This window comes from Sorghum bicolor, chromosome 6 (genome assembly GCF_000003195.3).
Source record: "Sorghum bicolor cultivar BTx623 chromosome 6, Sorghum_bicolor_NCBIv3, whole genome shotgun sequence".
NCBI lineage: Eukaryota > Viridiplantae > Streptophyta > Magnoliopsida > Poales > Poaceae > Sorghum > Sorghum bicolor.
The window spans coordinates 50000483-50068766 of NC_012875.2; the positions used below are offsets into that span (position 1 = coordinate 50000483).

Below are 68284 nucleotides of genomic sequence, written 5' to 3' on the forward strand. Positions count from 1 at the left end.
CCAAATTTTCCACCGGCGCAATAGAAAATATGCACTTAATTCTCTCAAAAGCGCCGAATCCCGTCTCGCAAGCTCGACGGGAGGGAGAGAGAAACCCACACCTCTCTCAACCCTAGGAACACCACCTCCTTTGTAAAGTGTGCCAACACCAACAAGTGTACACCACCATGTGCATGTGTGTTAGCATTTTCACAAATATTTTCCCAAAGGAGTTAGCCTCTCAACTTGCCACGCCACTCGATCCTAACACGTATGCAAAGTTAGATCGCTCAAGTGGCACTAGATGACCGATATGCAAACAAGTTTGCCCCTCTTGATAGTACGGCCATCTATCCTAAATCCGGTCATAAACTTCTCTACACACCTATGACCGGTGAAATAGAAAAGCCCTAGGTTATACCTTTGCCTTGCGCTTTCCATTCCATCTCCTCCAATGTTGATGCAACACATGCACCAACCAATCACCAAATGATATGATCCACTTCATATCATCACGTGACCGTATTGGTTCATCGATCTTGACCTCACTTGCTCTTCACCGTTGCCTCGGTCCATCGGCGCCAAGTCTTGCTCAAGCTTCACCGTCACACGCGGTCCCTCACTTCAAAGCCTCCGACTTGCCCTTCACTTTTGCAACCGGTCCATCAAGCCAAGCCTCATCTTGATCTTCTCCACCTTGGTCACATGACTCCATGTCATGTCTCATATGCAATGAGCTCCTTCATCATCACATCATCACCTGTGGACTAATCTCCTGTGTATCTCACATAAACACTATTAGTCCACCTAAGTTGTCACTCAATTACCAAAACCAAACAAGGACCTTTCACTATATATAGAGTAGGGTTGTGGAATGATGAGTGGGCTTCTAGGTTCAGTCGGAACTTTGGGCCAGTTGATCCGGCCTAGATAACCTTTTAATCTTTGGCCCAAGCCTCACCCACTTACTCTATACCTTTTAATATCCAACTCCTAAATGTTTTAGCTTGCATCTTTCATGATAGTCCAATTTGAACCTAGACACTTCCTATTTTGACTCCTCTTTCATGGTATGCTCATGTATACTCCCAAACATATTTTATTTGAATACCCCATGTAAAGAAGATGGGGTTTTGTCAGTGGCGGAGGATGAAAAAAATTAAGGTATGGTGAACAGATAACATAGATAGCAGAGATTTTTCTGATTTATACACATAAGTGTCAAATTATTTTAGATCAAATTCTGCATTTGTATATGTTTAATAGCACAAGTGACAAATTATTTTATCTGCTATCTGCTAATTATAAGATTTGTAACATTTATCTCTTCCTTTCAAGAAAGAAAACATGCACTTCTGCTTATAACGAGCAGATTGATTAGTTGAACAGACAAGCAATGAGCGAATAACAATAGGCAATAAGAAAAAAAGAGTTTCAAGTTTCATAATAGATAAGTAGATTAGTCGTGTCTTATCATATGTGGATGTGGGCTGTAGTTGTGATGCATCCTGCATCCAGTCATCAAGAACAGGCAAGCAAGAATGGTCGAGAAGACTTGAAAACGAGATGGCATCATGGAGCCATGGTCACTATCATAGTCTCACTGCCCTAGTGGCTATCATTCTCGATCGAGAAGACAAAATGGACCAATAATGAAGCCTCGATGGCCCGGTCGTGCGTGGCTCGTTGATTCGTTGAAAGGGTCGTACAATAGTGTTGCAACCAGGTAGCTCATATGCCAGTCCAAAGTGGCGAATCCACAACCCATAAGGAAAAAGGCCAAGGTAACAGTTTGCTACTCAACTGCTCATCTTTCTCTCAAGACCTGAATGCTACGTGCCTGAAGTCCTGAACAAAGCGTCCATGGCTACAGCTTGTAGCAAGAAGCTCTTTGGGGGTGGGGATCCACAGCGGATTCAAGGTATGGTGAGCGCCCTACCTTGCCCTACCGGGTCCTCTGCCACTAGGGTTTGTTATACTCTGCAACCTAAAAAAATAAAGCTTTAAAATAGCATACACTCACTATTAATACGAATCTTACTCCCTCAGTCCTAAAATGTAATCTAGTTTTATTGTAAATAAAACTTCTCTACTTTGGACTGACATCGTAACATATAAAATTGTAGGTGCAATTAATCCCTAATGTGGATTTTGGTGATATTACCATATAGTTAGATAACTAATGAGATTTATTAAGTTGACAAGCAGGTGAGAAAACAATGAGGATGCTAAATAAAATGGTGGCGTCCATAATTACAATTGATAGCAGTATTGGACTCATTAAAGGTTTAGATTCATTTTATATTTTTGAAATTGAGTATAGGAATCGTCATACTATCAAGGAGGGTGCAATACAAAATCTTTAGGTGGTGTTTGGCACAACTCTTTATGAGGGGCTCCTCTAGAGGAGCCGGAACCATTTTAGAGAAGCCATAAATTATGGCTTCACTAATATGGCTCCAGCTCCTCTACTCTTTACTCAAAATGGCTTCTCTAGAAAAACGTTCGACAGAGCTCTTCTAGAGGAGCCAGAGCCAAAGCTAGAGAGAAGCCCTGCCAATAGGCCCTTAATGTGTAACCAACTACTCAACCCCACCATAAACAGATCCTCACACAAAGCAAGGCCAGCCAAAATCCTAACTCCTACCTTCTATTATTGGTTTGTACAAAAATGTCGCATATTATGCAGCATTGCCACATAGTATTGATGCTATCGTGACTTAATGATCAACTGGGAGGACGAGAATATTTATACCTCTTCTTTCTCCTTCCAACAGCTAGCTCGACCATTCACTCACCACAACCAGCAGACAAGCTTTTCTTTAGTCTTAAAGGCTCCCAACCTTTCCCCATTGATTTATAGTGATTCCTTGAGAGTTTGGCCTCCACAATTCACAATAGAGCTTTCCAAAACAAGCTCCAACTCCTAGAGCATTTGGTTCACGTTCAAGGTGACATGTTGCATTTGTTACTCTTGGAGCAAGTGCTCCTAGTTGGCCAGGTCTCGCCTGTCAAATCACTACAAGCTCCTATATGTGCTTTAGAAAGTTTGTAAACTCTCCCAACATCTAGTAAGAACCCTCAACCAAGAGAGTTGCTCTCTTGATTTAACTCTAGAGGTACTCTTTGCGATCTCCCATAGGGTGAGCACAATACTCCTCATAATCAAAGCCACTAAACAATCACCACAAGGTGCTCAATAATCCATTGCTACTCCAAGTGTTTAGGTGGAGGTAACCACTAAGAGTAACAAGAAATCTGTAGCCCAACGATGCACCATCACCACTAGATACAAACTCTAAGCAATGCACTAGATCTTTTCTAATCTCACTTTTGACCGGTCTCTAAGCAATGGAGTGAGTGGAAAGGGTGCATAATCACTTCTAAGAGTGTGTGTATCAATTATAATGGCCAAAGAGAGCCCCAAGCAAGGGATTGTGTGTTTGGGCTTGCACGCAACTCTTGTAGGGCCTTTTCTCTAATGCTATAGAGAACCAACCATTGGACATTTCTGGTGAGTGCTCTGCAACTCAGTCAATAGTCAATATACGCTTTTTTTTCTCTGGTGCTTTCCCTCAAAGGGCACCAGACTTATCCGTAGTCGAGGGCAAAAACTTTGCCCTAAGTACATCTCTCAAATAATTTTCAAATACACTAACTCCAAATGCGTTCCAAAATTGAACACCACCACTTAAGCATCTCGTTAGCCTTTAAAAAACATTTTCAAAAGTATTTTAACTTTCTTCCTTGCTAGGTCACTAGGATGCAAAGTTAGTTTAAGCCTACTGGCACTAGATAATCGTCTCAGCTTTGGAGTTTTCCTCTTAATAGTATGTCCATCTATTCTAAATTGATCATGCACTGTATTGCATCTTGGCTAGTGAAATGAAAACACCTAATATATATGTTTGCCTTCCAGCTTGTGTTTCATCTCCTTCTCTCCAAGTGTGAGCCTTCTTTCATATGGAACCACTTATTCATAATTATAACCTTGCTCATCATCATCATGTGGAACCTAGCTTATTCATAATCATAACTCATTGAAAGCATTAGTCCACTGGTTGTCAGCTAATTATAGAAACTAAATTTAGGGTTTCACCAAGCCAAAAGAGGAAGGAGGGGGCAACAACGATGAGAACAACTTTGTGATTGATCTCTACAAGTTTCAAATAAAATTTGTATCCAACGAAGCTCATATGTAAAATTTATATTTCTTTGCTAAGTGGCACAAAAATATAAATTCTACCAATTTTGATGGCAGCTTGGCAAAAATCTACTACATTTTTAAAATTTAAAGATTGTTTATTGCAAAAAATGTGTTTTTATTGAGTGAGAAAAATATGAATTTTAAGTATATAGAATTAATGTATCCGTTTGAGCATGTAGGATTTTTACATGTGTATAAGAATGTTAGAGGAACCCGTTCATTTTTTTTCATAAGGAAAAACAGAAAATAAGAAAACAAAAATCCTGCGTTCCAAAGGGGCAAAGGGCCTAAAGAGTCGAATTTCAGGCTGGCGCAAGCGCGGCCCAGCAACTGCTGCAGCCGTTCCCCGCAGGCGGCAACGCCTCCCCGGCGCCCCGTGACCTCTTCCCCCACAGCTGCTGCTTCCTTCTTCCACACTCACACGCTCCACCCGCTGCCCTGAGATGGATCCCGCGCCGGCGACCCCGCGCTGGAATCTGGAGCGACCGTACCTCACTGGACGCTTCCACCAGGTATGCCCCTTATCGCATACTGCCAGCATTACCACCTCAACGCCCCTCTCAAGAACCTCGCACGCTCTGGCAGGAGGCGAAGGCTGCTGCGGCGGCGCAGGGACCCGGATCCAAGTCCTTCTCCCTCGAATCCTTCAGGTAGGTACTACGGTGGAATTTCGTGCGGTTTAGGCGCAATAATCCGATAATTCTGCTGTTCGCGGTGGTTTCTGATGCCTGGAACTGGTTTGAATCTGCAGCCGCGGCGCTGGCGCCGGCACCGGAAGTGTCATCGGATCGTACGCAGTATCGGTGCAGGTAAGCGGGCTGGAGGTCAACTAGTGGAGTTGAGCTTTCAAGTGGATTTTTTTAGCCAACTGTGCAACTGTAGCTAGGGTTTAGGTTCTGTTTATGGGGTTTGAATTTGAGGAATTAGCTAGGTAGGATTTGACGTGTCTGTATTTATTATCGACCTGTGAATTTAAGTTGCTGGATGTCAGGTAGGGAGGATTTGAATCTGCTGCTGCTGTGCTGGGGATTCCTGAGTATTAGTTTTGACATTGCCGGCCTCCTGGAGCTTAGTAAATCATGTTTCATGTCTCCCTTTTAGTAGTGTAATCATGCTGAGTTAGACTCTGCTTCATTTTTCTGGGCGAAGTACTCATTGTGTGACTCTGGAAATAGTTTGAGAAATGTTACAAGTGAATTTTGGTTGAGTGTCAATTCTTTTAATTTGAATTGCATCTGGAGCCCAATGGTCAGTCAGTTGGTGCAGGTTTACAAAATGTTGGTTTAAATATGACATCGTGAAACATCATCACTATATAGGTTCTGCTTTTCCGTGGGGCTTACTATTGGCCTAATTTTTCACTGTTGTTAGAAACATATGTACTATGTAGCTTTCACAGAACAACTGCAAAATGTAAGTTTGTGCAAGGTTGCTGATATAATTGTAATGCAGGAGCTTTTGGTTATCGATGATTTGCTATCAGCTCTGGTGGGTATTGAGGGACGATATATTTCTATTAAGAGAGTTCGTGGAAAGGAGGGCTATGTTGTCTTTCAGATTGATTCTTCGATGGACCTTGCCCTCCAGGTAGACCCTTAGTGTAGAGTCCGTTATATCACACACACAATAAAGGTTATGGCTGTTACTTTACTGATCTTTCTCTTACAGGAATTGACTCGCCGGATTTTCCCTTTGTGTGAGGATTATGTGTTGGTAAGCCAGTTTGTGGAGTCCAGGTCACATTTCAAGAATGGTTTGGTCAACCATGCTTTGGCTGCAGCTCTAAGGGCATTCCTACTGGTACAGCAACTATCTGTGCAAAGAAAAAAAATGAGGCGTCTATGTTCTTGTTAGAGCTAAATTGTGCAGATGTTGAAGGCATATTTCTTCTACTCTTGGTAGGAGAATGTAGAGTAGTTTAACATTTGTGATTTTCACTTTTCGAGAGCATTGAAGCACCCTTTTTATGGGCTATGGGCCGAGGACTAGAGGCAGCTTATCTGCCATGCGGCAAGAGTGCAGTGGCGTGCCGCTTAGGAGATAAGCTATTTGTTTTGTTAGCCTACAGATAATTCTTGTTTTGTTAGCCTAGATATATTTCTGTTGGTTTGTTACATCAGTTTGCTAATTTGTTTGATTGAAGCCAGCTCTATGTAATAGGCATCAGCAGATGTAAATTGGCAAGCAAGAAAAACCTTAAAAGCAGTCAGAGCCTCCAGAGAGTGGGCGACTCGCCAGTTGCCCAGTTCTTTCTGCCATCATAACCAAAAGCAGTTTTCGATATGTGATTGCAAACTCTTCTTTTTGAAAAAGGCAACAAAACCAGAAAGAATATGAAAAGGCTGTATCATGTGCTAGAGTTCAGTTCTGTTCTGTCATGTTTTTTTTAACGAATTGTATCGTTGCTGAGGTTATCCCATTGATAATACATTGACTTTCTAAAATCACTATATATTGACGTCCAGGGAAGGTCTATGTTGGTACTTCTGTATGTTGCTTATCTGAAAATTTTGCACTTTGCACATAGTCACCCAGTTTTTTTTTAATAAAATGTATGATCAGGACTATCAGGCAATGGTTGCTCAACTGGAGCACCAGTTCCGTCTTGGAAGGCTTTCTGTTCAGGGATTATGGTTCTTTTGTCAGGTGAGTTTTCTTCTATTACGTTTGCCTTTCTTTGATTAGTGGCTTTAGCATTAAAAGTTATGTTTTCTCTTTGGCAGAGGATGATGAGTTCACTGAATGCACTGGCAGTTCTAGTGGAGAAGGCTACCTCCAACAATACTAATGGTTCTGCAACACTTAATCTACTTCAAAGCCAGGTACTCTTTCACAATGAGTTTATGCCTCTGAGATTACACACTGTTCCTTCTGTGCCTCCTCTCTTCTCCTGTATGCCTACTGTAAATCTAAGCTAAATGGAGCTGTCCAGTTTTTAATTTTCTTATAGATAAAACAATTTTCTTCAATAGGACTGGTTTCATACTTCACATTTTTCTCAGAGCTTAGTTCTCCTGAATTCACATTGTTACTTATTTAAACATGTAATGCATCTATAATATCCTTCAACTCAGGCAAAGGCGATGGGTGGTGATAGTGCTGTTCGGTCTTTACTGGAGAAGATGACAGAATATGCAAGTGGAGCATACCTCAGGATGCTAGAAAGGTTCATGATTGTTCATAGCTTCTTTCCTTGTTTGTCTTAGGAGTGATGCACCTTTTCAACGTTTGCTAGCTTTCACATTTTAGCTGAAGTCAACACACATCTTCTAGTTACTGTCTTGTCTTGTTTAGAGTCCTACTGTTTAGAGGAAAAAACTTGCTATTATGTGAATTTGTTTTTGGCCATATTAGGTGGGTGTATGAGGGACTAATAGACGATCCTTATGGTGAATTCTTCATTGCTGAAAACAAATCTCTGCAGAAGGTACCTTTTGTCTTCTAAATCTTTGGACCTTCGTATCTTACTGTTGTTTGCATCATATTAAGCCTAACATGTCAAATCTAGTTTTATCTTATTTTAACCAGATGCTTGGTTTATTTCCTTTCCTTTTGGATTCACCAGGAGAGCCTCACTCAAGATTATGATGCCAAATATTGGCAGCAACGATACAGCCTAAAAGAAGGAATTCCTAGTTTCCTTACGAATGTTGCTGCAATGATTCTAACAACAGGAAAGTATCTTAATGTTATGAGAGAATGTGGGCACAATGTTCAGGTATACATGATTCATTTTTTTCTGGAATCAAACCAATAAATATTTAAATGCCATGTTAGTAGTATGCCTCTATTACTTAAATCACACAGTTACTTTGGATATTTTACTTAGGTTTCCTTGTCAGACAATACTAAGCTTATGAGCTTTGGCTCAAACCACCAATATCTTGAATGTATAAAATCTGCATATGATTTTGCAAGTGGTGAATTGTTGACTCTGATGAAAGATAAGGTAATCACTGTTTTATAGTCAACTTGGGGTTACATTTTGTTCATTTATAAGCTAGGTTTCTAATTTATCACATTAAATGTGCAGTATGATCTCATCGGGAAACTGCGATCCCTGAAGCGCTATCTACTCCTTGACCAAGTATGCTGAACATATGGAGAATATTTACTCTTTATATTTTCTGTTATTACTTCATATGTGTCTCATGCTTTAGCATAACATGTAGAGACAGTAATAAAATTCAGAAAGTAATCTCTATATTATGTTACACGACCTATGTTCCAAAGTGTAAAGTCTTTTTAGGTTTATTGTCCTAAGTCAAAAGTCTTCAAGTTTGACCAAATTTATAAAAAAATATAGCAACATTTCCAACATTAAACAAAATAAAGACATTCAATAGTGGATTTAATGAAACTGATCTAATGTTGTTTATGTTGCTATGTTTTTGTATAAACTTGGTCAAACTTGAGAAGTTTGACTTAGGACAAAACCAGAACACCTTCCATTTTGGACGGAGCGATATGAGTATCTTAGCTGTTTTCAATGTCCTTGATAATGAATGCCATGTTTCCTGATTTGATTTTGACCATCCATACTGATTTTTCTTGAGCTACTTATCTTATCTGTTTTATCTAGTTTACAGGGTGACTTTTTGGTTCATTTTATGGATATTGCTCGAGAGGAGCTTACAAAGAAACCAGAAGAAATATCTGCTGAAAAACTTCAGGTTGTCTTGTACTTTGTGTTTTCTGTGTGTTTGTGCTATGACAAAAGCAGATTTTTTGTCAACTCTGATTATGAAAAAGCTGTTTCTCCCTTTGTTTTGCTAAACCTTTCTTTGTTTATTTTACACGGCAGTCTCTGCTTGACATTGCTTTGCGGAGTACTGCAGCTGCTTCAGATCCAAGCCATGAGGAATTAATCTGCTGCGTGGTAAAATATTATTCGGATCTGGTCATACTATATGATGTTTTATATTATCATCTTTGTTTACATTTGTGTTCAACAGGAAAGAAGTTCCCTCCTTAAGAAACTGGGCACTCTGAAAGACTTGGATTGTGCTTACCCTGCAGATAAGCTTGCTGCAGCAGATGTTGATCAGTCAATGCAATTAAGCATTACGGGTTTGGAAACATTCTGCCTTAGCAATAAGGTTTTCTATTTTAATAGTTTGTTTAAAACTTTTCTCATGTTTGTCTTGTGGTAATGAAATGATATACTTGTTGTACCCTGCAGGTCCAGTGGCCTTTATCTCTTGTAATTTCAAGGAAGGCTTTGACAAAATACCAATTGATCTTTCGCCTATTGTTCCACTGCAAGCATGTTAGTCGCCAGCTGTGTGCAGCATGGCAAATACAACAAGTATGAATGAACCCTTTTTCTCATGCAAAACCAGTTTAATATTTTTGCGTATGTCAACTTTGACTGGATTTTAACTCTTGGACAGGTATTCCGGTCTGTCAAGATTCTAGGGACACCAATTTTACGGTCATCAATTCTCTGTCGTAGCATGCTCAAGTTTGTAAATAGCCTTTTGCATTATCTAACATTTGAGGTAAACCATACATGTCAGCATGCTAATATATTCTTTTGATTATGCTAAACCACAGATGACACCACGCATCATGTAACGTTTGAGGCACCATACATGTTGGGCAAGTTCTAAACTATTCATTTGGTCCCCAGGTTCTTGAACCAAATTGGCATTTGATGCATGACCGCCTTCAAACAGCAAGGAGCATAGATGAGGTTTTGCACTTTTTTTACAATTTCATATTTTAGGGGGATACTTTTGCAATTAAAATTAATCTACAATGCTAACGTCCAGAACACATTACCTTTGATGTTAATACTGCTTGCAGGTTATCCAGATCCATGATTTCTTCCTCCAGAAGTGTCTAAAAGAATGCTTGCTGTTGTCGCCTGAACTCCTTGTGGTGTGTCCTTTTACCTTTTTTTTTCCTTAAAACTAAAAGAAAAGATAAAACAGTAACATTTGGTTGATAGCTTTATTTAGTACTCCCTCTGTTTCAGATTGTAGGTCATTTTGGCTTTTGGAGTCTCAAAGTTTTTACTGTGTATCTAGATATTGTATACTATGTCTAGGTGCATAGCAAAAGCTATGAACCCATATAAAAGTCAAAACGACTTAAAATTTGGAATGGAGGAAGTATCATTCATTTTCTGAAAGAATCAGTTCTTATTCTTGTATTTATTTGCATGCACAGAAAATTGAGAAGCTGAAAGGTTTATGCCTTCAGTATGCCACTTCCATCCAGCTCTTGATGCCATCCATCGATGTCACTAACTCCGAGAACACATCAAAGTCTGGGAAGTCGAGATCAAGGATCAATAAATCACAGGACAGAGACCAGCAGCTGAAACTAGCATCAGAGAATGTTGTCATGTCAGAGTCGATCCTGTACGTATCCAGCGTCTCTATCTATCCTTGAAGCGGCGAGAATAAGATTCCAGCCCAGTATCATGTAACGTCACATTGGTCTTTGCTGCAGGAAATTTGAAGCAGCGTTCAATTCAGAGCTCCAGAGTCTTGCTCCTACATTGAGTAACAGTTCACATGCGGAGCCGTATCTGACTCATCTCGCACAGTGCATTCTTGGTGTGCGAATCGACCAATGAGTTATTTGATGGGCTTGGTACAATGCCATACTCTGCATGTGCGGCTGCAGCGTTGCATTGCCCATCCCAATCAAGGTATGTGTATGCTTGTGTGAATGACAATGTGATCTACGATGCGCTTCGTCGCTGTGATAGATTAGGATTAGTGAGTCTAGGGTGGTGTCTTATTGGTGTTGGCATATCAGCCGTTCTTATTATCTTGAGCTCGAGCCTTGATGTGTGTTTATCAGCTGCGACTCAGCATTTCCGTGCTGTTGATATCTGACAATAGCATTGTGTGATGTGCTGTGTTGTGAGATCCAGATGTGTAGACCGGCGTGTAAACTTTGCTAAGTTTATTTATTCCATGTGTGGCAAAAGTGTTTGGTTTGAATGGGCATTGACGCCGTCATGGCGATGGTTTTGCGTTTCGCTTTGGTGATTGGTGAAGCACCGAACTCGTGAGTCGTGGTGGGCTTCATTGAAATAATGAAAAAGCCATGCTAAAAATACCACATTGATAAATGGCAGACAGATTCAGCTTGGCTGAAAAGTCAGTAGAAAATACCGTTCGTTGAATTTTTGTAAGATAAAAACACCGATGAATGATAGATTCGGTTTAGGTCGTGTTTAGTTTTCAAACAAAAAAATTTTACGATACTGTAGCATTTTGTTTGTTTGTGGTAGTTATTGTCCAACCATGGACTAACTAGGCAGGCTCAAAAGATTCGTCTTGTAAATTTTGATAAAACTGTGTAATTAGTTTTTTATTTTTGTCTATATTTAATACTCTATGCATGCGTCTAAAGATTCGATGTGATAGAGAGTTTTGAAAAATATTGGGTTTTTGGGTGGAAGTAAAAATTATTTGCACAATTTAATCGGAATTTAGGAGACGAATTTTTTGAGCCTATTTAGTCCATGATTAGACAATAATTATCACAAACAAACGAAAATATACTACAATGCCGCGAAATTTTTCCCGAACTAAACACGGCCTCAACACGAGTAGGATCTCAACACGAGTAGGTCTGTAGGTGTGATGTAACGGTGTAGTAGCACTCATGATTTTTAACTTTTTATAAGGGCTCGGAACTCGAACGCGACACACGAGAGTTGGCTAGCGCTCCAGCTAATTTTTGCTAAGGCCTTGTTTAGTTCACTCTGAAATTTAAAAACTTTTTAAGATTATTCGTCACATCAAATCTTGTGGCACATACCGAAGCACTAAATATAGACAAAAATAAAAACTAATTGCACAGTTTACCTGTAAATCACGAGATGGATCTTTTAAGCCTAGTTACTTCATGATTGGACAATATTTGTCAAATAAAAACGAAAAAATAAAAACGAAAGTGCTACAGTCCCGAAAACCAAAAAGTTTTCGGAACTAAACAAGGCCTAGGTCGATTATGTGCGTCAAAGCTAATTTTTAGCTGATAAATAAAACACTAGCTGTCCTATTTGTTGAAATCCAAATAGAATCTAAAGTAAGTTTTAGTGATCTGTTTTTTTTAAAAACTGCAGTATCACAAAACTGTGATTTTATAAGCTAAAAGATACAAAATCATGGTCTAGAAAAAGGAGGTCATAAATGAAGTTTTAAAACTCCAAAAGACTATAGTTTTAATAAAATTATGATTTTAGAGACTACAAGATTTATTGCATTCAAATACCTAGTAACTTAAAAAAAACAAAATATTTTATAAATAGTATGCCTTGTTTAGTTGGTGATTTTTTTGAGTTTGGGTAGTGTAGCATTTGTTATTGTACTTGACAGTTATTGTCTAACCATGGACTATCTAGACTTAAAAAATTTATCTCTTAAATTATAAGTAAACTGTGTAATTAATTATTTTCAATCTATATTTAATATTTTATGTATGTATTTAAAGATTTAATACGATGGAATTTTGAAAATTTTTAAGATAAGTCCTGGGCTTACCTAACGCCACCCGGTCCACGCGCGGGTATGTTAAGTTGGATCCACCTCCACACGGAGTCACGGACCAGCCGACCAGAACGATAGTGGCAGGCTGCCAAGCTCACTTCGCGGCCCTGTCGTTTGCCGGAAATCCGCTCGGGAACCCGGCGCGCACCAGCCATTTTCCCCCGGACACCTCCGCACCGACCCCTCGCCCATCCGCGGTTAGTTCGCTTCCCACACTCCTCCGGTACCCACCCCACTCCCCTGTTCCAGTGTTCCCCTCACTACCCCAGCCCCACCAGTCCACCACCACCAAGCCGCGCCGCGCCCCAGCCAGCCACAACAAGGCAAAATCAGGGGCGTTCACGCTCACTGACTCGCACACGCCGAGCGACTACGCGAAGAACGCAGTCGGCCGCGCGGTGATCTCCCAACCAACCCACATTGCGCGCGCGCCCACGGCCGAGGATCGATGGTGGGCGGCGGGGGGCGCCGCGCGGCGACAGCGGCGGCGCTGGGGCGCTGGTGCCTGGTGATCCTGGCCGTGGCCTCCGCGCTCGGGGTCTCCGGCCCCGCCTTCTACTGGCGCTACAAGAAGGGCTTCTCCTCCTCCTCCTCCTCCCCCGCGTCCACCGCGGCGGTGGCGGCCTCCTCCCCCTCGTGCCCTCCCTGCAGCTGCGACTGCCCGGCGCCCCTTTCCCTTAAGTCCATCGCCCCAGGTGAGCTGTCCTGTTCAGTCCCTCTTACCAGATCTTGCTACTGTCGTCGCTTGGTCTGTGTCGGCGCGCATGCTACCCATAATTTGCTAGATAATAAAAAAAAAATCAGTATTTTGGTCTCCACTAGGGTCATCAGATTTAGCATATGTGACTCTGTATCACTGTATGAATTATGGTACAACTGACGCATGCATAGGGGAAACAAATAAGCTAGTTTTAGTTGCTATGTCTAATTGTGTATGATGAAAACCCCAAGTTGCAGCTATGTCCGCATTACTGACAGGAATTTGTGTTCATTGCAGGGCTTGCCAACTTCTCAATAACAGGTTTGGGTCCTTCCTTCACACTTCTGTCAACTGAGGCATGGGCTTCCAGTACTCTTATCACATGTTGTTTTCTTGCTGAATCTGCTGCCTTCACTATGATGATGTGCGGGATGATTTATAGACCTTATGGAACATTTTACTTGGGTTAATCTTCACCCTACAAAAATGCTCAAACAAATTAGTGCTTATAAATTAAAGTAAAATTGTGTGTCAAATTTGTCTTTCTGAAAATTTACATTCTTTTGATCATTTAGCCTCAAATTGTCTTATTGAAAAGAAAAGCTGGATACTACAGGGGTGAACACTAGAAAGCTAGCTTATCAAGTATGTTATGAAACAGCGCTGCAATATCTTAAAGAGTTGGATTTTATAATTGGGCGCGGAGCTACAGATATTTGTCTAATGATGCACTCTACTGTAGGCTTCTTAAAAGCATCTTATTGTTGAGAAAAAGGATCTTTTCCTTCATCTTGGTTCGTATTCCATAACTCTCTGGCATTAGACTATTACCCTAACAATATAGCATAGATGAAAGTTAGTTGTGATCATTAGACTATTCTTTCGTCTTAATTGAGCAGCAGAGCTTCTGCCAGACACTCCAGCGACATGCATTTTGCAACTTAGGATGTATTGCTTGCTGCTGTTCCTGGACATGCTAAGATCATAGCTTTATTTTATAATGCAGCCTACTAAGTACTGGCAATGCAAACTTGAAACTAACACTGTCATTGTCAAGTCTGCATTTGCACATAATTCTGTCATCAACATACTTCTCATTTGGACGGTATATTTGCTTCATCAATCAAGATTGCACAAATCTTTCTCACCTTGCTGCACAATTAGTTGTTGTGCTTCCTTTATCTCATAGCTACCCAGTTTTCTAGAACTGGAACTGTCAAAATATTTGAATCACCTTCTTTGCATTGTTTTGTATATCTACCTTTTCTTTTAATGCACAATTTCCTGACCTTTTGCTATTGCTGTTATGAAGATATTATGTTAACTAGACTAAAACTTTAATGTTCGTATTGAAATATATGCAGATTGTGGGAAAAACAACCCTGAGCTTGCCAAAGAGATGGAGAAGCAATTCGTCGATCTTCTTAATGAGGAACTCAAGCTGCAGCAGGTTGTAGCTGAGGAGCATAGTCACCACATGAACGCCACTCTTGTTGAAGCAAAAAGACAGGCTACTCAATACCAGCGAGAGGCAGAAAAATGTAATGCAGCTACAGAGACCTGTGAGGAAGCTCGGGAGCAGTCTGAGGCAGCAATTTCAAAGGAGAAGAAACTCACAGCAATGTGGGAACAGCGAGCTCGGCAACTGGGTTGGCAGGATTCTCGAGCCACAAGCATGTGACAGTTGTAGTTCTGAATCTCTTTCTCTTTTTCAGGTGAAATTATTTCTGGTAGCTGCATGGGTTACGCCTTGCAGCCAAACCGACCGGCGTTAGTTGTACGGATCCACTTGTAATGTTTGTCTATGTAATACCAGTTTCCACGGCAACATAGTTATTTTTGAGTCCCAACATTATAGTTCCAGCTTCCATACAATGTAACTAGCTTGCTGCTGCCTAGATATCTGAAATTTCTAATAGTACTGTTGAAACCATTTAATTGTGTTATGGTTGTGGATTAGAGGCTAAACTGTTGGAGAAACTCAATGCAAATCTGGATACCAGGATGTACAAAGAGTGTTGATCTATAGCATCAACCTGCTGGTACAGTTTACTTGTTGGGTGATGGAAGTACCTTCAGGATATAATTGTTGTTTGTTGTTGACATATTTGTAATTCATGTGGCCATGTGGGTTTATGTCCAGAAAGAAGGGTCTAGTCAGTCCCGAAATTAGCTTTAACTGTGTAACATTCTGAGCATTTTGTTTTCATCATAGATGGTGCCATGGTGGGAGCTGCAACCTGAAGGCCGAAAGAATCACAACTTGTGCTCGATAATGATGGTTGCAGTGTATAGGCATCATCACGTAAGCTTCAGAATATGCAATTTTGTTCTGCTTTCGCTTTAATAGCTTTCCCAAATTGTTTTTTTTTGAACGCAAAACTTTCCCAAATTGTTTTTATTCAGCTGTTTTTACTTCTTAGCTGATTTGTACCATGCGAACTACCTCTAAAAACTACTCAGAAATTGCTTGTCCAAACTATTCTTATATTTAGTTGGGAAAAAAAATTACTCAGAGAGTAAAAAACAAATTTATAAAAAAACGAAACAATAATTTGGCTAGGGAAGTTGGTTGGCCAAAATTTTCTTGTATAGTTGAAAACAAAGAAGTGCTCAGAGAGGGAAAAAAAGGTTATAGAAAAACTCAGAGAGGGCAAAAATATTAAAAGAAAACCATTTAGTTGGAAAAAAAACTACTCAGAGAGTAAAAAGCAAATTTATAAAAAAACGAAACAATAATTTGGCCAGGGAAGTTGGTTGGCCAAAATTTTCTTGTATAGTTGAAAACAAAGAAGTGCTCAGAGAGGTGTATAGTTGAAAACAAAGAAGTGCTCAGAGAGGGAAAAAAGGTTATAAAAAAACTCAGAGAGGGCAAAAATATTAAAAGAAAACCAAAAAACATTTGGCCCATGCAGGTCTCGAACCTGCGACCTTCGCGTTATTAGCACGACGCTCTAACCAACTGAGCTAATAGGCCAATTATGTGTCTTTTGATTCGTCTTTATATTAAACAATTTACATAAGGCATATATATCGATTGACACCTACATTACCATACACGCTTGTGCGTTCTCGTCATCAAAGTAATGGAAGTTCCATCTTTCCGACCTATAGCTCTGAAACTCATCGGGAACATCTGCATCGTCAGGGTAGAACAATGGTTCACCGTAAGCGTAAGGAACGTAAGTTTCTTCTCCCTTGCCTTCCTCCTCCTCGTCTTCCTCGGGGGGCAAGATCTCCGCCTTCTTCCCAGTCTTCTTCTTGATCTTCCTCACCACCTTCTCAGGCTCGAAATCTCCTGTCACCGTGACCTTGTTCTCTTCCCTGTCCACCTCCACCGTCTCGACGCCTAGAGAGATGATGAAACGTCGTCACGAGCACGGACAAAAGGATGCAAATTAAGCTGAAGTATTTTCTTATACTTCCTCACCTTCGACTTTGCTGATGGTACGGCGCACTTTTCTTTCGCAAGCATCACAATGCATGTATACTTTCATTTCTATTGTGATGCTCTGCACAAAAGGAAGAAGAAGCATACAGCGTGACTATGCATATACAATTGAATATGAAGTTACGATTCTCCAGGCAACTTCGTGGGAACGCTTACCTTCGTAGAGCTATCGTTTTCTTCATCCATGGTGTGTACTGATACTGAAACCTGATGATATTATATAATAATAGGTGATGCGAGAAATGGCCTGAAATGTAACATGGAACATTCAGATTCAGACCGATCGAGAGAGAATGCCTGAATGGACATTCAGACTGACAGAGGCCACAGAACACAACACCTGTTCTTGATTAAGGTTTCAGACCAGGAATCATGAGGGGAGTATATGCCAACCAATGTTATTTCTGAACCAAGAAATGAAGGAGCTAAGGCTGCGATAGATGCAGATGAACTTGAGAGAGGTATATAGTCACAATTAAGGCTGCTTCGTTCTAATCACGCAATTAGCTAGGTGTTGTATGTATATATAGGTAGATGTGGTTGTTACTCCAAGTCGCCTGGGAATGCAATGTCCATGTAATTCACCGAAAACGAAAATGACCTTGCCATGCAACGGTTCCTCACCCGGCCGGTTGGTCCGTTCATGCCGATTGCGCGTTACCTCCTCTTCTTGGCCCCTTCCAAGGCGGCATCGTCGGACCCAGGTCAATTCGTCGATGCAATGCGACCTCAAGGAACAGCACCTGAATAAGTTACCTTGACGAGAACATTCAGTGAAGGTAATCGAGAGATTACCAAGAAATGGCTTAAAGAGTGGAGATTCCAATGATGCTCATGGAGATTCCAATGATGCGCATGGAGCTATAGCTGTTCGGAATCGCATTGACCGCCTGGTCGAGCCGGCTCTGTCGGGAAGGTTCACAATAATAGTGGAAGGAGAGGAGACGAGAAAGACGCGGGAAAACACGTGCAGCATGCCCGCAGTCTCCCCCGACCTACCCTGAGTGCCTGAGGCCTTGTTTAGTTATCACTTTCGTTTTTACTCACTTCATCCTAAATTATAAAATATTTAAATTTTTTATCTCAAATTTGACTACTTATCTTATTTAAAAAAAGTTATATAAATATATTCAACTTAAGTCATTTTTTGATCTTTTATTAATAAAACAATCCACGACAAAAGAGGTGATAGTTTGCAAAAAAAAATGAATGGTCAAAGTTGGTGTCAAAAAAGTCAAACGTCTTATAATTTGAGATGGATTGAGTATTTTGACAATTATTGTTCAACATAAACTAACTAGGCTTAAAAAAATTTGTCTCAGAAACTACAAGCAAACTGTATAACTAGTTATTTTTAAATTTATATTAATGCTTTATGCATATGGCATAAGATTCGATGTGACAAGAAATATTGAAAAGTTTTTAGATTTCGGTTGTATTTGTGTATGTGTCGTAAAATTCGATGTGACGAGAAATCTTGATTTCTTTTTAAATTTCGGTTGTAACTAAACAAGGCCTGAGCTAGGCTACTCATTCCTGATGACGGAAATAAGAGCATCTCCAACCGTTTTGCATAATTGATTTGGTAAATGAGGGAGTTTGCCAAGTGTCAAAAAAATATGGCAAATGTGAAAAGAGGCAATCTCCAATGGTTTGGCATTAATCACTTCACGTCAATTTTCCAATGCCAAGTATAAACCGGTTTGGCATATATGTCAATCCTTTCTCTCTTTTTTGCCAAGTTAACAAAATTGTAAAGTCTAAATGTCAAACCGTTGGATAAGTGTTTTTAAGACTTTTTTTGCAAATACATGAATGCAAAGCTTATTTGCAAAACGGTTGGGGATGCTCTAATAGCCGGAACCGTATAATCCAATTCTCTTGCATGATTTCACCCATCCTACTGCTGTGCTCTGAATCATGTGCGTTTTCAAACTGTTTCATGTGAAAATGCTCATGTGTTTCAAATGGTCCTTGGCTCTTTGCTGAACCTGGAGATCCACTTCATTTCGACACGGCAACAACCTAGCTAGCTATTCATCGGCAACCTTCCATGAAATGAGGCCTTGTTTAGTTCATTTTCGAAAAATTTTTACGACACTGTAGCACTTTCATTTGTTTATGGTAATTATTGTTCAATCATGGACTAACTAGGCTCAAAAGATTCGTCTCGTAAATTTCAACCAAACTGTGTAATTAGTTTTTATTTTTGTTTATATTTAATATTTCATGTATGTGTGTAAAAATTTGATATAACGGAGAATCTTGAAAAGTTTTTGGATTTTGGGTGGAATTAAACAAGGCCTGAGTCTGATGACTTGACTACAGTCTACACAGGACATATACCTGCATTGTCACATGGCTATTCTTAGAATCTTTTGTGTATACTACACACACAATTTCTCTTCTCGTCGGAACTAGAAAAGGGACGCGGCGTTGCCGCGTAGGCCAGTATGAGACTGTTTAGTGTAATAGGTTTAACTAATTGATTGATAATTTATTTGAATACAATTTAGGTATAAGTATTGGTTCGCTTGCTGTATTTCTCAAAGAGGCCCATGTTAGGGGAAGTGGTCATTCCAATAGATTTCAAATAATTATATATCATATGCAACAGTTTATAGTATTGAACTCTGAATGACCAAATTATTCTTGAATAGGATCATGTAACAAAGGTTCAACAGAGCAAGTATTAGTTCAATTATTTAAATTTACAAACTGAGCTATGCGCACCTGGTTTCGTTTATTAATTATGTCTTTTTTGCACTATATTGTTACTTGGGGTAATATTATGTGTAGTTGAATACATATTTTTTTAGGATCATAAAGCTGGTGAAATCACTCAATCGTTTTATATTATGCATGGTATGGGTAAGGTACCATAAAAATTTCATAACAATTCTAATAAAGACAGTAACACTATTAAGTATTTATATAAAACTCTAGAGAAATCTAGATACACATTTATAGAAATAAAATTGCACTAAAACATGTTATGTTATGTGTTTACAGTGCAGTATTAGTTATATAGACCTCGTGGAGTGAACCAGTTGTTCAGTCCACAGTATAACATGTGGTGAGCTGCCAGTCTATATTACTTATTCGTAGTGTTTAGTTTGTCTGTATACTATTTAGATGTAGTGATTTTTAACTATTTTTTCTTTTTGTATATTATTATTTGTTTTCCTATTTTTATTTGAAATTTAAGGATATAATATATTATCCTAGGTGTTCAAATAGAACTATTATATTTTTTACTAAGAGAGAGGAGCATTAGTGTAACATGCGGTGAGCCTGCTAGTCTATATTTAGATGCAGTGATTTTTAATTATCTTCTCTTTTTGTTTATTATCAGTGATTTTTAACTATCTTTTCTTTTTGTTTATTTTTTTTGGTTTTTTATTTTTATTTGAAATTTTAGGATATAATATATTATCCTAAGTGTTGGAAGAGAACTATTACATTTTTTTTATTAAGAGAGAAAAGCATTTTTTAAGTAATTTTGATATAATAATATGGATATCGGATTATACAAATTAAATTCCATGAAAATATGTGATACTATGTATTTAGAGTGTAGTGCTAGTTGTGTAGAGCACAACAAACTTGGTTTGGTATTTTTTTGATTTTTATTTGATTTGTTATGATTTTTATAATGTTTCAGCCGGTTTAGATAAATAATAAATCCGCTGGAAAATGGAAAAGGCCATTGGGCCCAATTCGGCCCAAGGCCGAGCGGCGATGCGGGCAGAGGCCCATAACGTTGCCTGAGCAGCGGCTGGACCGTGGGTTCATTTCTGAAGAATTGGAGGGTTTGTTTGCAAAAATATATGAGAGAGGGAAGTGGACTGCGGGTTGATTCGTATAAAGTTGGAGGGCTTTTATGCAAAACGACCAAGGAGAGCACGATCTCGCCCGTTCATGAGCCCGATCCGACAGCCGAGAAAGGTAGGCGACGTGGCCACGCTCGCCGGCCTTCTTTTGGTGCGTGAATCGTTTTTTAGAGATTTTAAGTGATTCGTGGGCTTGATTTGCAGACATGCACCATTTAAACTCGGCCCAAGTTATGGCCCAGGCACAAGTGACTGAGTGAGATCGATCGAAGGATCAAACCGGATTCGAGGCCCCCCTCATCACTGCGCAAAGCGTCTCTTCCCGACCTGCCGGGCATCTCCTGTTCCTCCATCAGCGAGCCACTCAGATCTGCCGTTCCCGACCCGGAGCCAGCGAGGTGAGCCGAGGCGGGGGGACGCGACGCGCCACCAGCCATGGAGCCCGGGCTGAGCATCGAGTCCGGTTCCGCCATCCGCGTCGCGGTGCTCCCCGTGGGCGGCCCGATCCCGCCGCCGCGCCTGCGCGAGTACGCGGCGCTGGTGGCGCGCCACGCGCGCGTCGACCTCGCCTCGCTCCGCACCTACTACGCGGAGCACCAGAAGAGCCCCTTCCAACACCAGCCCTGGGAGACCGGGTGCCTCCGCCTCAAGTTCGTGCTCGGCGGCTGCGTGCCTTCGCCCTGGGAGGACTTCCAGTCCTCGCGCAAGGTGCTCGCCGTGATCGGCATCTGCCACCTACCGTCCTCGCCCGACCTCGACCGCGTCGCGGCGGACTTCATAGACTCTGCGCGGTCGTACCCGTCAGCGCTCGCCAACCGGTGCTTCGCCTTCTGCCCCACGGATGCACAGGTACTTTCCTGCTGATGAGATCTGTGTGATCCCATTTGACCCTTGATCCGACAATCTAAAGTGCACTACTAAAGCAATTCTAGCTTGAGGGCTGGATTTTACTATAGCTGACTGGCCGTTAGGCTATACTTTGTGCTCACTTCGCTTGCATTGCATTGCATTCTACCAGTATTTATAAGGCCTATCTTGTGTTCACTACTGTGCTTCGTCATTCCCTCTTTGTGTGATGCGATTGAACCTATCTCAAACAGTAACAAATATTGTATCCATTTTGTAACACATCTAGTTTTGTCTTGTTTGATCACCTGATGCTCTAATGCAATGCCTTTTTGTCTGGGTATTTTTTTCTATAGTTGTCGGGGAAGAAGAGGGACGATATTATTATGCTCCCTCCTTCTGATCAGCAATCACTGGAACTTCATATGCTTACAATGATCCAAGATCTTGCTGCTTCTTTGTTGATGGAGTTTGAGAAGTGGGTCTTGCGTGCAGAATCCACAGGAACTATTTTGAAGACCCCATTGGATTCACAATCCAGTCTTGGCTCAGAGGAGGTTCATACTTTAGGTGTTCCAAGTATTTTTGACCAGTGTATGTTGATGATGCAAATGGCCCAAGATTGTATTACTTATACACGACAACATACTTCTGTATTTCTATTAGGTAATTAAGGCTAAAAAAAGAAGACTCGGCCGTGCGCAAAAGATAATAGGAGATTATTGCCTCTTGGCTGGATCGCCTGTGGACGCTAATGCACATTACACCACCGCTATAGAGCTTGCAAGACTGACTGGTGATGTTTTCTGGCATGCTGGAGCCCTTGAGGGTAGTGTCTGTGCATTAGTGGTAAGCTTTTGCATAAAGTCGTTCTGGTTGTTCAACTATTCGTCTTGATAAGCCGCATATCAATACTTCATTTGAAAATGTCTCCATTTATTTCTAAATCTCACTTGGCATGAGATTCATGGTAATCTTCCCATGACCATTTTAGGTAATTATATTCTGCTTATGAACAGGTAGATAGGATGGGCCAAAGTGATCCTGTTTTGGAGGATGAAGTCAAATATCGCTATTACACCATTATCCAGCTATACAGAAGAGCCACTTTACAAGATAATGCTCAAAGGTATTGTTTCAGGGGTGCTTTTTTCTTTCTTAATCCTTTATGTGAATCGCATGTCATTCTGTCCCATATGGCAGTTTCCTCCTTTAGTTCTGTTATTACATTCTGCATAAGCTCACTTTGTTTCTTCTGAGTTATTTCGTCTGTTTTCTTGAGCTGCTGGTATATTGAAGAGATAATACTGTCTTCTATAGTAGTTCTTTTTTTCGTTGTTTCATTCCTGTATTAAATTTTCTTGGCCATTATTCTCTTGGGTTTTGAAGAGAATTCATGAGGGCTTGAAGGACGTTACATCCTATCTTGCCCTTGAGTATACTTTGTGTCTTCTTTCCCTGTCCATTCCCTTCCCTCCCTCCCTCCCTGTTGTGATAGTTCTTTATTAACAGTGGGAACTAGAATCCTGTGTGGCATGTTATAACAAGATATTTACTTTAAAAAATTACTTAACACACTAACATCGTAGCTGTTCTCTTTGGTGTAGAGTTTCACCTGTGAGCTTTGAGCTTGAAGCTGCCTTGAAGTTGGCAAGATACTTGTGCAGGTGAGTCTCCCACGTGCTTTATTAACAGTTCATCATACAATGATACGAGGTTGAGGTTGTGTCAAAGTATATTCTATTTATGGTGAAGTCATCCGGTGTCTTCATTTGTCAGGCAAGAACTTGCCAAGGAGGTCTCAGATTTGTTAATGGGAGCCGCAGATGGTGCCAAGGCTCTGATTGATGCCAGTGACCGGCTCATCCTATATATTGAAATCGCAAGACTTTTTGGTACACTTGGTTATAAGCGCAAGGCGGCCTTTTTTTCAAGACAAGTTGCACAGTTGTACCTTCAGCAAGACAATGCATATGCTGCTATGAGTGCTATGCAGGTTCTAACTATGACTACAAATGCATACCATGTCCAAAGCCGAAAGACTATGAAAATGAATCATGATTTGTCCAAGGTGAGATCACAAAGTAGCTGTGCACTTGCAGCATATTGAGAATCAATCATCAATTCATCGTGCATAAAAATGCTAAATATTGTTGGATTCATGTTTCATTTGCAATGCTTATGTTCTTAAGGAACCTCGTGCTGGCAATACTGATTCTGGAAAGGTGCACCCTCAGTCTATAGTCTCATTGTTTGAGTCACAATGGAGTACCCTTCAAATGGTGGTTCTAAGAGAAATATTGATGTCATCAATCCGGGCCGCTGATCCACTCTCATCATGGAGCGCTGCAGCTCGTCTTCTTCGATCCTTTTACCCACTCATCACACCAGCTGGTCAGAGTGGCCTAGCAAGCTCACTTGCAAACTCTGCTGACAAGCTTCCAACAGGCACACGGTGTGCCGATCCATGTCTTCCTTTTATCAGGTATGCTTAAGCTCATCGTTATTATCTTGTTGTCATGTTTGAGAGAAAAAGAGAAAAAATACTGTTGGAACTACTTTTAAGACTGAAAGATGCTCATGGTAAAGTTAATCTTTACTATCTTCTGGGATTTTTTATCTTATGTTATTTTTCCAGGTTGCATTCTTTCCCACTTCACCCTTCTCAAAGGGATATAGTAAAGCGGAATCCGCATAAAAAGGAGTGGTGGACCGGTGCAGGTCCTTCAGGACCTTTCATTTATACTCCTTTCAGCAAAGCAGGAGCTTCTGGGACTTCCAAGCAAGAGGTTAGTTGGATTGTGGGGGAGCCGGTTCAAGTCATGGTTGAGTTAGCAAACCCTTGCAGCTTCGACCTAGTTGTGGAGAGCATCTATCTCTCTGTCCATTCTGGGAATTTTGATGCCTTTCCAGTTAGCGTTAGTCTTCCACCTAACACTTCAAAATTAGTTTTATTATCTGGTATTCCAACAAAAGTCGGACAAATATCAATTCCTGGGTGCATTGTTCATTGCTTTGGTGTTATTACAGAACACCTATTCAAAGAGGTTGATTGTTTGCTCCTTGGAGCTGCACAAGGGCTTGTCCTTTCTGATCCTTTCAGATGCTGTGGCTCTAGCAAGTTTAAGAGTGTCAACTTTCCTAGCATTTCTGTTGTTCCTCCTCTGCCATTGTTAGTTGCCAATGTTGTGGGTGGAGATGGTTCTATTCTTCTTTATGAAGGAGAAATTCGTGATGTTCTGATAACACTGACAAATGCCGGAACCGTACCTGCTGAAGAAGCAAATGTTGCCTTGTCAGGGAAGAATCAGGATTCTGTTATTTCGATTGCCCATAGCACATGGAAATCTGCGCTACCTATTAAACCAGGTGGAGAAGTGACATTTGCAGTAACTCTAAGAGCCTGGCATCTCAGCTCAGCAGATTTGGAAACAGATGGCAGTAGATCTCCTGCAAATTCAAGGAGAATAGCAAGAGAAGGAATCAATCCATTCTTGGATATTCACTATGCTGGTAGGTCATCAGTTTCACATTCTTTTATACTCTGTCATCCTTTAATATTCATCTCCTCTCATAACCTATATTTACATTCAATGCTGAAATCTGTAGTTCTATTAATGTACCTATTACAATTAGTCATTTGCGAATATTTGTTAATTCCTCCTGTTGTGAACTAGTGCCTCTATATTTTCATATTTTTATTAGTATATCTGAAGCATAGATAGCAACAGTTTTTTCAGTTTAACAGTTGCCTTCTTTCTGTTTGGATGCTATTCACATGGTGCTAGTAAGCAGCAATTCTTAATCATCTCTGCTTCATGGGTGTTCCTATCGTTCTCTTGGTCTTGCACCTGGCCCCTTTTGTTCTTTCATCCTGGACAAATTAGCTTTCTATTTTTCTATCCCATAGACATTTTTTGCTGTAGGTGTTCTTTGTTGTGATTAGTGCTTTGAAACAGCCAGCCTGATTACACCTTAGTCTGTCTTTGGTTACTGCTAGGCAATATTCTTCTGAGCTTTGGATATTATAAATTTGTATATGATGTACATGCACGGATGCACCCCTTGTTACATAGGCAAAAGTATTGTCATTAGACTAAATTTGTATATTGCACTTCAGGTCCTGCTGCGAATCTTGAAAACGGAGACGTTTCACTTCCACCTGGAAGACGCCTGGTTGTTCCCTTGAATATCTGTGTTGTGCAGGGCATGCGTCTTGTAAGAGCACGCCTGTTGTCCATGGAAATACCTGCTCGATTTACTGAAACACACTTAAAACCTGTCAGTGGCGAAGACATTAACTTATTGAAGATTGATCCCTATAAAGGAAGCTGGGGGCTCCGCCTTCTGGAACTTGAGCTTTTTAATCCTACTGATGTCGTTTTTGATGTTGATGTTGCTGTACATTTGGATGACGCGGATGTGGATCAAGAAGTAATTTCAGAGGGCGATGCTGCTTGTCATAAAACTAGAATTGATCGCGACTACTCTGCCAGAGTTCTCATACCTCTTGAGAACTTCAAATTGCCTGTTCTTGATGCTTCCTTCTTTGTAAAGGAAAGTAGTAGTGATGAACCTCTTGGATCCAGGGCTGCCGCCATAGCAGAAAGGAATGCCAAGGCAGAGCTAAATGCGTCTATCAACAACTTGATTTCAAAAATAAAAGTGAAATGGCACTCTGGAAGAAATAGCTCAGGTGAGCTGAATATTAAAGATGCTATCCAGGCGGCATTACAAGCATCTATAATGGACATACTGTTGCCAGATCCCCTTACGTTTAGCTTTAAGCTTGCTAAGAATGGAACTGTGATCAATGATGATTCTTCAAAGGATTTTGGCAGTGTTCTGAGGTGCAAAGATCCTATATCTGCTCATGAAATGACCCATATGGAAGTTCAAATTCGCAACAACACAAAGGAAATTATTCAGATGAACCTTAGCATTTCATGCAAAGATGTTGCAGGAGAGAATTGCTTCGATGAAAATAGTGCAACTGTCCTCTGGGCTGGTGAGTTATCTTTATTTTTACGGTACATCACTATCTGGATTTATTTTTGGTTTTCTGAAGGCAGCAAATGATCAATGCTACAGAAGGCAACTTCTCGAGCATGATCAAAGATTTTTTACTTTAGGGGGCAATTGGGTAGGCATTGGATTTATACTTTCAAAGCTCCGTCATTTACCTGAGTTATACTGATCGTTTTGGATGTTTATTATTCCATGGTCTTTTCAAACTTTTGACAGGGAAAGTTATTAATTGAAGCAGTATTCAGCATCCATGTCTGGTACACTACTCTGACGAGTTCTTTTTTTTTTTTTGTAGGTGTTCTTAGCGATATACACCTGGAAGTTCCACCGTTGCAAGAGGTGATACATCCTTTTTCCATGTACTTCCTCGTACCAGGTGACTACTCGCTCCAAGCTGCTTCTGTTATAATCGACGCCACAGATGTTCTCCGTGCTCGCGCAAAGGCAGAGTCACCAGATGAACCTATACTGTGTCGCGGATCCCCGTTCCATATCCGGGTAGTCGGTACAGCATAGGCAGCTTCTTCTGAGTTAGTTTAGAGGCCTCATTTTGTACCGTGACAATTGTAGGTGTGAAAAATCTTGTACAAGAGTGTTCCCTGGCGACCTGCCCCCCGTGCGATTTGTTTTTTTAGCCTTTTTGTAGGCTTCCTTGTAACAGTCATGTCATGTACAGTGTACAAGCATAGTGAGTATTGTTTCAAGCACCGGAATTGTATGTCGATGATTCCAACATCTTGATCTCTCGATGCCGGCTCATATGATTTTACTTAAAATTTACCCTCCAACGTAACGCAAGCGTCAGGCACTCATCTGAGCCCCAACGCTAAAAATGCATGTGATTGGTTTCGTGCCCAGGCAGCCGGCTTGCGTCCGGCAACCCCACTTTCAAGTTGCTGTTATCAGAGTTCATGCACTGCTACAACCTCCAGGTCCGTACGACCACGTACCAAGGAGAACGGATTTTATCCATGAGGATTTTATTACGGCATGATGCGGCAAGCCCACCACAACTAACCTACTGAATTCGGCAAAGCTAATAAGCCATGACGTGTAATTTAAGGTATCAAACGCAGCACTACTGATCCAGAAAACATTGAGGGCCATACGCTGTTCATGAAATTAAAAGGTGCCAGGCAATCCGAGACATTTTTTTTCACGATTCCATGCTCTGGATGTAATTCAATTAGAATTCCAAGTACACATACAGTAGACACGAAACAAAAAGGCTAGGCAGCATCAAAACGTTATAACAAAGCTTTTTCAGGCACTGACGATGCACTCATCGATCTTAGGCGGCAGTGAAAGCCTTCTTGACTGCTCCACTCTTTGAACCTGCGGGAATGACTTTGAGCACATTGAATCTTACAGTCTTTGACAGTGGCCTGAAATTAAAACAGTACAACATAAGTACATTTATGGAATAGAGCAGAGTCCCAAAAGGGCCAAGATAGATATTACATGTCAAACAGTAGGACAAATTATATTGACCTTTGCCAATTGCATTTCAGAAACCATGCCATCCAGGTACAACATTACAAAAAGCAGGTCCAGGAAATATAAAAGCAAGTTTTACCTGCACTGGCCAATGATCACATGATCACCTTCCTTGACACGGAAGCATGGTGAAATGTGCGCAGGGATGTTGGAGTGCCTCTTCTCATACCTACACAAACACCAACAAATGTTCAGTTAGCAAATAGACAACATGAAGGCATGAAGCAAACAGCAAATTCAGGCCAGCAATGAAGATTAGCTTGCCTCTGGTACTTCTTGACGAAGTGAAGATAATTCCTACGAACAATGATGGTCCTATTCATCTTAGCACTGTGGCATGTTCCGGCGATGATGCGACCCCTGATAGACACAGTGCCAGTGAATGGGCATTTCTTATCAATGTAGGTTCCTGCAACAAAGAAATAAGGTAAACATAAATCACAACTGAACTAATAGAGCACATCTAAAATTAAGTACCTAAAATAATCTATAAGGTTACAGCCAACCCAACAAATGGACCATGGAGCATATGATCACTGTCAAAATGAAAAAAAATGTGACATCCTCAGCTACGCAAACAGAGAGATTCATCGTTTGAAATTACTACAAATTGCATCAGACTTAATATTCAGTGCATACACCCAACAAATGGACCATGGAGCATATGATAAGAGTTCACACTACTAGTGATGTATGACAATATAATATAGTGTGGCATGACTAACATCAAATATACAAGAAAGACTTAGCCAGCATAAGCTCTTAAACATAGCAAGAGAAACAAGCTTTCCTTTTATCATCATAGCTTTATGGGCAACATACTTAACAGTCTAATAAACTAGATGATTTCCAATTCCAAGTACTAATTGTAAGGGCATCTACAATGCCACGTGACGGAGCGAGATGCCAAAAAAAGCTTTGAGCTAGTATGCGAGGAGAAGAGCTAGGCTCTTTTTGCATGCCCCGATGCAAGGAAGACACAGCTACTCCATCTCTCTCTTGCATAGATGACATGAGAATGTATAGAATAAAGAACACATTGCAATGGCATAAGAGCTCTGACTCCTACCATTGGAGAACCCTAATAGCTATAGACATGGATCATAATTCATAACTAACTATTTAACTCCATTCCCAAGCTGCAAAGCTTAATTCAAATCATATTATATTTTTCTGAAAGCTATCTAAGATTTTGGATCAGCCATAATCTAAGAATGGACTAAATGTAGTTCTGTCTAAGAGACATACAAGTTGAAACAGCCTGAGTTATTGAACTGGTGAATCATTAACCTAGTTCGTAGCTTTATATGAGCTACCAAGCCAACAGAACCACCAGCGACTTGGCTGAACAAGAAAAGAAACACTGACCTTCAATGGCTTCCCTGGGCGTCTTGAAACCAAGGCCAATGTTCTTCCAGAACCTGTTTCCTCCCTTGCCAGGCTTGTTCCCCTTGGCGGCCTTCTTGGAACTGAACTCCAAAACAGCTCATAAGCCTCGCATCCAAAAAAAATGAATGGAACAAAGGCACGTCAGAAATAAGCGCTTGAATATTACCAGAGGAACACCTTGGGCTGCTTCAAGAAAGCCTTCTCCGTCTGCAGAGACAAAAGAGAAAAGATGTTTAGCACTGACAGTAATCAAATCCATCACATCATATATCAAGATTTGGAACCCAACCAACGTCTGGTCTAGTGCAGATTCACGTAGTCCACACTCTTCATAGCATGATAACACACAACCAAACCATTCGAATGGTGAAAATTGAATTGCAACTTCAGCGTTTCCAATCAAAAGCGTCGCTAAAAAGTGCATCGACTTAGAGCCACAATGCTGCGTACTACACGCGCACTTCTACCAAACGGTACGAGATCATCCACAATCAAGCTCACCCAGTGGCCGAAACAGGGGGTTCCAAGGGCATCTGACCTGCTCCGCCATTGTCGCGCGCTAAGGAGAGACGCCGAAACCCGGTGGAGCGACGCACTAGTCCGAAGTGGCGACGGCGACGGCGACGGCGGCGGCGGGAGCAGTGGAGACGAAGAAATGCCCGAGGCTTAAAACCCTAGACTCTTGTCTGCTTAAATGAATATAGGTGAGTCAGAGGTGGGCTGGACCTAATGGGCTTTTTCTGAGTTCAGCCTCAGCCCTCAGGTGAAAAGGCCGTTGGGCCATGATGGGCTAGCCTCTAAATAAGCAGGCTGATATCGGTGTCTGCTTTTTCAGTCGTTGGGTGGGCTGGGCACCGCTGTGCTTAGAGCAACCGGCTCTACTCAAGGCTCAATAGTTAAATATGGGTACTTAAGTTAAAAATATTACTCCAGGGTCCCTACTCCAGACCCTATATTTAGTTGGGCACCCATATTTCTCTCCAAGACCCCATTCCTGTTGGCCCAACAGGACAACCCCCATCCTCCATTGTGTGTCCTAGCCCCAGCGCACGCTCCCTCTCTATCTTCCCTTGTATGTGCATGACACCCTACGGTAACCGGCTCGATGCTCTAATTGCGTCTCTGTCCAAAGAAAGAAGAAAAAGACAATGATGAGTGGGTCCCTTCTGTCATTCTCTCTAGAATAGGTTTGGGGCTCAAATTTGGGTGTTATCGTTGGAGTTTAAGCAAAAAAGTTGAGCCCCAAGAAGTAGGGGAGCACCCAAATTAAAAGTAGGGGCCTAGTTTTGGGGGCTACTATTGGAGTTGCTCCATCACGGTAGTGGCACGACAGGTGGCCTTGTTTACTTCTAAAATATTTTGCAAAATATAAATAGTACCACTTGTATTTGTATTTGACAAATATTATCTAATTATAAATTAACTAAGCTTAAAATCTTCGTCTCGCAAATTACAGATAAACTGTGTAATTAGTTATTTCTTTTATTTATATTTAGTGCTTCATACGTGATGTGGAATGTGAAAAATTTTATAAAATATTTTGGGAAGGCCACGTCTCAGCGATGTCCACGTGACGTGGACTCGACTGTGATTGTCTGTACGAGAGGTAGAAGCAGCCTAAGACGTGGCCCAGCCTCCTACAGTACTGGCGAGATTCAAAGCAAGTTTTGACGAGGCCGACAGGATTCAAAGCGAAGTCGGCATCCGCTTTTGCCGCCCCCCAGGTGCGGTGCGCCGGTGCCCTTTCACTCCACTTTCCAGCCACGGTACCACCGGCATCATCCATGCTCCCCGCACTCCCGGGAGTGGAAGGCAAAAGGCGGCGGCGGCGATCCTTCGTCCCTCCCTGGCGCTGGAAAAGCAGGACAGCATCCGCGCGCGTGCGGGGTCGCCGTCGAAGGTGGTTTCGTTCGGCCGCCCCGGCCCCATGCATCCCCTGGCATCATCATGCGGCGGCAACCAGCAATAGCTCAGGAACGACGGCAGGCCGCCGGGTCGTCGTCTTTCCGGCCCCTGCCTACCTTTTGGGGTGTTAGTGTGTTACAGATCCATACTCACCGGGCATAACGCAGGCATCAGTAGAGGTGTCGGTTCGAGAAAAAAGTGACAGCCTACCTAGGCTCGAGAGCAGCGAAACCATCCTTGATGGCAATGGCATGCATGCGAGTACGCCACTCGCCGTACGTCCAGGCATTCCGCACGCACGTCGTGCGTGGGAAACGAGATAAGACCACGGCAGGGCTCGCGGCGCAGTCCGGCCGGTCCTCCTGGAAATCATTGGATGCCATTCGCGTCTTCATTCAGATCCGTTCCTCCGGTTAGGTGCATGCATGATTGAACTGCTAGATCGATGATCTCCGTCTCCACACGGAGCGGATGAGATCGTCGTCCGCCCAGCCCAGGCAAAGGGGCAAAACAAAGACCAAAACGGCCTTTAGCACCTCGGAAAGGACGCTTTTTAAGCCTGTTGCGGGGTGCGGCGCCGCGCGCGCGAGGGGATGGATATGCTACCACCGGACCGGCTGACGCGTCGCGTGTGCGTGCGACGACCAAGAGCCGAACAACGGAACAAGGCGACGATGGGGGACGAGTTCGCGGGCCGATCCGGCGGTTTGTATCAGTATTTTATGGGATGGGATGGGAGCTGGGCAGCTAAACGGGACGACGAGCGAGGCAGCCCCATTACTAGTAGTTTGTTGGCATCTTTTTCTTACTGCCAACCACCGGTTCCGATTCGCGGCGGGAACGGAGAGCGGCCGATCGATCGCGACGCGTCGTTAGGCGCTCTGAGACTGCTGGATGCGTCGTCGTCCGTCCATATCCTTTACCGTGGCAAGTGAGACATCACTACGACTCCCGTAGCCCCCTTTTGTGAAAATGTTTGCGCCGTCACTTGTCCGTGTCTCGGCAGTATACTACAACTACTGGTCTCCTGCAGTACCTGATGGCTCATGCGGCCCCTTTGTTGGGGGCGCCGACTGCCTGCCGAGGCAATGGCCGACAGAAGAGGAGTCGGGAGGCCACGCGCACGATCAGGTGGAAGGCCGGGGGTTCTTAACTCTGAACTGGAGACGAGGATGTTGGGAGCAGGGGAGCCCACTTGTGTTTGTTCATGCGCATGCCGGAAGTCCTATAATCCATAAACATCCTGTAGTTAATTCCCTTTCACATAATAATAAAAAAAAAAGAGAGGAAAGGTTACGTGAACAGGTTCCGCGGAAGGCCAGAACTAGGAGACGTTTTGTCAGTCGACCAGTCTAGCTGACAGCGAAAGAGGAAATGACTATCTCTAGACCGGCAGGCGGTACGCTGAATTTCCCCACGACTGCTGGCCGGGTCGATCATGAGCGATTCTCAGCTAGCAGCCACTGATCTTGCCGTCGTAATCCGATCAGTTGCCGCGGCGCCTTATCACCCGGGAACCCCCCCTGAACCTGAATGAATGATGGTCATCTTTGAACGGCCGGCCGGGTCGCCTCGCAATCGCAAGTGTCAGCATCTCCCCGGCTGCTTATGCTTCTAGAAATCTCTTACTACTATTCAAACCACTCATCCTCATCATTGCATTGAGGCTGGCGGCACCACCCGCGCACGAAGCCGGCAGAGAAAATGGCGAAATCTCCGGCGCGACTCTGCCACCCGACGTCGTGATGAATGATGACACGAGTAATCTAGTGAGACAAGATTATAATCGACAGCTCCTCCAAGCATGTGCCGTGTCACGCAGACACGTCGTCACGGAATAATTGAGACATGTATCACCATCAGAGAGGAGACGATAGAGTACTCTAGTAGTAGTGTTGCTTTAGCAGTACAATGATTTGCTTTCTTTGCTCATCGAAGATTTGCAAAGGGCATTGGATCTTTCTGTCCGTGCTAATAAGACCGGACCATATGCTTACTACACTACTCTACCAACATCCTTTTTCATTAGTTGTTCCCGTGAAGGTTTTTCTAAAAAAACAATAAAACGATAAAAAAACTAGACAACGGTTGACTTAGGGGTGTTTGGTCAGGTTGTTAAAGTTTAACAGATACTGTAGCATTTGTTTTATTTAGCAATTAGTATCCAATCATGGGCTAATTAGTCTCAAAAGATTTGTCTCGCAAATTACTCTCTAGCTATGTTTTCGTAGATAGTCTACATTTAATACTTTATGTATGTGTCCAAACATTCAATATGACGAACGCTAAACTTTACCGTTTTAAACCAAACATGCCCTTACTTGCTCGTTGTACTAATAATAAAGGCGATGCATGCTTTTACGTACACACGCCACTGCAGCTGGACCATGTGCTCACACACGCGAGTGTGCTCCAACCACGCATGCCCATAAATAATTTATTAGAGCGTGCTTGATGTTTTCACAGCTTGTCAAACTTGTCAAGAGTGTTTTTTTCTCTCTCTTTCGAATGTGTCAAGAAAAATTTGGCTCTGCTATTTGGATAGCTTCCATATGTCACACCTTCCAAGTTGGCCTGTTGTGATGGTCCATTTCTTTTAAGAGTGTATATGACATTAATGAAACATAGTTGTTCCAAACAACCTAGCTTATAGTTCAATTTATAGTTTATTTTTATCTATCCAGTTATCTAACTTAAAAAGCCATTGTCAGACCCCTATAGCTGTTGCAGACAATATGGCCAAGTGTAATTTTAAATGCTAAATGGTAAATAACTCATCACTTACCATTTAGCTAATATTACAGGCTAAGCAGAGATGGTCACGTTTGTAGTTGATAGTAGTAGGACAGTAACTCCGTTTGGATGTTGGAAATGGAATTGGGTAAACAAAATTACGTTTCCAAATCCATGATATGCTGAAATGGTATTGGACTGCGATTTAGATTTCATGTATTTGCATGTCTTCAAATTGGACTTAGAAATTATGTAGTGCACCTGTACCTCGTCATCTCCTTAATCGGGGCCGGCCACCCGGCTCCAACCCCACCATGTGTCGGCAGCAGTGGCAGAGCTAAGGATAAAATGAGGAGAGGAGGGGGGATCGTGACATGTATATGAACAAAATAAGTAGATATCTATATAGAGAAGAGCGAGTCCACAAACCAGCAAGTATGTGATCTTTGTGTGCGTGATAACATGACTATGCATTGGTGGTCTTCATCCCTTGAGCACATGCATACACTCTATGCACAAACTCCAAAAAGCTAGCTGATGTACCGAGCAGGGGGGCAACTGCTCAGGATCGCCTCCACGTAGCTCCGCCTGTGGTCGGCAACACCTACCCCTTCCATGCTGGCGACCCCCATCCCCTCTCCACATGTCGGTGACCGCCACCTTCTCTGCGCTAGCAAGCTCCGCCCTTCGTGCACCGGCAAGCTCCGATCTCTCAATGTCGACGAGCTTTGCCCCTTTGCACGCCGACGAGCTCCGCCCACTTCGCGCTGATGAGCTCCGCTCCCTCTTGCGTCAGCAAGCATCGCCCCCTCAACGCATCGACGACCCCCGTGCATCATCGGCCCCTGCCTCCTCAGTGCGTTGGTGATACACCTGTACCCCCTCCACACTGGTGACGAGGCGACATTGATTTCAGCCAAAACCGAGCCTCACGTGTCCATATTGAGGGCTGCTTGTTTGTGTCGTAAGAATATCATTTCGAATTGGTAGTCAAATTCTGAGATCTAATTCCAAAACATTCAAAACCGGTTGTAAAGAAAGCTAGCGGTCCACTTATATGGTACTTTATCAACCTATCAGCACAGTGGTAGATCACGCAATGTAGTAGTGCTTATATTATAGATATTTGAGGTGCGTCCAAACTTGCCTTTAGCCGAGTTTATGATGACAGGATCACCGGAACAGCCAAAGGTCCTTCTCACGGCCGAACAGCCCCACAACACCGAACGAAAAACACGACCAGAATTCCTCTCCTTGGAGGGCTACTGTGCAGTAGTTCTAGCCCACGCCGTGCTCTTTTTATTCCGCTGACGCAGCGAGCCCAGGGCCCAGGCAGCAGGCAAATGCGGCGAAGGCACTGAGGAAGCCATACCGCGCGCCGCTGTAGCCTGCAGGCTGTCGCCACGACGACCCACGCCCGCGCGCGCACTGCTGTTGTCTGCGGTGTGTGGTCTGCCACTGCCACACACCTGACCTCGCCATTTCGCCAGTCACCAGTCAGCAGCAGCCGCCGCCGCTAGGTGGGAGGAGGGCGGAGGGGGGATTCGGGGGTAGTGCCTAGTGCGGGTGCGGCGGCATGGCGGGCGGTGGAGGAGGAGGGCCGGGGCCGGGGCGGGTGAAGGCGGGGAGCCGCCCGCCGTGGGTCGGGCTGGCGGCGGCGGTGTGGGTGCAGGTGGCGGCGGGGAGCGCCTACGTGTTCCCGCTCTACTCGCACGCCATCAAGGAGGCGCTCGGGTACAACCAGCAGGCGCTCACCATGCTCGGCGTCGGCAACGACGTCGGCGAGAACGTGGGGCTCGTCCCGGGGGTGCTCGCCAACCGCCTCCCGCCCTGGCTCATCCTCGTCATCGGCTCCGCCTGCGCCTTCTTCGGCTTCGGCACGCTCTGGCTCGCCGTCACCAAGACCGTCGCCATGCCTTACTGGGTGGTACGCTCCCCTGCCTCTCTGTTCCCCGTCCCTTTTTTCCCTATTGCGCTGATCTAGCTCTTGACATGTGTGCTTGATTCGCGTGCTATTTTGGGCTGTTTGTCATTGTTTTGCTTGATTCGACGAGTCACGAGTGTTCGATGCCACGGGGAATGGCTGAATGAGCTAGTTGGGGCTTAATTCTTAGTTAGCTGCTCAACCTTCTATTTCCGAGTTTGATTAGAAACAAAATCTATTTAGTGTTTTTTTAAATCCTTTTTCTGTTAATTTCTGTAGCAAATGTAGTGTAAAGTCGTGTTCACTGAACAATTCCATGGTGTTAGCCTGGCATATACGTTCCGGAGATATTTTGTGCCTTTTTGTTTCAAGCAAGTGAATCATTGTGTCCACACTCCACACGTGCATGTTTTTTAATTGCATGATTGACAATAAAATCCGCACAATTTTCCTGTTTTCAAGTTGGCTGAAGCTAAATGATATGAAGGCTTTCTTTGCTGCAGTCATTTACATTTTATTAGAATACTGGTTTTGGTCCATAAGTTGCTTATTCATGCATGCTCTGACCAAATCATTCTGCATGCGGAAGAAATCACACAAAAAATCCTGACATGTGTGCTTCCCTTACATGCTATTTTGGGTCATTTGTCTTTGGAGTATTAGTTTGTGCTTCACCCGCTACCTGCTTCATGCCACAACGGATGTATAAGTGCTGGGTGATGAATGAGCTAACGCGAGGCTTGGGGCCTATATATAGTCATTTCTCTTCAAGTCTCCAGTTTCTAGTTTCCTTGATTAAAGCATTCCTATTTTTGTTTTTACCATTCTTGTTATCCTCTTTAGGTAACTTTTCGACCAAATCTAGCATCAATTGTGTTGGAGGTGCAAATTTCGTGGGCATAGCTGGTATAATCTAATGATAACTTATGCATTGTTGTTTCAGTTAAGTAAATCATTTGTGTCCACATGTGCGTATTAATTAATTATTTAATTGTGTGACTGATGTTGACGTGGCTATATATTTTCCCTTTTCGAGGTGTCTTGAAGCTGAGTATGATATGAAAAAAATTCCTTACTGCAACCATATTGAATTCATGTTTTGGTCATAAGCTCGCTTATTGGTGCTTTTGGCCAACCCTTTCTGCCAGTGGTGGTGTACCTACGTAGCAAATCCGGAATTTAATTTTGTTGAATTCATCAATTCCTTGTTTCTTGTGGCATGCCTGTTGCTTTGAACAATGAACACTGACCTGTGGATGGATAGTTCTAGTGCCTTATGTTTGTCGCATACACAGCCAGCCTTGTACCATTGTACTATTGTGCTTCTTTCTCTTAATGTAGTGATGAGATGCAGCTTTCCTGTGTGTTCGAGATCAATTCCTTGTGATGTATTCGCACCCCCAGTAGTTTGATTCACAGATCTGATACAACTATATCAGTGTGATCTTTATTGGTACCGTGTTTTGGTAAGATTGTAAATTTAACTTCTATTACCACAAAGATCTGAAGTTGACTTCAATTATTATGTTTTATTAGATTGTCCGCAATGCACTTTTATACTTTAGCCCAACTTGGGTTTTAACTTACAGCTTTATAAAAGATTAGTGAGCCTGGTAAAACTATAAATTGTAATTATTCATACAAAAACTGTGGTTATTGCTGGTCTCTAACTCTGGAACGCATACTAGAGTGTATGCCATGTGTACTGAATCATGCTATGATTGAGGAGTGTTTGCCAAAAAATAACTGAATAAGGATGGAAGGTGCATTATCAGCCAAAACCAATATGTTGATGGATAATTATACATACTTAACTGGGAATTTATTGTTTATTTCTCAGAAACTATTGAAGGTCTTGATGAACTACTCCGTCTGGAGATAAAATTGTGGTTGTTAGGCTATTGCATATTGTTCTTTCTGGGAAAAAAAAGTAACCCACTCACTTTCATGATACAACCATAATCCTGTAGAGTCACAAGTTGACCACTAGGAGCTGAAGCCATAATCCTATAATCAAATACAGATTGCATTTAACAGAAAGATGGGAGTGGTATTACACCGCTTCATCAGCTAATAAGCTGTGTTGTTAGCACAATTCAGTTACAGTACTAGGCAGAATCCAGGCTATAGATGGTTCATACTTTTGTTATGACTACCTCCCTTATGCACCAGTGGGTCTTTGTAATTTGGTTGATGCAGTGGCTGGAGCTTGAGCCACTATGGTTGGTTTCCATGTGTTGCACTGTGTGTCTAGGTGATTCTCCAAAGGTGCTAGTAACTAGTAAGCTTGGTAGTGGCGCTTTGTATGGTATATGGTCAGACTTCTTCCCACCACAGAGCATGTTGAGGTCATGGGTCTCACATTTTTTGCTGAGGGATCTCCTTAGTCCTCGGTAGGCTGGCCGCCTCCTGCCCCTTCCCTCTACTTGCTCATGTGTTTGTTAGTTCGTCTGGATCTGTCTTGTGGTGTCTTGTTTCCTTAGTGAAATACATGCATGGCACGTTCTAATTAAAAAAAACTATGTAGGTTCTTCCTTGAAGAATTAGCTGCCAAAGAAACATTGGGTAAGGTACTATGATTTCATTTTGAATGTTGGGAGTTCCTTGTAATGATTGTGATCTGTTGATCATTCAAAAGGACCCAAAATTGGACAATTTGAACTTTTATTTTTCCTGCTTACCTCTGGACTAGTAAATTAGGTGGGCAAGACACGTACATGTCCTGTTGGTTGTATCCAGTACAGAGAATAGAGCAAAAGAACTCACAAATTAGTCAGAGATTCATAATGCATGACTTAATGCTCATGATATGGCCTATCATGACGATCTTTGTTTGATTGTGCCAATGAAGTTATCTCTTGACATCACAAGTACTTATCTCTTGACATTTGTTTTTGTGAAACTATGTCAATTGTTGCAACATCAGTATGCATTTTTATTTCAGATTGTTTACAAGAGTCAGCTTCTTTTGTTTCCCCTTTTTCTTGCAGTTATGGATAGCTTTATGTATTGGCACAAACAGCAGTGCATGGTTGGGCACTGCTGCTCTTGTGACCAACATGAGGAATTTCCCTCTCAGCCGAGGCACTGTTGCTGGTCTCATCAAGGGTTATGTTGCTGTTAGTGCTGCTGTCTACACTGAAACGTTTAATGGAATGCTTGGGAATTCGCCTACAAATCTTTTGCTGTTGCTTGCGTTGGGGATCCCAACAGCATGTATTGTGGTGATGTATTTTGTTAGGCCTTGCACTCCATCACTGGATGAGGACAACTCAACAGAACACAGTCATTTCATGTACACACAAATCTCAAGTGTGGTTCTCGGAATATACCTTATGGTTGCTACAATACTTGGTGATACTTTAAAACTAAGTCAGGCTGTCACCTATCTTTTATTTGGTATAATGATACTTTTGCTCCTTGCTCCACTTGCAATACCAATAAAGATGACACTTTATCCAAACAAACAAACAAAGGAAAAACCCAGCACCCTTGCTCCATCTTATTCAACTGATAGTCTGTCTGGTGCGGACCCAGAGAACTCACAACCACTTCTGGGCAGTGCCTCAACAACATTTGCTACAGGTACCAATGAATCTGATGACAGTACTGATTTGGATCTTCTATTGGCTGAGGGTGAGGGAGCAGTGAATTTGAAAAAGAAAAGAGGACCAAGACGGGGGGATGATTTCACATTCCTTGAAGCCCTAGTAAAGGCAGACTTCTGGCTACTGTTTGTTGTTTACTTTTGTGGAGTTGGCACAGGTGTCACTGTTCTCAACAACCTGGCTCAAATTGGAATGTCTGTTGGTGCTAATGACACAACTATTTTGTTGTGCCTCTTTGGCTTCTGCAACTTTGTTGGCCGTATCCTTGGTGGATCTGTCTCTGAACATTTCGTAAGGTAAGCTATAATTAACTTACTCGCAACAACTTTACCTGTACAACTTTCCTTCAGTGCATCACTTATTATATTCCAGCTTATTTAATCTGAAAGCTGAAGTAGTAAAGGCTGTAAAGCTGATTGCTTCCTACAGTACTGTCATATTTGATATTACTAAACATCCAACAAGCATTACTGAACACTGTGGCTAATTCCCAATGGCATCGATCTCTAACCGCGCCTGTTACTTTGCATATGTTTTGAGGACTTAGTCATTCAGAATCAGTTGGATTTACTTTTTTTTTCCTGGAAAATACTAGTCAATCAACCTGTGCTCCAGCATGGCCTAGAATCTTATGTTATATAATTGTTAAAAGTTTCGTGAACAAATTTAGTATGTACTACAATCAAATTTGCTCATCTTTACTCTATATGTCTCTATTCATTTCCTAACACAATACACATTACTCTACAATCTCTATCAATTACCTATTACTCTGTATGTGTTTTCATATTTTACATTGCACCTCTGTGGATCTTTCATATGTATTTAGTTGAAACTTTAGTTAACGTGTACGAGCTCTTGTTGCATTCTTTTTTGACATCATGACTCTATATTTTGGCTTTCAACATTTGATTCTATTAGTTGTTGCAAGTTTTAATCCGCGTGTTAAGTTGAAACTCTCTTCTATCCATAATTTTCCTTTTTATATTTTATTGAAAAAGAGATTCTAGATCCCAAATTATACTTTTAGTCACTATGATGGCATAAACAGTTGTTTCATCCTACACCACAACACTCAACATGTTGAATTTCCTCTTTAAAAAAAACATATGTGCAGGAGTGTTTACAATTAAGCTATCATAATTGATATGCCATAATGTTTAAATAAAAATGTATACATTTATCTAGAGTAATAACTTATAAAATTTTACCTAGGCTTCCTCGCATCATAGAGTTTAAATATAATTTTAAATTAATTACCTAGTTGGTATGTCATTTGTTAAGGGAATGTATTTTTCACAATATTAAAAAAAATATTGGTATTTGGTTTATTAAGGAAACATATTTTCATTGTGTTGATATGTGCTTTGTTAAGAGAATATATTTTTAACAATCGCTAAATTATTTAGATAAGGCTTTGTTCGGAGGGTGTTTCCTAAAATGGTTCCGGCTTCTAGGGAATCTTTTGCACTATAGTGTGGAGCGTTTTTTCTCTCTTCCAAAAAATAAACTAGAAGCTGATGAATCCAGAAAACTGGCTTCACTAGCGCTGGTTCCTTCATGCACTGTAGCAGGGAATCGGACGATAGAAGGCTTGTCAAACATGCCCTAAAAATATTCATCCTAATGTATGCATATTTACTTGGTTTACAAGGTGGCACATACTACCTTATTCCCAAAAAGAGTGCAATTCTAGATGCATTTTTTGTTAAAGTATCTAAAGTTTGACACCAAATAGGTGTACTATTAAATAACATCTCATGACAAATCTAATGATGCTTACTTGATATCATAAATTTTTTAAGTTGGTAATGTGCTAAAATTTAATTCTTTTCTAGACGGTGGGAGTAAACTTTATGGTTATTTAATTATTTTCATAATAGCTTATATTGTTATTTAGACGTAAATTTGGTTTATTCTTTATAATGATGGGTAATTTAGATACAAACTAAAGGGTTACCTTATATTATACTCCCTCCGTTCCAAATTATAAGTTGTTTTGATTTTTTTTGGTACATTGAATTTGCTATGTATCTAGGCATAAGTTTGGTCTAGATCGTAGCAAATTCGATGCACCAAAAAAAGTCAAAACGACTTATAATTTGGAATAGAGTTAGTATTTTATAATGGCGGATTTGGGGGTTTTTAAGGGCAAATTTATGGTAACTTTGCATTATCTTTCTTAATGGAAGATAAGTTTAGGGTGTCGTTTTAAATATCTTTCATAATGGTAGGGATTGGTAATTAAAATGTAGATTTAGGGGATTACTTTATTTATTTTTCATAAGGCCGGGGTCGGTAATTTTTTTGGAAAGAGCTATCATTGCCAATGTTGATTAGAGTACACGAAATTAAAGTCCATATGATTTTGTTTATTAGGAGAATTTCTGGGATTTATCTTTTTTTTTACTAGTGTGTTTTGTGAGGATTAACATGGAGACTCCATTAGAGGCCTCCAATTAGTAATATTATGTCTAAAATCAAGGAGTGCCTACTTAGAGAAACGGCTAAGACCTGATATTCTGCAGGTCAAGGATGCTCCCTCGTCCTTTCTGGATGATGTGCACACAAATAATCATGGTGGTAACGTTCCTGCTCTTCGCAACTGGCCTTCATAGCTTGATTTATGTTTCAACTACACTCCTTGGGATCTGCTACGGAGTCCAATTTGCTGTCATGATACCAACGGTCTCGGAGCTTTTTGGGCTGAAGGACTTCGGGCTAATGTACAACTTCATGCTGTTAGTGAATCCACTTGGTGCATTCTTTTTCTCAGCTCTTCTTGCTGGCTACATCTATGACAAGGAGGCAGCAAGGCAGCACCCAGGTGTGCTGGAGCCTTCCGACTGTTATGGGCCTGATTGTTTCAGATTGACTTTCTATGTCTGTGCCATCGTGTGTTGCTGCGGTACCTTGTTGAGCGTGCTATTCATATCGAGGATAAAGCCGGTCTATCAGATGCTCTACGCAAGTGGATCGTTCAGACATCCTCGGAGCCAACAGCAGCTCCACTGATGTTGCATATACACCATACAGTCATGCCAACAAATATTGAGTTTTGGGAATGAAATCATAATGTTCTGGAGAAAAAATATCTGCTGGATGCCACGGTGTTGTATATTGCATTAAGGGCGCTTGATTCGCCCCCCTGTTTGTATGAGAGAGTTGTTTTGATTTCATTTTTCCCTGTTCTGTAAAGGTCGCCAGCCTAGTAGATAGAATACAGTGGGTCATCAATATATAAACCAGGTGCCTACTTATATGGCAGGTCGTGTGCATCAGCAAGTCTGAGGATGTCATAAAGCGAATGTATCTTCTTTATACCATGACTTTCCTGGCGTCAGATGTTGCTGCTGCTGCTTAAAAAAAATGGATGGTGAATTGCCTTATAACTTATGTTTTGGTGTTTGTCATGCTACCACTGCCAGTGCCAGGAAACTGAGTTGTGGACGTAGTCGTCTAGTGGAACAACTGTAACAAGATAGCCCCTTTATTTTCCGCTTGGTCACTCTGCTTTAAATTGTTATTGTATGTCGAAACACTGAAAATTCTGGTTTAATCAATGAAACTGGAAGCACTATTTCATTTGTAATTAAAACTTAAAAGTACTTATGTGTATGCTATACTGGTCTTTTCTTTTATATTCTGGAGCATGTCCCAAAAATCCACTCAACTGAAATACTGAATACAGTCTTCGCAAAAAAAAAAGAAAGAAGAAATACTGAATACAGCACGGCGAAGTCGTGCAGCCCCACGTTTTCTTTTTCTCTAGCTAGATTTGCCGGCCGAAAAATGTCGAGCCTAAATCAGCCAACGATGATTTGGATCGGAACAAAGGAAGCAAGAAAACACAAATAAACGTCGAGTTGAAGGTGCCGGCCTGACGAGCTGGCCTTTGTGATGCAATTTTGGTCCACGTCACTGCGCAGGAGCATCATCGACGGTAGTGAAGGACCGGTGGGCGCGCCCACCGCAATGCACCGCACCCTCTTTTTTTTTTGATTGAGGGATCGAAAAGGTCCGACAATTGCACGTAGGTTTTGTTTAGTTCTCGCCTCCTATTGAATATTTAGACACATATAAAAAGTATTAAATATAAATAAAAAATAACTAATTTGATAGATTATAAATACTTTTCGAGACGAATTTTTAAACCTAATTAATTTATAATTAAATACTAATTACTACAATAACATATAATGAATTAATTAGATTTAATAAGTTCGTCTCGCGATTTCAAGAAGGATTTTGTAATCCCCATATATGCATGCGTTTGAATATCACACGTTACACTACACACACCCAGTCACACCCACCCTGATCTCCTGTGGGCGGCCGCCGCCCAACCGCCAAGGAAAACCGCCGGCGGCAAAGTGCCAGAGTTCGAAGGGGTAGTTTAGATTAAAAAAAAGTTCAATATTTTTTGATACATCAAATTTCTAAATATATATATAATATTAAATATATAAAAATAACTAAATTAATTATTTATCTGTAATTTATAAGATAAATCTTTTAAGTCTAGTAAATTTATAATTAAATAATAATTATTAAATATAAATAAAAGGGATACAGTAGTTGAATAGAAAATTTTCATGGGCTAAGGCCTCGTTTAGTTCACCCCAAAAACTAATTTTTTTAAGATTTCTCGTCACATCGAATTTTGTGGCACATGTATGAAGCATTAGATATAGATGAAAACAAAAACTAATTGCATAGTTTGTCTGTAAATCATGAGATGAATATTTTGAGCCTAGTTAGTCCATAATTGGATAATATTTGTCAAATAAAAACGAAATGCTACAGTACCGTTTAGAATAATGATATGATTTTTAAAGTATAAATTTGTCTGCTTGTTTTTATAAAAATATTTATCAAAAAATATTATAAATATATTTTTATAAAAATATTTTTCAAGACAAATCTATTCATATGGTTTTCATATTTTCAAATTTAACAACTTAAAAGTTATTCATGATTTATATTCTCAAAGTTTAACTTAAATCTTATCCAAACGACTTTCTTTAGAGAGACCTTGTTTAGATGCAAAAACTTTTGGAGGCTACTGTATCATTTTTGTTTGTATTTGATAATTAGTGTCCAATCATGGACTAAATAAGCTCAAAAGATCCGTCTCGTAATTTACAAGCAAATTGCACAATTATTTATTTTGTTTATCTATATTTAATACTTTGTGTATATATCCAAAACTCGATGTAATAAGAAATCTTGTAAACTTTTGAAATTTTGAAAGCATCCAAACAAGACCCTGGGTATGGAGGGAGTACGAATCATCTTGTTCTTTTCTCCATTCCCACACACAGTGGGTATAATTCTGTCACGACTCACGACGTAGTGCACGTGGGTCCATTTCGTTTTGATGCATCTTTTTCTTGCTTCCGAATCATTTCTTGCCCTGCCTCTCTCCGGTTGACTCTCCGGCTCGAGCGCTTTTCTTATAAGACGAGAGCGACAGGTGGAGATCGTAATGGGAAACGTAGAACCCCACGCGATCTACAAACAGATATGAGATTGGGTAAAAACTAAAACCAATATACTCGGTTGTAAATCAGGTTTCAATTTTAGATCACGTCGAAACTACTGAAAAATCGCCCAAATATCTTGAGACCTATACATGAAGTATGAGTTTTTTCTTTTTACAAAATAGATCTAAACAAAATATTAACATTATTTATGACTACACATCTAGAGAAGAATATACAACATAAACAATAAAAGATATAAGTACAAAGTTATATAGCATATGTATTAATGTAATCTGAAATTTCATAATTCTCTTTCAGCAGCCACCGAAAAATGATAAAATTTCGATGAAATATTGCAAAATTGCAAACCTTGTTGTAAAATCCAATTGTGCAGCCATATGATCCGTTAAGATCAGGGGTAAGTATATTGACATTATGTTATTAGCAGTCTAATATACAATGTCGTATAATCTTATTAAGTCAACATAATAGTTATCTATAAAACCTCCAATGTTGCACATGGAACAAGAAATATTGTGATTTACATAGAGGCGGACCCAAACTTTTAAGAACGTGCATTCAAAATTTAAAAGACAAAAAATATTGATTCAACCATTTTTTAACATGTAGTTATAGTAGGTATTCAATGAAGACAACATATGCTATGGAAACCAGCCTGCTGTGTAAACTATAGAAACTCTAACTAAAACCACAAGACGCTAATCCGATGGCCAGAGGTAAAGGTGGGTTATTTTAGCACTTAAACCCTCCACTCATCCCATTCTAATCTCAATTTTTGCAAAACACCTAGCATGCCCAGCGTGAATTAAGAACCGGCGCTGGGCATGTTGGGAGTGTTTTACAAAAACTAAGATTAAGATGGGATGAGTGGGGGTGTTTAAGTGCTAAAATGACCCACCTTTATCTTTAGCCATCGGATTAGAGTCTTGTGGTCTTGATTAGAGTTTCTATAGTTTGCACAACATGCTGGTCAATCTTTGTTTGTTTGGGCTTATTAGCCAAATCTGCCAGTCATTTAGTAGTGTTTTTCTCTCACAATAAATCAACCAACGGTACTTTCTGCCATGGCTTATTAGCCAAACGAACAACCAGACGCAAAATCTTCTCATAGCTCTTGTTATAATTTATAAATGTAATTATTTTGCGGAACATCTCTTTATCTCACCTCTCAAACCATCTCCTCTATAGAGAAACTAGTGCATGGCATCAGACGAGCTCTGGTATGCAGATGTGGCAACGTACTTCGAATGTACTATATTTTTGAAAAATAATTTAAAAATGGACTAATCTTTTTTAGCTTTACTACGCACCTATTTTTGTTTATAACACTATAATCTTCCATCCTATTAATGACCAAGTGAGTAGAGACACTGTACACACGCGCACCACGTAAAGCATGAACCTGTTTCCGCGAACACATCTTTTTTCCCTTTTGGTTTTTGGTGGCCGTAGCACATTGCGCCCGCCCGGGCGTCTGGTAACCATCGCGAAAGGCGGCGTCCTCGCCACTGCAGCGACGCGTCGTCCCCCACACGGTCCGCACCCAAAGCTTCCACTTGCCGCCGCGCCGTCGCCTCCCCCTCGTTTTATTCCCTTCCCCTGCTCTGCACCTACGCATCGCCGCTTCCTCCCCTCTGTCCAGTGTCCTCCAGTGAATCCTCTGTCCTCGTCTTCCTCCCGTAACCACTTCGTCCCTATCCGCAGCGACCGTTCGCCGCGCCGCGAGGCCCGCTGATCCGACTGACCGACCTCCACCGCCATGGCTCCTCTGCCCAGCGCGGCTCGCCTCCTTCGATCGACCCTCGGGCGGCTGAGATCGCCACCGCCGGCCCGGGCCTTCTCCAGCGCCGCGGCGACCGAGACGGGGGCGGGGAACGGACGCGAGGCCGCGATCGCCGCCGCCGCCGTGGCGGTGGCCGTGTCCGGGCTCGGGCTGTGGCTGAAACCGCCGTCGCTTGCCGACTCTGGCGAGGTGCCCGGCGGTCAGATCTCGGTCGCCGGCGCTGGCGCCGGCGCCACGGAGGCGCGGGAGGAGGAGAAGGGGTGGTTCCTGTTTGCAGGTGAGCGTCCTCCTTTGCCGTTTGCTTGCTTCCTCCTGATGCGCTACCTCCCTGTCGGTCTCCGTGTTTGCTGAGGGAGTGAGGGGTTTGGTGGTCACCGCCGCCGCTGTTGTTTAGTGTGGCTTGGCTTAATGTTTTGCGTTAGGATTTTGGAGCTTTTGCTCTGTAAAGCTACAAGAGGTGGCAGGTCATCTTCCTTCTTCCCGAAAGGTGTCGCGTCTACTGATTTTGATCGCCTGCTTGCTTGATGAATTGCGACATGTACGGTGCTCCCCCGGCTGTTCCGATCCTGTTGTAGATAGGAGTATGTGATAAGCCACGTTTGCTTTCCCCCGGCTGTACCGATCCAGTTGTAGATAGGAGTATGTGATAAGCCAATTGGCAGATGCCAAACTATACATGACACGGGGGCACCGTTCAGTAAAGTCTGTTACGATGTCTGCTTTTTGATCAACAGCACGTAAGCATGCACTGCTTTTGCAAACTCTATTCTGCTTAATGAAATACAATGAAATACGCGCCTTCGTTGTGATCGCAAAAAAAAAAAGAGTGTAGCGTTGCTTAATTGTCTGAGTGCATCGTATTTATCTTCTTCAAGCTTTGCAAATTTGAGTACTGTATTGATCTGATCTGATCACAATCCTACCATTTTTGCCCTCCTCTTTAATCTACTCTCTCTACAGACTCATTCCGGAGAAGGGTGTTCTTTAACTATGAGAAGAGGATACGGCTTCTCAGTCCTCCTGAGAAGGTAATGCTTGAAGCGCTGCATTATGGGCAGTTCTGGGAAATTCTATTAAGTTTTGGCAAACCAAATTTCTAAATATATGGCTATATTCATGAATAGATTTTTGAGTACTTCGCATCTGTGAGGAACCCAGAAGGGGAAGTTTACATGTTGCCTGATGACTTGATGAGAGCAGTAGTCCCTGTTTTTCCTCCATCAGAGTCCACCATAGTTCGTGAAGGAAGATTAAGGGGGGAGCGGAGCCCTGGAGAGTTGCATTGTGCTCCATCGGAGTTCTTTATGCTGTTCGACACAAATAGTGATGGTCTCATCTCCTTTGCTGAGTAAGTGGAATGAACTTTAGAAAAATGATGGCCCAATTTAGAATGTTGAACTGGGAATTTGTACTCCTGCATAAATACTCATCATTTGCTGTAAGAAATCTTTAAAATCTGTAGGTGTTTGTCTAGCATATGTTCAGGATAACTGATGTAGATAAATCATGATGCGACGCTGTAGATATGATGCATATATTGGAAGTCATGGTGCGATGCATTAGCAATTTGCCATCTGATGCATTGTTTCACAGGCATATTATATTATTGGTTTCTAAATTGTATGTGTCGTATTGACAGGTACATCTTTTTTGTGACATTGCTCAGCATTCCTGAGTCGAATTTCACTGTGGCCTTCAAAATGTTCGACGTTGACCACAGCGGGTGAGTTCTTATCCTACCATTGCTCTAAGCTTGACAATAGGTTCCCTGCCCCTGCTGTAACGTATCTGTTGACCAGAAATTTCTCAACATGTACACTTATATTTGGTTTTGACAAATGATAAAATTTGATGGTTTGAGAGGAAATTTAATTCTTCAAGTTCTGTTTGCTTCAGTTTGAAATTTCTTTCCTGTGTATACATATGTTGTTTAGTAATGCTGATAAAGGTATGTTCTTCTGTACTCATGCATAAACAAGAATACAGTTAATATGGTCTTGTTTGTGCTGTATTGTTGTTTACCTGTGATCATTGCATGCAGTTAATTTATCTCGCCCAGAAAAGGACCTGCTCGTTATGAGCATGTTCAATCATCTGACTTGTTTGTTGATGGTAAAAGAAGGGTATGAACAAATTTTGGCCACCTTCTTCACTGTAAATTTGTTGTTCTCATCTGGGACATGATAATTTTTCAGGGTGATAGACAGAGAAGAGTTTAAGAAAGTAATGGCACTGATGCGGTCCTTTAACAGACAAGGGTCCACTCATAAGGATGGTTTACGTATTGGACTTAAAGTTGGCCAGCCTGTGGAAAATGGTGGGGTGGTTGAGTACTTCTTTGGGAGTGATGGGAATGAACCTCTACACTGTGACAAGTTTTCAAAATTTTTGAAGGAATTGCATGATGAGGTGATTTACTTCTTTGGTACCTTGATCCAACATGATGACTTGTCCACAAATGTTGACCCTGACTTACATGGAAGAACGGAAGAAAAATGCATTTATGTTTTATTCAAACACCTTTTTCATAGCATAGATAGACATATGTCTGCCTGCCAAATAGTTGACTTCTTTTTTTAATTGCCTCAGTAATTGCTATAGTTTTATGTTGTCTTTATCCCTTTTAAGTAGGCTATTAAAAATTTTCCCTTTTAAGTAGGCTATTGAAATTTTTCCAAATTTAACTGAAGTTCTTAAAATGACACAACATGTATTACTAGAGCTTAGATGCACTGTGTTCTAAAAGCCATCTGTTTCTCTTTTCATTCTACCCAATTTATTTATCTGATACTACTTGGCTTTATTTGATACTACTATTTATTTTGCATTCTACACAATTTACTTCTGAATATTTCATACTATACTTGTATTCAGATTATTCGACTGGAGTTCAGTCATTATGATGTCAAGTCGTCTAAAACAATACCAGCAAAGGATTTTGCATTGTCCATGGTTGCTTCTGCTGACATGAACCATATCAACAAGCTGCTCGATAGAGTTGATAGTTTGGTCAAGGAGCCAGATCTCAAGGACATACGCATCACCTTTGAGGTATGACTTGCCTTCTTGATATTCTACTCAGTTTATCTCTTGTTATTCTCATGGATGTTTATTTGCGACTTCAGGAGTTTAAGGCATTTGCTGACTTGCGACGAAGATTGGAGCCACTGTCGATGGCTATCTTCGCTTACGGGAAAGTGAATGGGTTATTGACAAAGGAGGATCTAAAACGTGCGGCGCAACACGTAAGTTTTTTTTACCAAGTTTGACATGCTTATTTATGTTATTTTGTTACCACAAATCTAAATTAACTGCTAAGACTAAGTAGACTTATGGGTTAGCTGGCTAATCACTGAGAAGTCAGTTTTGACTTGCTTCACCTAATGGTCAGCATAATTTGTTTTTTGAAAACCAGGTCACTGAGCTTCTAACTGATGTCTAGTTATCTAATTATTCATTCTGGTTTGCTTTGTAGGTTTGTGGGGTCCGCTTAACTGATAGAGTGGTAGACATTATTTTCCATGTGTTCGACACAAATCAGGATGGGAACCTGAGCTCGGAAGAGTTCTTAAGAGCATTACAAAGAAGAGAAAATGATATTCGTCAACCAACAATACCAGGTCCATTGGGGTTCTTGTCTTGCTGGTTCAGCGGTAGGAAGTGTTCTTCACTTCAACAGGTGGTTCTCTGATTGAGACCCCTATTTGATTCTCACTGTATCCGTCATTCGCCTTTGATTGTCATCTCCCGGTACGTATGAGATAAGTTTGTTCTTCCCCTGTTATGATATCCTGTCTTGACACTGTTTTCATCGATGTTCAGGCGCAGAAGGTAATCACCAAGCAGTGCATTGTTGATCGCTGATCGTTACGGCGACTTTGTATATGTCGTTTGCAGCAGCTGTAATTGTAAATAGTGTACTGTGCAGCCCTAGGACTGAGAGATACCTTGTGTTATTCTCATGTGTAAAGTAAACCCCATATGACCTCAATATATGAAACCTTGTCAAATGTAGTAGACCATAGCGTTAGAGTGCCAAACAGACCAACCAGGTAGCAGGTAACAACCAGCCATTTACGTGAAGACAAGAAGACAATTTCTTTTCTTTTTTCTTTTTTCTTCTTTCTTGTGAGCTGTCTGAATAAGAAAAAATCCAAATCCAAATCCTATCCCATTGACATAACTGTAATTGGGAGAAGAGGAATTACATAGGCATATTCATATGTATGTTCCATAATCATAAGAAAAAAAAACAGCAATTTTTAGTTTGAATTTTCAGTTCAATTTTTCTATAAAATAAATTTGTTTTCGGTTCACCAAACTATTCTAGATAGAGTACCAAACAGGCCACAATCAGCCATTAATAACGTGAAGACAGATTTATAGTTTCTTTTTTCATCGAACACGTATTAGACAATATAATGCACACAAGACATGCACACCCACAGTTGCTGCTAAGACAAATCACTCCTGTTACACAGCATCGCCAAATGGGATAATCTATGGGTGCCTTCAAATACACCAGAGGTTACAGTTCTCCTTTCGCGCATGAAAGTTGGTTCTCCTTCGCTCATGAGAGTTGAGCTCCCCTCAATGACCGTGACCGCAGCAATTGGTACAACAAAACTAGCATTTAACCGATACCACGATTTTACATAAAAACTATAGCATTTAACCGATACCACGATTTTACATCAAAACTAGCATTTAACCGATACCAAGTAGAGGTATTTAGAAATGCACTAATCTATTTACACAGCAGCCAAGGAGAGGTATTTAGCAATGCACCAATCTATTTACACAGGAGCACCCCACATGGAGGAAGCACGACATATTTACAATTGTTCCTTCCTATCACAGGATCCGTGGGATACCGTGCACACGGTGACACGGAGGTATCCGTTGCCATCAGGCACACCGACGCGACACAAAGAACAATATGTACAGACATCTCGTTCTTGCAAAAGTATGTACAAGGCGACCTGCTCTAGTCAAGCAGCAGTTGCTTTACAGTTACAGGTCGCTGTGGAAGTGCTGGTCCTATCACTCCGGCCGGACACTGATCAGGTTGGGGAGGGCGACCAGCCGGAGCTTATCGATCTCGCTTGCCGTCACCCTGCAGGACTCCAGGGATAGGGAGCGCAGGTTCAGCAGCGGTTTCAGGTGGTGGAGGCCTGAGTTGGACACCCGGGAGTTGGACACGTTCAACGACACCAGCGCGGTCAGGCCTGTCAACAGATGCAACTATTGAGACGAGAACGGTCTTGCTGATAAATGCACACGTGGAGAACAACGAAAATGTACCAGAGATCAGCTCTAGGGTTTTGTCCGTGAGGTTGCCATTTTGAGATAGGTTGAGTAACGTCAGAGCTTTCAGGTCCTTGATGTTCTTCACACCGGCATCCGTAATCAACCCACCGCAGACCTCCAGGGACTGAAGATTCTTGAAAACTGAAACGGTGGTATGATATTTAAAATGCAATGTGATTCTTTATTTACAAATGGAAAGAAATTCACTGATATAAACAAGTGCAATGCTCCAGCAAGATAACAAAGAATTGAGATGCATTCCATCAAGGTAGTGTGCACCAAGAGAAGCCGCTGCATTTTTTAGCGCTAACAGTCTTTTGAGTACGCATACTTACATCTGAAGCAGTTCATGCCAGAATCAGTTATGCGAGCTCCAAATAGGTCAAGGTGTGTCAATCCAGTGAGATCTGCATTAACCAAGTGATCTTAACTAAGGCGATGATATAGTTTACAGCGCAAAACATTGCCTAATGACACTGGAAAACCCTGCTAGATACAACTACACATGAAACAAACCACCACCACCAGAAATGAAAATGAGCTAATCAGAGAAATGACAACATTATAGTTATAAGTGATAAGATGCTTGTGTTTAAACAAAAACAGTCACAACATATCCAACTAACATGAGAAGCATACTTGTAAGAGATGCTAAACCAGTATCTGTGATTTGGCGATTGTCAAGATTAAGAGACTTCAGTGAGCTCAAGCCAGAGATCTTCTTCAAACCAATGTCAGTAACCAATGTAAAAGAGAGATTGATGCTCTGCAAATTACGTAGACCTGCAGAAACAGATGACTTAAGAACTTTATTTAAGACAAAATGTGAACTATTTGTAACAATTTAAAATCATTCTAGTATAACGGGCCACCCTAGTGTAATAACGATTTAAAATAGGGAATCAGAAAAGTGTATGAATAAGGAACATCTATTGAGAGCACATGTTAATTTCATCAAAGGCTGTAGCAACAATGTCAAGGAGGTGTTTGGTTTGAGGAACCATCATAGTCTATATGAGGTGGTGCACCATGAGTTCATCCCATAAATTTTAGTGGAATCATCCATTCCTCAATTATATGAGGTGGTGCTTCATAGTCTATACAAATTATTGGTTTGTGAGGATGAGGTGGTGGAGAATCAACCCATTATATTCCAGAACCAAACACAAAAGTGAGGGAGAAAATGATGGACCAGCCCATTCCTCAAACCGAACACATACTAAATTAAAAAGCGATTACACAATTTGAACTGGTCTACCGGTATGGATTAACAAGAAAAGAAAAACCAATTGCCAATAATACTAGCATTTCTGCAGGCATTTTAAACAAACCAGACAGATGACGAAGTCCATTGCTCCCAACTTCAGTGTCTGAAAGCTCCAGGCTTTTTAGCTGTATGAGGCCTATAGCACATCAAGGTGCAAAGATAGATTAAAAGATGCTTTGCAACAACAGAAAAACACAGATTATAGTATCTATGTTTAGGATTTCATCAGAGAGAAATGGTTAATAAGAACAAAAGAGAGTTAAAAGGCAACAGTTTATTCAGTGGTTTTTGTCTTAACCTTTTTCTTAACAAAACACCAGGCAAACAAGGAGAAATTGATAACTGCCATTGTAATCTAGAATTTACCAATGCATTGAACCCTGACCTTTCAGGTGAAATAGACCCTCATCACCAATCTTACATGAGTCCAAGTTCAAGCACTCCAAGCTGATCAAATCTGAAAGGAACATAGGGCATCAGAAAAGAACTGAAAAGCAATTTCCTCATTACGCATGAATCAATACTAAGGGACACCATAATTCTGATGCACTTCTAGAACGATAAATACAGTAAGTGTGGTTTTCCACGGTTCCAGTAAATGTTGTGCTTATAGGCTGTGCTGCACACAATGTTAGGACAAAGAGTGCAAGATGCCATTCCAGGCTTGCATCTGCTTTTCATCTTATCAGCATTACTTACACATGAAAGAAAGGAAAAGACATGGGTTGATCCAGCAGGGAGGCCCAAGCCCCCACCCAACGCTGGAGCACCATGGAGAGCAAGAAGAGAGGGGAGGGCCAGGGCGCTGGAGGAAGGATAAGGAGATGAGCCACTGGAAAAGGTCTGATTATTTTTCTTAGACATAGTGATTAGGTTTTACGGAATACTACATCAAAATGCTTTTCCATGAAATATGCAAAATATTTGTTTCTTAGATGCAAATGCTATGATGAACTAATATAAAGATAACAAGTGGATAAAACTTACCTTTTAAATGAATTAAACATGCACCTGTGATGTGGTTGAACCCTAAATTTAGAGCCTTCAATTTTGTAAGACCTGCAAGGCAGTGCCAGTAAATGAGCTAAACAAAATTTGTAGCCTCGAAGGGTATGGAATTTAGTGCCATAGACAGACAGATTGCAGCACAACTAATTTGCATCATGTTTACCTTCCAAGTTCTCACAGCCTTCATCGCATATGCCACACCGACTTAGATTCAACAAGACCAACGAAGCCAGTTCTGCAATAGCACAACGCTGAGTCTTAGTAAAGTTTCGGGTACCTAGGGCCTTGTTTAGTTCCAGAAAATTTTGCAAAATGGACATTGTAGCACTTTCTTTTGTATTTGACAAATATTGTCGAATCATGGACTAACTAGGCTCAAAAGATTCGTCTCGGAAATTACAGGCAAACTATGCAATAAGTTATTATTTTTATCTATATTTAATGCTCCATGCATGCGCCGCAAGATTCGATGTGACGGGGAATCTAAAATTTTTTGCAAAAATTTTTGGTAACTAAACAAGGCCCTAAGTGCTTGGCTTGAAGCTGTTTACACAAACATTGATGAGAAACACAGTCCAGATGGCTACTCTGTGCATTAAGGCATCAACAGATTTGTTCACACAGGGAAAAGAAAAGAGGACTAAATAAATCCATAAATTAGTCAGTAGTTCTTCTAAGTTGATGATGATGCATGTGGTGTCATGTGGGGAAATACATACACTAGGCGTCGCAGGCTGCGCGATGTGCGCAGGGCCGCTGAGCGCGCCCAGAGCCTGGCCAAGGGGCTGGCGCCGTTAGTGGCTAGCCAGGCGCCCAGGCGGCTTGGCCAGAAAAGGAGAGTCCAGGTTTGGTAAGATATGGTTTGTTTAGAAAGATATTATCAGGTTTCCTTAAGTCTAGAAGATTAGTTTCCTTTGGAGTCCAGGCTATAAAGCCTTGTAATTGGAGACCTTTTGAATCAAGCAAGATTAAACCTATCTCTCTTCTCTCTTCTCTCAAGCCGCCGGCCAGGGGGTATAACCCGACCAGCGAGGTTAGGCGAGGGGGCATAACCCCGCCAGTTATCACGGACCAAGGCTACGAGCTACGTAGCCGAGGGCCGCCGTCGCTGGGCAAGAACGCCCTTGACAACCTGGTATCACGGTCACGCCGATCCTCGTCAACCTCCCAAGCCTCCACTGCCGCCGCCCACCCTACCCCGCCGCCATCCCCTACATCCTCCACTGCGTCCACCCAGCCCGCCATGGCTGCTCCTACAAACGCCGATATCGTCGAGATGCTGAAATCCTTCAAGGAGGAGATATCCTCCATAAAGGCCGACATGCTGGCGCTGAAGGAGAAGTCGGCTTCGACGTCCGAGAGCACGGGCGGCGGCCAGCGCGATTTGGACCGTCCCCCCAAGTTCCAGAAGCTTGACTTCCCGCGATTCGACGGCAAGTCCGACCCTCTGCTCTTCACCAACAAGTGCGAATCGTACTTTAGACAGCAGCGCACTTTGGCAGAGGAGCGCGTCTGGATGGCGTCCTACAACCTCGAAGATGTCGCCCAGCTCTGGTTCATCCAGTTGCAAGAGGACGAGGGCAGTCCTTCCTGGGGCCGATTCAAGGACCTCCTCCACTTGCGGTTTGGGCCGCCCCTGAGATCGGCTCCGCTCTTCGAGCTCGCAGAGTGTCGCCGCACAGGTACTGTCGACGAATACTCTAATCGTTTTCTGGCCCTGCTGCCGCGCGCCGGGCGCTTGGAGGAGACCCAGCGCGTTCAACTCTACACAGGAGGCCTGCTTCCGCCCCTGAGTCACGCAGTTCGCATCCACAACCCGGAGACCCTCGCCGCCGCGATGAGTCTGGCGCGCCAGGTCGAGCTGATGGAGCTGGATCGCACCCAGGCCGCGCTCCCGCCACCAGCCCCGCGCGCTGGTCCTGCACCTCGGCCGGCGGTCAGGCCGGCTCCAGCACCCCTGGCGCTCCCGCCCCCCGCGCCGGCCCTACCAGCGCTCCCAGCACCGCCACCCAGGGGCGCGCCCAACCAGGTCAAGCGGCTCTCGACCGAGGAACAGGCAGAACGACGACGCCTCGGCCTTTGCTACAATTGCAACGAGCCGTATTCCCGGGGTCACAACCGGGTCTGCCGCCGCATCTTCTTCATTGACGGGATCGAGCTCGCAGACGAGGAGGCCGTTCCCGACGATGCCGAGACAGCTGCCCCAGTGTTCTCCCTCCGCGCCGTCACGGGTATGCCCATCTGTGATACTATGCAGGTCCGAGTGGCCGTGGGCGACGTCACCCTCACTGCGCTCCTCGACACGGGCTCTACCCACAACTTCATCGCGGAGACGGCTGCGACGCGCACCGGCCTCCCCATCCTCGCCGACCCGCGCCTCACCGCCACCGTCGCCAATGGCGAACGCATCGCGTGTCCCGGCGTGCTGCGACAGGCGCCGATCGTCATCGACGACGAGAGTTTCTACGTCGACCTCTACGTTCTGCCCCTCGCCGGTTATGATCTGGTCCTAGGTACCCAATGGCTGGTAACCCTAGGCCGGATTGAGTGGGACTTCACCGCGCGCACCCTGTCCTTTACTCGCCAGGACAGGCGCGTGTGCTGGTCCGACGTGGCCACACCCACGCCGGCCCTCAGCGCCGCCGTGACAGCACCGACGACCCTCTTGGACGAGCTGCTGCTCGTCTTTGGGAGCCTCTTCGCGGAGCCAGCTGGTCTGCCCCCTCAGCGAACCCGCGACCACAGCATCGTCCTCAAGCCCGGCGCGTTACCGGTGGCTGTTCGGCCCTACCGCTACCCCGCTGCGCACAAAGATGAGCTCGAGCGGCAGTGCGCCGCCATGATGGAGCAAGGCATCGTACGGCGCAGCGACTCCGCGTTCTCGTCCTCGGTCCTCCTCGTCAAGAAGCCAGACGGGTCGTGGCGCTTCTGCGTCGACTACAGAGCGCTCAACGCGCTCACCATCAAAGACGCGTTCCCCATACCGGTGGTCGACGAGCTCTTGGATGAACTCCATGGGGCCTGCTACTTCACCAAGCTCGACCGCCGCTCGGGGTACCACCAAGTCCGCATGCGGCCGGCGGACATCCACAAGACGGCGTTCCGCACGCACGACGGCCTCTATGAGTTCCTGGTCATGGCCTTCGGACTATGCAATGCTCCGGCCACGTTCCAGGCTTTGATGAACGATGTTCTTCGTCCGTTCCTCCGTTGTTTTGTGCTGGTGTTCTTTGACGATATTTTGATTTACAGCAGCACTTGGGCCGATCACCTTCGCCATCTTCGTGCGGTCTTCGACGAGCTGCAGCGTCACACACTCTTCCTCAAGCGCTCCAAGTGCGCGTTCGCTGCAGCGTCGGTCGCGTACCTTGGCCACGTCGTCTCTGTTGCTGGCGTCGCCATGGATCCCGCCAAACTCCAAGCCGTGCGGGACTGGCCGCAGCCACGGTCCGCCCGGGCAGTGCGTGGGTTCCTGGGACTCGCCGGCTACTACCGCAAGTTCGTTCACAATTATGGGACCATCGCAGCACCTCTCACCGCCCTGCTGAAGGACGGCTTCTCGTGGTCCGCCGAGGCCGCTGCTGCGTTCGACGCCCTCAAGGACGCGGTGACCTCGGCGCCGGTGCTCGCCATGCCGGACTTCTCCAAGCAGTTCACCGTCGAGTGCGACGCATCGTCGCATGGCTTCGGGGCGGTACTGGTCCAGGAGGGCCACCCCATTGCCTTCTTCAGCCGCCCCGTGGCGCCACGGCACCGCGCTCTCGCCGCCTATGAACGCGAGCTCATCGGTCTTGTCCATGCAGTTCGCCATTGGCGACCGTATTTATGGAGGTGCCGCTTCACTGTCAAGACCGACCACTACAGCCTCAAGTACCTGCTGGATCAGCGCTTGTCAACCATTCCTCAGCATCACTGGGTTGGCAAGCTGCTGGGCTTCGACTTCGCCGTGGAATACAAGCCGGGGCACTCGAACGCCGTGGCTGATGCTCTCTCACGGCGGGATACTGTCGAGGAGAGCGCGGTGCTGGTGCTGTCCGCGCCCCGCTTCGACTTCGTGCAGCGACTGCGCCAGGCTCACGCAACTGATCCGGCCCTTGTCGCACTCCAGCAGGAGATCAGTGCGGGTACACGGGCGCTCCCCTGGGCGCTGTCCGACGGGCTGGTCACGTACAGCGGGCGGCTGTACCTACCACCGGCCTCTCCCTTGCTGCAGGAGGCTCTGCGCGCCGTCCACGAGGAGGGCCACGAGGGGGTCCAGCGTACGCTGCACCGGCTCCGTCGCGATTTTCACTTCCCTCACATGAAGACGGTGGTGCAGGACTTTGTGCGGGGCTGCTCCATCTGCCAGCGCCACAAATTAGAGCATCTTCACCCAGCGGGGCTCCTACTACCACTATCCGTGCCGCAGGGGGTGTGGTCCGACATCGCCATGGATTTCGTCGAGGCCCTTCCCCGCGTTAAGGGCAAGTCTGTCATCCTCACCGTCGTCGACAGATTCAGCAAGTATTGCCACTTCATTCCCTTGGCGCATCCGTACTCGGCGGAGGGGGTGGCCCAAGCATTCTTCGCGGACGTTGTTAGGCTGCACGGCATTCCGCAGTCCATCGTGTCCGACCGCGACACGGTGTTCACCTCCAATTTTTGGCGCGAGTTGAAGCGCCTTAGCGGCACTAAACTGCAGATGTCGACAGCTTTTCACCCCCAGACGGACGGGCAGTCCGAATCAGCTAACAAAGTCATCATCATGTATTTGCGTTGCCTGACAGGAGACAGACCTCGCGACTGGCTGCGTTGGCTTCCGTGGGCAGAGTACATCTTCAACACCGCGTTCCAGTCTTCGCTCCACGACACTCCATTCCGTGTCGTGTACGGCCGGGATCCGCCGTCCATTCGCTCCTACGAGCCGGGCGAAACTCGGGTCGCTGCGGTGGCTCAGACCATGGAGGAACGCGCCGAGTTCATCGCCGACGTCAAGCACCGACTCGAGCAGGCCCAGGCAGTCCAAAAACGCCACTACGACCGGGGTCATCGGCCGGTCTCTTACCTGGTGGGAGATTGAGCGCTCCTTCGCCTTCGACAGAGGCCGGCTGCGTCCCTGTCCGCGGCTCCTGCAGGCAAGCTGAAGCCCAAGTTCTACGGCCCATACTGGGTGGTGGAGCTCATCAACGACGTCGCGGTCCGCCTCGACTTGCCACCCCAAGCTCGCATCCACGACGTGTTCCACGTGGGCCTTCTTAAGAAGTACCACGGCGAGCCTCCAGCAGCTCCGCCGCCCCTTCCTCCGCTCCGCCATGGTGCAGTGGTGCCCGAGCCTGAGCAAGTGGTCAAGTCACGCTTGGCCAGGGGTGTGCGTCAAGTCCTCATCAAGTGGAAGGGGTCATCGCCGGCTTCAGCTACATGGGAAGGTGTTGACGTCTTCCGCGCTTCCTACCCACAGTTCCAGCTCGAGGACGAGCTGCCTCTCGAGGAGGGGAGAGATGTCATGTGGGGAAATACATACACTAGGCGTCGCAGGCTGCGCGATGTGCGCAGGGCCGCTGAGCGCGCCCAGAGCCTGGCCAAGGGGGCTGGCGCCGTTAGTGGCTAGCCAGGCGCCCAGGCGGCTTGGCCAGAAAAGGGGAGTCCAGGTTTGGTAAGATATGGTTTGTTTAGAAAGATATTATCAGGTTTCCTTAAGTCTAGAAGATTAGTTTCCTTTCTTGTTGGGAGTCCAGGCTATAAAGCCTTGTAATTGGAGACCTTTTGAATCAAGCAAGATTAAACCTATCTCTCTTCTCTCTTCTCTCAAGCCGCCGGCCAGGGGGTATAACCCGACCAGCGAGGTTAGGCGAGGGGGCATAACCCCGCCAGTTATCACGGACCAAGGCTACGAGCTACGTAGCCGAGGGCCGCCGTCGCTGGGCAAGAACGCCCTTGACATGTGGTCAGCTGTTCGTAGTTGTTAGTGGTTTGTCATAGGTGTGGTCGCTCTCTTTTGTTAATGGTTTGTCGTAGTTGCTTTCTTGACCAGTTTTTTCTGCTGTTTCAAACCTTGTAGTTGTTTTTCTTGGTAGTATGGAGTCCTCCTCTAGTAGTGGGTCTTGCTGGCTTTTTGAGTCTAGGGGTTGCTCAGTTTCCGGGCCTGGTTTCGCCATAAAAACTGGGTCAATTCTTTTCTTCTAATAATATGTGCAGCAATGCGACTGCCACTCTTTCGAAAAAAGTAAGTAGTAACAGCTACATGGCATGGTTAGACTTCATAAAGAAGTACACCCTTGTCAAAACTCAAAAACAAATGCCTACTCCAGCCAACAAGTTTATTTTGAAAGTAATAATAGAATGACAGAATCAGATTGTGTTCGGCACACCTCAGCAACAAAAGGAAAAAAAAAGGTTATGTTCCTGTCCAGGTGTATATGTAGTAGTAACCTGCCCTGATAATAGCTGAAAGCCTGAAAAAGCACTCTCAGGGTATCTAGTCCGACATTTGGGAACTTTATCCATGTACTCTTAATTGGATCTTTAATCATCTATATAATGACAACTGTATATGATTGGTGGCACTAGCTTCCATGGCCAGAGCCCGCAGAGGGAACACAGATGGGGACTTCTTGAGACTAAATGTAAGATATTTTCACAAAAGTGACAACTGATGCCACAGTATGCCCAGGAAAGATACAAACCAGATATAACCTCCAAACAAGCTGCAGTAACTGAACAGCCCTCCAGGTTTAGATGACCTAGCTTGTGCAGACCTGAATTGAATGATCCAACAAGTAAAAGCAATGAGTTAATGCTAATTTTTAATGAAACGTTCATGGTTACTGAACAACTAAAAGCAATGAGTAGTTAAAAATAAAAATACACCTACCCTACACAAGGGCATGTACAAGAACCAAATATTATAGTGAAGGAAATGAAGAAATTGATTCGTGTTTCTTGGTGCTACCTCTCAGATAAGAAACACCAAAATCAGAGATTTTGCAGGAAGAGAGCTGTAGCTCTCTCAAATTCGTGAGATCTACAGAAGGAAAATACTATTTGTTAGCCTTGGAGATCATTCTAAGTTACGATATACTGATATGCACCTTACAACAGTCAGCTAAGGAGAGGTGCTACCTGATAAATATTTCATGTCTGAATCTGTGATGCAATTACAGTATCTCATATTCAGTTTTTCCAGTTTTTTCAAGCCTGCGTCACAAAGTTTGTCATTGCATCCGGTGGAATTTAAGTTTGAAGCACTAATGTAATGGAGAATGAGCTGAATTCACATCATAGGTGTATACAAGTTTCTCCCCTCTAGTGAATTGGAACATGCAAAGATAATCATTCACGTTCAAGCAGCATTGTCTTGGTAAAAAAACATTAACTGGTGCTACTAAGTCATTTTAACTTTTGATAATCATTATTCACGTTCAAACAGCATTGTCTTGGTAACAAACATTAACTGGTGCTACTAAGTCTTCCAAGCCTGCAGCAGATACGGTGGTGGTTTGCATATAATTCATAACTGACGAGCTTAGAAAGAAAGGGATACCTTTTAAATGTATAAGCCCGCCATGAATCTTTGGACATCGCTCGAGGTCTAAGTTTACCAAATTAACTAAGTTTGCAAAGGCTTTTGCTCCTTCAGCAGTAACAGCAGCACATTTCTTAATGCTCAGCGATGTCAAGTTTGAAAAGCCTACAAAGTTAGGAGATTATTGTGGCAGAGTAACAAAAACAAGAATTTCTTAAACAAGAATTCCTAATACTAAATTAGGTTGACACAGCAATATCATACAGCGGACAGCAAACTCAGCTGTTGTGCTATCAGCGTAACACTGACCCGATAATGTCTTAAGTCCATGTTCTGAGATTTTATCACAATAATCGCATGCCAAACTTTGCATGCTTGAGCAATCTTTAAGAAGATTGAATCCACTATCAGTCACATCTGAGCAAGAGAGGTCAACAGATAGCAAGGACTGCCCTTGAGAAGCCACTACTTCCATCCAAGCATCAGTAACTCCAGGGTAGTCTCCTAGACAAACATCCTGTGAAGAGATGTCCCATGTTAGGTCCTGCTCAGCATAGTGCACGACAGTAAGCTTAAGACTAGGCTATGCCGGCCCCTACAAAACAGTACTCCCACCATTCCAGATAATACGTCATTTTGGCTTTTCTAGGTACATAGTTGACATCATGTTGCTAAGTACCTAGAAAAACTAAAATGACATATAATTTGGGACAGAGGGAGTAGTAGGTATCAAGTTCTGATCGATTTGACGATTATACATCATTGTTCATATTAGGAAAGGAAAAGTTATATTATAACATTCCTTAAATTTCCACAAAACGGTGGAAAAACTCATGTGTTTAAGTTCACCTAGAATGGTGTGCCAAACAAGAACAGAATCATCACCTGCAAAGCACAATCACGGAAAGCCCCAAGCGATGCCTCCGTGAGGCATCCGCATTCCACCAGCTCATTGAATATCTGCTGACTAAGATCTCTGGGCAGGAGGGAGAAATCAGAATACCTATTTATGTCCTGCAATCATCCCCACCAATTCAGCTAAGAACAAGCACACTCCCTTCAGAAACTGAAAATCAAACAAAGGCAATAAAACACCTCGCAGACTTTGGCCACACATAGCTCCACAAGAGACGGGCACCGGCCTGGCGCTGGGCCCTGTGTTCTCCGCTGCACATCGGCAGAGTTGCTGCGGGGCAGCGTGTGCAGCAGCCACTTGAAGCTGCCGCTCTTGGAGAACCTCGCACTGTAGAGATCATCCTCTTGGACCAACTGGCCCCTCTTCCTCGAACAGGCACTACCCATGATGCCACCGCTTGCAGCGTGCACTGAACTTAAACCAATCAATCACTCCTGACCTCAGTGGCTCAGGGAAAAAGCACAACAATATGAGTTGTGAGTTTGTGACTGATGTTTGTCAGAATTTTCTTTTTATGATCTTATCATCCACTCCCAGCGTGATTATGACCAGGGACAGACTTCACTTTCTCCGTCTCCATCCTGCAGGCACCATAAAAACATCGCACGATTTTCAGAGTTTGTTTTTTACTCACTGCAGCAAACAAGCTCACAAGGCATAGCTAGACTAGATGCAGTTCCACGCAATCAAAGCCTCTTGCAAAGTTATCCCAGTACTAAATGCAATCAACCCCACCAGGATATTGATCCTACTCCTATACCACAGTAAACGCGGCCATCGCCTACGGAGAGAGCAAAGCATAAATCCTACGAGCGTACAATTGTCTATTGAAACACAAATAGCCCCGAGATAACTAACTGCATCAAATGCTCTTCACAAATTACCACACAAATTACCACTAGAGAGTACGAAAAGCAGAAGAATGCCCAAAATCCCAACCTGCAATCACCAGAGCAAGAGGAAAATTCGCGGCACGCTGAACAGATCAACAACCACCGAAAAATCGGCCCGAATTAACAGGAAACAGAACAAAACTACCTGATCGGATATGCGATTCTTCTCACCGGGAGGCCCGCTGAACCAAGGAGCCAGGGTTTAGCCTGGGATTCCAGCTAAAATAAGCTAGCGCCTCGAATCATCATCATCGCATCTAATCTAGATTAGACGAACCCACACGAGAGCGAGAGAGAGAGAGAGAGAGCGGGGAAGAGAGAGCGACAGGGGACACGAAGGGAAGGAGGGAGAGGCGGAGAAGAAAGGTTAAAAGCGAGAGGCGAAGCAGCGCGTGAGTTCCACGTGTCGTCAGTGGACACTTAGCTAGGACGACAGAATTTCGTCACTGACATGTGGGGTATGGACTGCGTTGGTCCAGATGTCAGTGATTATGTTTGCAAATGGGTTGGTGGCTGATAGGGATGTGGGGATGGGGCCCACACCACAGGGAAGCGAAGAGGATAAGGCAAAGGAGGAGAGAGAGAGACCTGGGGCGCAAGGCACGGCAGCACCGCAGCAGCCCCCCCGGGTTGCGCTGCCGGTTTTGTGGGCCCGTGGCCGCTTGTCCGTCCTATGGCCTACACGTGGGCCCCGCGGTTTTACTGGTTCAGTTGCGATTTTAATTCGGCTGTGGTAGTACGTGTACCATTTGGAGCGCTGCTCCTCCCGTGATGATCTAGTAAGGCCTTGTTTAGGCCTTGCTTAGTTTGAGAAAAAATTTGGATTTCGCTACAGTAGCACTTTCGTTTGTTTGTGGTAAATATTATCCAATTATAGACTAACTAGGATCAAAGATTCGTCTTGCGATTTACAGATAAACTACGTAATTAGTTTTTGTTTTCGTCTATACTTAATGCTTCATGCATATGCCGCAAGATTCGATGTGACGGGGAATCTTAAAAAATTTTAGGAACTAAACAAGGCCTTAGTTCGCAAAAATTTTACAAAATTTTTCAGATTCCCTGTCCCATCGAATCTTTAGACGTATGCATGAAGTATTAAATATAGATAAAAATAAAAACTAATTGCACAGTTTGGTCAGAATTGACGAGACGAACCTTTTAAGCCTAGTTAGTCTATAATTGGACAATATTTGTCAAATACAAACGAAAGTGTTACTATTCACATTTTGCAAAATTTTTTGGAACTAAACCAGGCCTAATCTACTAGTACTACTCACGTTGTACGGTTAGCTTACTACATGTAGTACGTTTGCACCTGCATTTTCCCATTTTGTGTTTCTCCATGGTTGCATTTGCACATGCATCCTGCCTTGTAGATTAATGATAGTCTCTTTTGCAAATGCAAGTATAACTTATGTTAAGACATTCCCCAGACATAAAATGTACAATTTTTTTGTGTTCATGTCATTAGGGCTTACTATCGATAAATCAATTCAGAGAGTGTTTGGTTGGGGTGGTAAAATTTAACATGTACTGTAGCATTTTTGTTCTATTTAACAATTAGTATTCAAACATAGATTAATTAGGTTCAAAAAATTTTGTCTCACAAATTACTCTCTACCTGTGTTTTTAGTTTCATAAGTAGTTTATATTTAGTACTTCATGCATGTGTCCAAAAATTCGATGTAACGAGAGTTAAAGTTTAACAAACGCAACCAAAGGGAGCCTAAGTGGATATGCTCTTGTCCCCTGTATAATATACTCTTAATTTAACATATTGATGAGATGTTTCATGTTGTAGAGTGGCAGGTTGGCAATTATTCAAGTGGCAAATATGGAAATTATCAAAAAATAAGTGGCCGATATAGTGTCTACAACTAGTAACAATATGAGATGGATGGTGAGCTCTGTGAATGTAATAGTATGGAATTGTTGAAACCAGAGGCAGAGCCAGAGAAACAAATTAGGGGAGGCAAGACAAAGAAAAGGCATGAACATACGATCTTGAAGAACTTATTTCCTTTAAAATAACTACTTATAATGGTGGCTAAAATAAGAGTATATACAAAACTTGTAAACCATAGGGGGCCTTGGCCCCTGCTAGCCCCCCTGCTACGCCACTGGTCGAAATTGTGAATGTGCATCAGAACTCTATTTTCTGTTAAATATTTAATTTGTGCATACAAGTGGAAATAACCAATTACTATTCAAATACTCACTATGGCCGCCACAATGAAGTTTGAAGGGTAGAGAGAGGATGGGTTCCTCTCTCCCTCCCGCCGAGCTTGCGAGGCGAGATTCGGCGCTTTTTGAGAAAATGAAGTGCATATTTTCTATTGCACCGGTGCAAAATTTGAAGAAGTCGCGGGAGTGTTTCTCGCTGAGAAAACACTCACCGGACGCTGGCCACTGAGGCACCGGACGCTAAGTTTGAGCGTCCGGTGCAGGCAGTGCCTGGCCCAGCTAGGGTAAGGCACCGGACGATAGGCACCGGACGCTGGCTTGAGCGTCCGGTGGTGCGCGTCCGGTGTGCGGGCGTTTTGCGACCCTCTCTGCGCATGGGTCCGGTGTGCACTGGACGCTCAGGGCGCGTCCGGTGGCTTGCGTCCGGTGACCCTGCGAGTTTGCGGAGCTCTCTGCGCATGAGTCCGGTGTGCACCGGACGCGTCCGGTGCCAACCTGCTCAGCGTCCGGTGCTCTGCAGGTTACCGTTAGACTCTGACACGCGGCTGACGTTGGAGCACCGGACGCTGGTGTTGAGCGTCCGGTGCCCCTTTAAGAGCGTCCGGTGACCCCGTATTTCGCCCAGTGAAAGAGCCAACGGCTCTATTTGTTTGAGGGGCTATAAATACGTGTTTGGCTGGCTTGGGGCTCACTCCTTTGGCATTCTAGCATACATAACATCCTTGTGAGCCTAAGCAAACTCCTCCCACTCATCTCCTTCATAGATTATACATCTTTGTGAGATTGGGAGTGATTTCAAGTGCATTTGCTTGAGTGATTGCATCTAGTGGCACTTGGGGATCGTTTTAGCTGCGGTTTTCTTGTTACTCTTGGTGGTTGCCGCCACCTAGACGGCTTAGAGCAGCGGAGGAGGATTGGCACGAGTTGGTGATTGTTCGTGGCCATCTCCCGGTGATTGTGAGGGGTCTCGTACCTTCCCCGGCGGAGAGCCGAAAGGTAACTCTAGTGGATTGCTCGTGTCATTGAGTTACCTCACTTGTGGGTAGGTTCTTGTGGTGTCCTAGTGAGGACGAGGTTCGTGCTACACCTCTTAGCCACCGAATCACCAAGTGTTGGTTGACACAACGGGGACGTAGCGTGCCGGCAAGCACGTGAACCTCGGGAGAAAAATTGGTGTCTCAATTGTGTTTGATTGGCATTCTCCCGGTGCTTGATTGTTTATATTGGTGATTGGTTCATCCCCTACTTGGTGGTATAAATATCTCATCCTCTCTTTTACATTCCCACAAACTAGAGTAGCTTACTTGCTTGTGTAGAGACTTTAGGTAGCTCTCTAGTGTAAGTAGAGACATAGCTCTTGTGTGCCTAGTGATCATATCAACTAGAATTGTTGGATAGGTGGCTTGCAAAACCCTCTTTTAGAGCTAGAGCAAAAAGCTTCGCTTTGTTATTTACTAACCTCTTGCTCTAGTGATTTTGTAGAATTTTTAAATAGGCTATTCACCCCCCTCTAGCCATATTAGGACCTTTCAAGTGGTATCAGAGCCGTGGTCACCGTTTGTGAAGGCTTAACAACCTCGGTGCTCAAATTATGGCTCAAATAGTGTTCAACCATGTTGGGGGCAAACCACCGTTCTTTGATGGCACAAGCTCTTTTGACTATTGGAAGAGAAAAATGAAGATGTACCTTGGATCAATCAATGATAGAGTGTGGGAAGTTACCGAAAATGACTTTGTGATTCTTGATCCGGCTAACCCCACCGACAATGAGAGAGCAAACAAGCAATGCAATACTATGGCTCTCAACACAATATACAATGGCATTGATTCAAAGGTGTTTGAGCAAGTCAAAGATCTTGAGAAGGCTAGTGAAGTGTGGACAAGGCTAGAAGAAACATATGAGGGCACTACAACGGTAAAAAGTGCCAAATTGTATATGCTCAAGGACAAGCTATCCAACTTCAAGATGAAGGATGATGAGTCTATACCGGAGATGTTCTATAGGCTCCAAGTCATCATCAATGATCTCAAGGGCCTTGGTGAGAAAGTGAAGGATGAGGACTTCATTCACAAGTTCTTGATGTGCTTGCCCAAGAGGTTCAAGACATTGAGAACAATCATCTTTAGAGGTGGATTGACCGGTGTATCTCCAAATGAGGTACTTGGAGATGTCATGACCGAAGATCAATACAATGACAATGATGATGATGAGGTCATGAAGAAGGATGATGATGACAAGAAGAAGAAGAGTGTAGCATTCAAAGCTAGCTCTTCATCCAAGAGCAAGAACAAGGGC

General features: G+C 43.2%; 7 protein-coding genes and 1 non-coding gene across 13 annotated transcripts; 4 read left to right on the plus strand and 4 right to left on the minus strand.

Annotated features, from left to right (window-relative positions):
* LOC8060214 (gamma-tubulin complex component 2) lies at positions 4514 to 15411 on the plus strand. Its single transcript, XM_021463619.1, has 24 exons — positions 4514 to 4698; positions 4772 to 4836; positions 4938 to 4995; positions 5639 to 5773; positions 5855 to 5986; positions 6749 to 6832; positions 6910 to 7008; positions 7261 to 7352; positions 7541 to 7613; positions 7752 to 7904; positions 8016 to 8135; positions 8220 to 8273; positions 8776 to 8859; positions 8991 to 9065; positions 9142 to 9285; positions 9369 to 9494; positions 9580 to 9687; positions 9819 to 9881; positions 9995 to 10069; positions 10361 to 10554; positions 10646 to 10769; positions 13058 to 13397; positions 13700 to 13723; positions 14767 to 15411. Exons 1-24 carry the CDS (start codon positions 4630 to 4632, stop codon positions 15081 to 15083), a joined length of 2808 nt encoding a protein of 935 aa, XP_021319294.1. The 5' UTR covers positions 4514 to 4629; the 3' UTR covers positions 15084 to 15411.
* TRNAI-AAU lies at positions 16306 to 16379 on the minus strand. The gene has a single exon. It is a non-coding gene; the product is annotated as a tRNA-Ile (tRNA).
* Positions 16371 to 17714, minus strand: LOC8075894 (heavy metal-associated isoprenylated plant protein 19). 4 transcript variants are annotated; one of them, XM_021464112.1, is made up of 5 exons: positions 17649 to 17714; positions 17478 to 17581; positions 17010 to 17060; positions 16833 to 16914; positions 16371 to 16751 (listed from the first exon to the last, which is right to left on the minus strand). In XM_021464112.1, exons 2-5 carry the CDS (start codon positions 17496 to 17498, stop codon positions 16447 to 16449), a joined length of 459 nt encoding a protein of 152 aa, XP_021319787.1. In that variant the 5' UTR covers positions 17499 to 17581; positions 17649 to 17714; the 3' UTR covers positions 16371 to 16446. The 4 variants fall into 4 exon arrangements, with proteins under 4 accessions (XP_021319787.1, XP_002448128.2, XP_021319788.1 ...); XM_002448083.2 differs by lacking the exon at positions 17649 to 17714 and having other exon boundaries at positions 17478 to 17647; XM_021464113.1 differs by lacking the exon at positions 17649 to 17714 and having other exon boundaries at positions 17010 to 17100; positions 17478 to 17635.
* Positions 20973 to 27295, plus strand: LOC8060215 (trafficking protein particle complex II-specific subunit 120 homolog). The gene is made up of 10 exons (XM_021462633.1): positions 20973 to 21535; positions 21889 to 22089; positions 22199 to 22381; positions 22552 to 22661; positions 23140 to 23199; positions 23312 to 23603; positions 23725 to 24017; positions 24171 to 25045; positions 25653 to 26540; positions 26856 to 27295. The coding sequence occupies exons 1-10, from the start codon at positions 21122 to 21124 to the stop codon at positions 27074 to 27076; spliced, it is 3537 nt and encodes a 1178-aa protein (XP_021318308.1). The 5' UTR covers positions 20973 to 21121; the 3' UTR covers positions 27077 to 27295.
* LOC8075895 (40S ribosomal protein S11) lies at positions 27678 to 30148 on the minus strand. The gene is made up of 6 exons (XM_002448084.2): positions 29985 to 30148; positions 29613 to 29653; positions 29426 to 29526; positions 28322 to 28466; positions 28137 to 28226; positions 27678 to 27945 (listed from the first exon to the last, which is right to left on the minus strand). Exons 1-6 carry the CDS (start codon positions 29994 to 29996, stop codon positions 27852 to 27854), a joined length of 483 nt encoding a protein of 160 aa, XP_002448129.1. The 5' UTR covers positions 29997 to 30148; the 3' UTR covers positions 27678 to 27851.
* On the plus strand, positions 35395 to 43196 carry LOC8060216 (protein NUCLEAR FUSION DEFECTIVE 4). The gene is made up of 3 exons (XM_002446706.2): positions 35395 to 36011; positions 38999 to 39912; positions 42145 to 43196. Exons 1-3 carry the CDS (start codon positions 35661 to 35663, stop codon positions 42629 to 42631), a joined length of 1752 nt encoding a protein of 583 aa, XP_002446751.1. The 5' UTR covers positions 35395 to 35660; the 3' UTR covers positions 42632 to 43196.
* On the plus strand, positions 46632 to 51178 carry LOC8075896 (calcium uptake protein, mitochondrial). Its single transcript, XM_021463218.1, has 9 exons — positions 46632 to 47183; positions 47867 to 47934; positions 48031 to 48254; positions 48546 to 48629; positions 49102 to 49315; positions 49781 to 49957; positions 50032 to 50151; positions 50382 to 50656; positions 50729 to 51178. Exons 1-8 carry the CDS (start codon positions 46883 to 46885, stop codon positions 50595 to 50597), a joined length of 1404 nt encoding a protein of 467 aa, XP_021318893.1. The 5' UTR covers positions 46632 to 46882; the 3' UTR covers positions 50598 to 50656; positions 50729 to 51178.
* On the minus strand, positions 51534 to 64148 carry LOC8075897 (F-box/LRR-repeat protein 14). Of its 3 annotated transcripts, none has more exons than XM_021463216.1 (16): positions 63947 to 64148; positions 63088 to 63489; positions 62878 to 63006; positions 62302 to 62536; positions 62011 to 62157; positions 61590 to 61664; positions 61420 to 61491; positions 61154 to 61225; positions 54655 to 54726; positions 54471 to 54542; positions 53869 to 53940; positions 53548 to 53619; positions 52856 to 52999; positions 52552 to 52623; positions 52211 to 52357; positions 51534 to 52134 (listed from the first exon to the last, which is right to left on the minus strand). In XM_021463216.1, the coding sequence occupies exons 2-16, from the start codon at positions 63292 to 63294 to the stop codon at positions 51950 to 51952; spliced, it is 1773 nt and encodes a 590-aa protein (XP_021318891.1). In that variant the 5' UTR covers positions 63295 to 63489; positions 63947 to 64148; the 3' UTR covers positions 51534 to 51949. The 3 variants fall into 3 exon arrangements, with proteins under 3 accessions (XP_021318891.1, XP_021318892.1, XP_002448130.1); XM_002448085.2 differs by having other exon boundaries at positions 51635 to 52134; positions 62302 to 62509; positions 63947 to 64134; XM_021463217.1 differs by lacking the exon at positions 52552 to 52623.

Excerpts from the sequence above, each read along its gene's own strand:
- LOC8060215 (XM_021462633.1), top strand. The coding sequence starts at position 21,122 with ATGGAGCCCGGGCTGAGCATCGAGTCCGGTTCCGCCATCCGCGTCGCG. Across the intron at positions 21,536-21,888 it reads TCTGCCCCACGGATGCACAG|TTGTCGGGGAAGAAGAGGGA; the intron begins GTACTTTCCTGC and ends TTTTTTCTATAG. Across the intron at positions 22,090-22,198 it reads CCAGTCTTGGCTCAGAGGAG|GTAATTAAGGCTAAAAAAAG; the intron begins GTTCATACTTTA and ends TATTTCTATTAG.
- LOC8075896 (XM_021463218.1), top strand. The coding sequence starts at position 46,883 with ATGGCTCCTCTGCCCAGCGCGGCTCGCCTCCTTCGATCGACCCTCGGG. Across the intron at positions 47,184-47,866 it reads GGGGTGGTTCCTGTTTGCAG|ACTCATTCCGGAGAAGGGTG; the intron begins GTGAGCGTCCTC and ends CTCTCTCTACAG. Across the intron at positions 49,316-49,780 it reads TGAAGGAATTGCATGATGAG|ATTATTCGACTGGAGTTCAG; the intron begins GTGATTTACTTC and ends ACTTGTATTCAG.
- LOC8075894 (XM_021464112.1), bottom strand. The coding sequence starts at position 17,498 with ATGAACGGACCAACCGGCCGG. Across the intron at positions 17,061-17,477 it reads TGAACGGACCAACCGGCCGG|GTTTCAGTATCAGTACACAC; the intron begins GTGAGGAACCGT and ends TAATATCATCAG. Across the intron at positions 16,915-17,009 it reads AAAACGATAGCTCTACGAAG|AGCATCACAATAGAAATGAA; the intron begins GTAAGCGTTCCC and ends CCTTTTGTGCAG.
- LOC8060214 (XM_021463619.1), top strand. The coding sequence starts at position 4,630 with ATGGATCCCGCGCCGGCGACCCCGCGCTGGAATCTGGAGCGACCGTAC. Across the intron at positions 9,688-9,818 it reads TGCATTATCTAACATTTGAG|GTTCTTGAACCAAATTGGCA; the intron begins GTAAACCATACA and ends TTTGGTCCCCAG. Across the intron at positions 9,882-9,994 it reads CAGCAAGGAGCATAGATGAG|GTTATCCAGATCCATGATTT; the intron begins GTTTTGCACTTT and ends TACTGCTTGCAG.
- LOC8075897 (XM_021463216.1), bottom strand. The coding sequence starts at position 63,294 with ATGGGTAGTGCCTGTTCGAGGAAGAGGGGCCAGTTGGTCCAAGAGGAT. Across the intron at positions 63,007-63,087 it reads GTGTGGCCAAAGTCTGCGAG|GACATAAATAGGTATTCTGA; the intron begins GTGTTTTATTGC and ends GGATGATTGCAG. Across the intron at positions 52,135-52,210 it reads AACCCTAGAGCTGATCTCTG|GCCTGACCGCGCTGGTGTCG; the intron begins GTACATTTTCGT and ends ATCTGTTGACAG.
- LOC8075895 (XM_002448084.2), bottom strand. Across the intron at positions 28,227-28,321 it reads TTCGTCAAGAAGTACCAGAG|GTATGAGAAGAGGCACTCCA; the intron begins GCAAGCTAATCT and ends GTGTTTGTGTAG. Across the intron at positions 27,946-28,136 it reads GTGATCATTGGCCAGTGCAG|GCCACTGTCAAAGACTGTAA; the intron begins GTAAAACTTGCT and ends TTTTAATTTCAG.
- LOC8060216 (XM_002446706.2), top strand. The coding sequence starts at position 35,661 with ATGGCGGGCGGTGGAGGAGGAGGGCCGGGGCCGGGGCGGGTGAAGGCG. Across the intron at positions 36,012-38,998 it reads TCGCCATGCCTTACTGGGTG|TTATGGATAGCTTTATGTAT; the intron begins GTACGCTCCCCT and ends TTTTTCTTGCAG. Across the intron at positions 39,913-42,144 it reads GTCTCTGAACATTTCGTAAG|GTCAAGGATGCTCCCTCGTC; the intron begins GTAAGCTATAAT and ends GATATTCTGCAG.